Genomic DNA, 72089 nt, shown 5'->3' on the forward strand with positions numbered 1-72089 from the left:
AGTAGCCCCCGAACCAGGCTTCAATGACGACGAGTCCGGCGCGCAAGTTGTCTTCGGCATTGCAAGGCGGGTTCTCCTGCAAATTCTCTGTATCCATCGAATAGTGTACGGCTTCTAGTGTGTGTTGTCCTCCTCGGCTTCTGTGCCCCATAATGACCATCTTCCATGCGTCAGGAGAATGTGAAAAGCCAGGGGGTTTTCTTTTCACTTACCCCCCTGGTTGCGTTAATGAGCCGCCCATAAAAGAGACGGGGATTTAGATCCAATTCGCACCATCTTCCCTCCGCCAGTCTACATCGGAGCGCCTCTGACAAAGATCCATTCCATCATGGCCAGTCGGTGCCGCTCCTCCTCTCGCCCATCCAGCCCTCGGCCCGGAGATTGGGGGCGGTGTTCCGTCCCGCATAGCAAGTTAGGAGAGCTTCGGTCCAAGGGGCTTCTCCCCCCAGCATATATGGTCCCAGTTCGAGCCGGGATTGCTGCCTATAGCGGCGGAGAGCAGGCGGAGGGCGTTCCCAATCCCTCTCAAGGAGAGCGGGTATGCTTAGTCCCTTATTTGATGAGAGGACTAGGATTTCCAATTCATCCGTTTCTCCGAGGGTTGCTGGAGTTCTACGGCCTCCAGCTACATAACCTCATGCCCGCCTCCATTTTGCACATCGCGGGCTTCGTGGCCCTCTGCGAGCTGTTCTTGGGTGTTGAGGCCCATTTCGCGCTGTGGAAGAGGTTGTTTTGCCTTGTGCCTCGTTCTCAGGAGGGGTCAATTTATCAGGTGGGCGGAGCCGAACTATGGCGCATCGCCAGGACCGGATATCTATCCGGCACCCCAAAGAGGGTGTCCGAAGACTGGCCCTCGGAGTGGTTTTATATAGATGACGTCCCTCTGCCGGACCCTGTACGGATCGGCCTCCGCGAGTTCAATAATGCCCCGTTGAAGAAGCGCCTGAGTTGGCGCCCACGGAACCCTTAGAGGGAAGCTGACAGGGACGTCCTGTACCTGATGAGCCGGATAAGGTTGTTGGCTCATTCCGGACTGACCATGATTAAGGTCATGGCCATATGCATTATGCGAGGGGTGCAGCCGCTTTAATACAGAGGCCACCCCATGTGGGATTTCAATGGGGAGGATGATGCTACCCGGTGCGGTCGCAAGGGGCCAGATTCGGCCGCCACTTTAACGAGGATCTTATCCGCTTTGTACAAGGGGGAAGAGGAAGAATTCCTCCGTGTCAACCAGGAAGGCGGATTCTCTATGTACAATCCTCCTAGTTGGGTGAGCGGACACTTTCACTTGCCTATCCATTTTCGAAATTCCCGTAGTTGAGTACTTAGACTAGTAATGTCTAAAAGCAGGAGCTGCGCCAGGCTGTGAAGGAAATAAATAGCCCTGCTCCACAACCCAAGGATCCAGAACGGTCCCTTGATCCGGACTCCCAAGAAGATCCAGACTTATGCCTGGAGTTGATTGATTAAGTATTTCATCAATTGAGCAAGGATAACTCCCTAGTGGCCATCACGACCGACTATCCCGGACTACTTCCAGCCTCCAAGGTAACTAAGACCGAAGTCCCAGTATTCTCATGCTTTATCTTGCATGCCGTGCACTAACAATGTTTCGCAGGGTAAATCCTTGAGGCGGAAGGCCGAGCCCACAGTGGGCAGCCAACAAGGGCCGCTGAAGCCAGGCGGGCCAAAAAGAAGTGCGGACCAGATCAAGATTCCGGCGCACCGGTATGGTGTGCGGATTTAATGCTTAGGGTTTATGCCCTTGAGTCTTACTAATGCTCATGATTTTCTTAGAAAGAAAAGAGCCCGCCGAACAATGTCCACCGGCCAAGGTTCGAGGCCGGGTCCGGAAGAGGAGGCGAAGACGGGACGCGCCTCGGGCGCTCCTCCGACAGAGGGCACCGATGGGCTATCTGCCACCAATTCAGAGGTGGAGAGTGCCCTAAACCACAGGCGCCACCGGACTGTTCTTCATGACGCGTGTTTTTCCCCAGAGGCGTTGGACGCCTTTAATACAGGAGATGCGTATCTCCGTGCTGCTCAAAATGGTCTAGCCAGAGCCATGGAGCAGTATGTGAAAGACATACAGGTGAGTAGAATTGAAGGTTATATATGTCAGTAGCCCCCGAGACTTGAAACAGTGAAGATAACTGTTTGAAGGATCATGCGCTATGGAGTGTCTTACAAAGAAGAACACGCAATTGTCCCAGGAGCTCGAAGAGTGCAAGGCTCAGCTCGAGGCCGCATTGGCCACTTCAGAGAATGTCAAGGGGACTCCCGCGGGTAATATGTGCTTCGAAAGGTAGCTCCGTTTTGAAATGCGGCAGGCGTGCAACCCTGACTATAATAATGCAGATGAGGCCGGAGTAAATCCGGACCAGCAACAACTCCTACGCCAACTAAAGGCTGGCGAGAGCGTGCTGACGAGGGTGAGGCAAGAGAAGAACAAGCTTCAAGACGCCAATACCCAGCTAGGCGAGGAACTGAAAGATGTTCGTATTCAGCTGTCTTCTATCGTGAAGGAGAATCGGCGACTTCGACGCGACATTTTTAGTAAGTGCTTGAATGAATCTTCGAAAAAATAATTCGGCGAGTAAGTCGATTGATAGAGCTATGTCTGTAGGCCTGCTGACAGGTCGTCCGGTGGAGGAAATGCCCGGTTCATCGGGAGACCTTCTTCCCGAGCTGTTGCAACTACACGAGCGAGTTCGGCAGGCAATGCAAGGCGTCATCCAGGCTATGTGGCCATCCCTCTCCGTGCCCGAAGGCCTTGAGGAGCTTTCCAAGAAGCTGGAGGGAGTGCGGCAGCACTTCCGGTTATGGAAGATATCGGCTTGCCGTCAAGGTGCCAGGGAGGCCTGGGCCATGGTGAAGACTCAGTACACGAAGGCTGACCCAAACCACATGGCCGAGGCCGGCCCTATAGGTCCGGACGGAAAGGAGATCCCGGTCAGCTTGGTATATGGCCAGGTGGAGCTGGCTGCAAAGTATTCCCAATAGGACTGTAAATCAGACCGCCTGTTAGATGGCATTGAAGAAGAATATGCCGAGTCAGATTGACTATGTAAAAATGACATAAAAAATGTCCTCTAGCCGGATTGTAGATCGTTTGTCATTGCGGACCTTTTCGCTTCGACCTCTGGACCCTATAGTCTGGAGTGTGTCCGAATACCCTCTTGGTTATGTAAGAACCGGGGCATGCATGGAGACAAGGCGTAGGGGTCATAAGTGCTTTAGCAGACAAGTGCCCAACTAGTTATGTTATATTACATGGTTAGTAAGAAACATCTTCCAGAGAGAATAGTTCCATTAGGGGTTCCTTTCCCTGGGAGGCATGCCCTAAAGTGCATGTCCGAACTGTCGGAAAGAGCAGAAAAGCATCTGGGGGTAAATAAGTAAATACGAAAGATCATCTTTTAGCTCACCGACCGAATATTCCCTTAAGAACACTATCTTTCGGCTTCACCCAGTCTGAGGTACACATCCGGCTGACCCGGCAGTAACAATCGCAGAGGTGCTCCCTTTACCACCTAGCCGAACGAACGGGAACGTAGGGGTAAGCACAGGAGCCAGGCAACCCAGCTTGGCCTAAACTTAAGTCATATCGATGCATATAATGGTGTATAAAAGGTTCATGCGGAAGCATTACACATGTTTTGGGCATGAGGCCCGTTTTATATAAACTTCTTGGTAGAGAAGCCCCCAGGTATTGTGAGTGCAGGTAGCGCGTCGGGTGCGTGCGAATATTGCACATGCGAGCCCCTAAGGGCTTGTGAGAAAAAAGGGGGAGGGAGAAGGAACAAAATCCTGGACTGCCAAAAATAAAAACAAAAAAATGAAAGAAAGGGACGAGGGAAGGAGACGAACACGGAGTCCGGTGCTAGGCGTAGAACCTTCATAGGCGTGCTGCATTCCATGGGTTCGGCTCGAGTCGGTTGTCCGATGCGCCTCGCAGACGGTACGCTCCGCCGGTCAGTACTTGGTCGATGATGAAGGGGCCCTCCCATTTGGGCTTTAATTTATCCTTTTTCTTGTCCGGCAGGCGTAGAACTAGTTCGCCAACGTTATATGTTTTGGCCCGTACTTCTCTGCTTTGTTATCTACGAGCCTGCTGTTGATAGAATGCGGAACGAGCCTTTGCCACGTCGCGCTCCTCTTCCAATGCGTCCAAGCTGTCCTGCCGATCGAGCTCGGCTTCTCTTTCTTTGTACATGCGCACTCGAGGTGAGTCATGGATTATGTCGCATGGCAATACTGCCTCTGCGCCGTATACCATAAAAATGGTGTGAATCCGGTAGTGCGATTCGGCGTGGTCAGCATCCCCCAAAGTACGGAGTCAAGCTCCTCTACCCAGTGCGTGTCAGATTCCTTGAGGGATCGCACTAGTCTGGGTTTGATGCCGCTCATAATGAGACCATTGGCCCGTTCGACTTGACCGTTAGTTTGAGGGTGATAGACTAAAGCATAGTCGAGCTTGATGCCCATGTTTTTGCACCAAAGTTTGACTTCATCGGCCGTGAAGTTTGTGTCGTTGTCGGTTATGATGCTGTGGGGGACACCGTAACGGTGTACGACCCCGGATATGAAGTCTATCACTGGTCCGGATTCGGCCGTCTTTACAGGCTTGGCTTCTATCCATTTGGTGAATTTGTCCACCATGACCAGTAGGTATTTTGGCTTGTGGGTTCCTCCTTTAAGGGGTCCGACCATGTCAAGCCCCCAGACCGTGATAGGCCAGGTAATGGGTATAGTTTGTTGGGCGGTAGGCGGCATGTGGCTTTGGTTGGCGAATAACTGGCAACCAACACATCGTTGCACTAAGTCCTGAGCGTCTGCCCCGTCCGTTGGCCAATAAAATCCGGTACGGAAGGCCTTGCTTACAAGGGCCCGGGCTACGGCGTGGTGCCCGCCGAGTCCAGCATGGATTTCAGCCAAAAGGTCTCGTCCTTCTTCTTCGGAGATACACCTTTGAAGGACTCCGATTGTGCATTTCTTGTAAAGCTCTCCCTCGTGGACTTTGTAGGCTTTAGATCGCCGCACTATGCAGCGGGCCTTGTTTTGGTCCTCGGGAAGTTCCTGCCTAGTTAGGTAGGCTAGGAATGGCTTTGTCCAAGGGGCAATGATTGCTATTATTTCGTGGGCTGACGGCGTTGTTTCGTTGGTGTAGCCCCCAATTGTGTGAGGATGCTCGGTGAGGGGCAGTGTAGTTGTGTCCGGGCTATTGTTTCCGGATTGTCCGTCCCATGATACAGATGGCTTGAACAACCTTTCTAGGAAGATGTTGGGAGGGATGGCCTCGCGCTTGGCGCTGATGCGTGTCAGCACGTCTGCTGCTTGGTTATTTTCCCGGGCTATGTGATGAAATTCGATCCCCTCAAACCGAGCTAACATCTTTAAGATGGTGCTGCAGTAAGCTGCCATTTTTGGGTCCTTGGCGTCGAAGTCTCCATTTATTTGGGATATTGCGAGATTTGAATCCCCGCGGACCTCTAGGCGCTGAATGCCCATGGAGACTGCCATTCGGAGGCCATGTAAAAGGGCCTCGTATTCGGCTGCGTTGTTCGAATCTGTGTACATTATCTGAAGTACGTATTGGACTGTGTCCCCGGTTGGGGACGTCAGAACGACGCCAGCCCCCAGGCCAGCCAACATTTTGGAGCTGTCGAAGTGCATGATCCAGTTGGAGTAGGCGCCGTATTCTTTAGGGAGTTCGGCTTCAGTCCATTCGGCAATGAAGTCGGCCAAAACCTGCGACTTAATAGATCGCCTTGGCTTGTAGGTTATGTCGAACGGGAGGAGCTCGATGGCCCATTTGGCAATCTGGCCCGTTGCGTCGTGGTTGTTTATAATGTCATTAAGGGGTACTTCGGATGCCACTGTTATGGAGCACTCTTGAAAGTAGTGTCGCAGCTTCCGGGATGCCATGAACACCGTGTATGCTATCTTTTGATAATGCGGGTACCGTGACTTGCATGGAGTTAGCACAGTGGACACATAGTACACTGGTTTTTGGAGGGGGAACTTGTGTCCGTCCGCTTCTCGTTCGACGACGAGCACCGCGCTTACAACTTGATGGGTTGCCGCGATGTATAATAGCATTGGTTCACCCGTGTTGGGCGCGGCCAAGACCGAATTTGTTGCCAATATGGCTTTTATTTCTTCGAGTCCGGCCGTGGCGGCCTCCGTCCACTCGAAGTGGTCGGTGCGCTGTAGGAGGCGATAGAGGGGTAATGCCTTTTCTACTAAGCGAGAGATAAAGCGGCTTAGAGCCGCCACACATCCCATCAGTTTTTGTATTTGTTTGAGGTCCTTTGGGGTATCTAATTGTGATAGAGCTCGGATCTTGGTTGGGTTTGCTTTGATTTCTCTACCGAATACGATGAAGCCCAGGAGCTTTCCGGCTGGTACGCCGAAAACGCATTTTTCCAGGTTGAGCTTAATGTCATATGTTCGGAGATTGTCGAACGTGAGCCTCAAGTCGTCTACTAGAGTATCGACGTGTTTTGTTTTGACGACCACGTCATCTACGTATGCTTCGACTGTTTTGCCGATCTGGTTGGCCAGACATGTCTGAATCATGCGCTGATATGTTGCGCCGGCATTTTTGAGCCCGAAGGGCATCGTGTTGAAGCAGAATGGGCCGTATGGGGTGATGAAGTCCGTTGCGGCCTGGTCTGACTCTGCCATCTTGATTTGATGGTAGCCAGAGTATGCATCGAGGAAACACAATGAGTCTGCGGTGGCGTCGATGATTTGATCAATTCGGGGGAGTGGGAAAGGGTCCTTTGGACATGCCTTGTTTAGGTCTTTGAAATCGACACATAGGCGCCAAGATTTGTCCTTCTTTGGTACCATCACCAGGTTTGCTAGCCAGTCTGGATGTTTTATGTCTCTGATGAACCTGGCTTCCAGCTGTTTTGCTAGCTCCTCTCCCATGGCTTGTCTCTTAGGTTCGGAAAAGCGCCGTAGGGTCTGCTTGACGGGTTTAAACCCTTTTATGATGTTCAGGCTGTGCTCGGCCAGCCTGCGTGGGATTCCTGGCACATCCGAGGGGTGCCAGGCGAAAATGTCCCAATTTTCTCGCAGAAAGTCTCTAAGTGCGGCGTCTACATCGGGTTTTAATTGTGCCCCGATGGAGGCCGTTTTTGTTGGGTCCGTTGGATGGACTTGGAATTTGACTATTTCATCCCCTGGTTTAAAAGAGGTGGACTTGGATCTCTTGTCTAGTATCACGTCGTCCCTGTCCACCGTGGAGCGCAACGCCGTTAATTCCTCAGCCGCTAGGGCCTCAGATAATGCCTCCAGGGCCAGTGCGGCTGTCTTGTTTTCAGCGCGGAGCGCTATGTCCGGATCACTTGCGAGAGTGATGATTCCGTTGGGCCCGGGCATTTTGAGCTTCATGTACCCGTAATGGGGTATGGCTTGGAAAATTGTAAATGCTTCTCGCCCTAGCAGAGCGTGGTAGCCGCTGCTGAACGGGGCCACTTGAAATGTGACCTCCTCGGATCTGTAATTGTCCGGCGTGCCGAACACCACATCCAGTGTGATTTTTTCTGAACAGCATGCTTCCCGGCTTGGGATTATTCCCCTAAAAGTTGTGTTGCTTCGCTCAATGCGGCTCTAGTCAATTTCCATTTTTCGCAGGGTTTCCTCGTAGATGAGGTTGAGTCCGCTGCCGCCGTCCATGAGTACCTTTGTAAGTTGGAAGCCATCCGCTATTGGACTGAGGACCAATGCGGCTAGTGCTCGGGCTGTCTGGAATTTAGGTTCGTCACTGGTATTAAAGGTGATAGCCGTGTCACTCTATGGGTTTATTGTTGCTACTTGGTAGACTTCGGTGATGTTGCGGAGCGTTCGTTTCCTTGCATTGTTTGATGTGAACATCTCGAAGACTGTCGACACCGTACTGGGGAGGTATTCTTCGGGTGCTGGAGTTAAAAGCTCCTCGCCACTTCTGGCTACCTGCCGTAGTATCCAACATGCTCTGAGGCTGTGCGTTGGTGTGGCTTTCCCTGAATTATGAATTCTACAGGGTCCATTGAGCCATCCTTCCAATACGGTCCCGTACCCTATAGAGGGTTTTTGTTTTTTGATATTTGGCTCAGATGCCTGGAGATAATGCGCCCTTTTGTTTCGGACTCGTGTTATATTCGGGGCCGGATTGTCCCAGAATTTATCTTCGGTTTTCCGAACGCTTTCAATCGCACAGTACTTTTGTACTATGGATGTCAAGTCGGCGAATCGTGTAATTTTGCGGCGACTTATGGCGTTGAGGATTCCGATGTCCGTGCAGTTATTAAGGAAGAGCGAAATTGCTTCTTTCTCATAGCAGTCCTTTATCCTGTTCATAACCAGGAGGAATCTGGCCCAGTAGTGGTGTACTGTTTCTCCGGACTCTTGTCGTATTAGGGATAAATCCCGTATAGTTGGGTGGGCGGGTGGAAATAGATCCGGAACCCTGCCCGATGTAAGATTCAGGGGCCGAGCGGTTTCCGAATTCGGAAGCTTGCTTTCTCGGATATTATTCAATGAATCGGGCCTGCTGCCTGACTTTAGGTTCAGGGTTCAGGCGACATCCTCCCCTCCGCGGGTATCCGGCTTGGAGGGATCGAGAATCCGGACGCATCTGGTACTTAGGGCGGGCGAAGACTCACCACATTGTTTTTCCACCACTTCGACGTGGTGGGTAATCTGGGGAGATTTAATCTCTCTCTGATCAGGTTTAAGCCCAATCTGGTCGTAATCAGTAGCGACTCCCAGGGCCGCGATGCGATCCAAGAGTTTGTTCAGGGAGAAGAGCTCCATCGGATCCAACTGCTCGGCGAGCTCCGAGCTAATGCGAAGATTGCTTTCGATGTCCCGAGAGGTCATCGTTGGCGCGGCGGCCGGACTGGTGGTCATCAAAAACCTGCCTAGCCAAAGAGTTTGGCCGACAGCCAAAGCTCCTTTAGCAACGACGATGTCTTTAAAGACGGGAGCGACATCCTTCCTGATGGTGACGACACAACGGAACTCTCAATGAAAGCACCAATGTCGGTGTCAAAACCAGCGGATCTCGGGTAGGGGGTCCCGAACTGTGCGTCTAGGCGGATGGTAACAGGAGACAAGGGACACGATGTTTTTACCCAGGTTCGGGCCCTCTCGATGGAGGTAAAACCCTACTCCTGCTTGATTAATATTGATGATATGGGTAGTACAAGAGTAGATCTACCACGAGATCGGAGTGGCTAAACCCTAGAATCTAGCCTATGGTCTGATTGTTGTTCGTCCTACGGACTAAAACTCTCCGGTTTATATAGACACCGGAGAGGGCTAGGGTTACACAGAGTCGGTTACAATGGGAGGAGATCTTCATATCGTATCGCCAAGCTTGCCTTCCACGCCAAGGAAAGTCCCATCCGGACACGGGACGGAGTCTTCAATCTTGTATCCTCATAGTCCAGGAGTCCGGCCAAAGGTCTTAGTCCGGCCATCCGGACACCCCCTAATCCAGGACTCCCTCACTCCCCCTCTCTTCTGGAGATCTATTCGATGTAAACTCTTTTTGCGGTGTGTTTGTCGAGATACGATGAATTGTGGGTTTATGATCAAGTTTATCTATGAGAAATATTTGAATCTTCTCTGAATTCTTTTATGTATGATTGATTTATCTTTGCAAGTCTCTTCGAATTATCAATTTGGTTTGGCCTACTAGCTTGATCTTTCTTGCCATGGGAGAAGTGCTTAGCTTTGGGTTCAATATTGCGGTGTCCTTACATAGTGACAGAAAGGGTTGCAAGGCACGTATTGTATTGCTTCCATCGAGGATAAAAATATGGGGTTTATATCATATTGCTTGAGTTTATCCCTCTACGTCATGTCATCTTTCTTAATGCGTTACTCTGTTCTTATGAACTTAATACTCTAGATGCATGCTGGATAGCGGTCAATGTGTGGAGTAATAGTAGTAGATGCAGGTAGGAGTCGGTCTACTTGTCACGGACGTGATGCCTATATACATGATCATGCCTAGATAATCTCATAATTATTCGCTTTTCTATCAATTGCTCGATAGTAATTTGTTCACCCCCCGTAATACTTATGCTATCTTGAGAGAAGCCACTAGTGAAACCTATGGCCCCCGGGTCTATCTTTTATCATACAATCTTTCAATCTACTTTTATTTGCATCTTTACTTTTTGCATTTATATTATAAAATACCAAAACTATATTTATCTTATCATACTATCTCTATCAGATCTCACTTACGCAAGTGGCCATGAAGGGATTGACAACCCCTTTATTGCGTTGGTTGCAAGTTCTTTGTTTGTTTGTGTGGGCGCGTGGGACTTTTGAGGAGCCTCCTACTGGATTGATACCTTGGTTCTAAAAAACTGAGGGAAATACTTACGCTACTATTGCTGCATCACCCTTTCCTCTTCAAGGAAAACCAACACAAGCTCAAGACGTAGCACTCACAATCATAAAAGATGTCCAAGATAGTATATTTATATGTGAGAACCTCTCTTTCTTTATCACTTCCTATTAATTGCAACGATGACCAAACTATGTTTGCCAACTCCCAACAACTTTTATTCATCATACTCTTTATATGTGAAGTCATCACTCATAATAAGATCAATATGATTACTTTATTTCTTTTTACTATTTCTTTTTCTTGTAATTCCCTCAAGATCATAGCAAAGCAGCAAAGCCCTTGACTCAACACTAATCTTTATTATATATAGCTCACAGACTCGATTACATAGAGGGATCGTAAAGCAAAACTCAAAACTAAATCATACCAAAGCTTTATTCTACTAGATCAAGATATTTCTAAAAAGGATCAAACTAAGTAAAATGGTAAATATAGGAGTGTGATGGTGATACGATACCGGGGCACCTCCCCCAAGCTCTGCAGTTGCCAAGGGGAGTGCCCATACCCATGTGATTATGTCTCCTTTGCTGGTGAAGAGGGTGGTGACTGAGTTGTTGATGATGCGGGCCTCTTCTTTAATTTGCGTTTGAGGATAGAATTTTGCTCCCTTAGATCATCGATCTCCTGCAAGAGACGAAAAGGAATAAACTCGATCTTCGGTTTCTTTGCTCTATCAGGGAGGCTTGACTTTTTAAACTCCACATGCATGTCCCCAGGTTGAGGTAATGTGACTTCATCTTCATCCGAGCTCGTCTCCTCCTTTCCCTTAGGCTCGTAATCTTCTTCTTCCTCAGTGGTCCAACAATAATGGTCCACGTCCCCGTAGACCTTAGGGTCTGCAAGGTAATCAGCCACATAGCTTTCTCCCTCAGAATCCTGGGATGACATATTGTTCAACTCTGCAATGAAAATAGCTCATGGCAAAAATAGAGGATAATTGCGCGATATGATGGTCAAAACCTTCGGGAGATTATATAATGAATTTTTACCGACCAAAAGAAGTATCGAGTAAGAAAACGGAGTCCGGAGAGCACACGAGGTGCCCACGAGGCAGGAGGGCACGCCCTCCACCCTCGTGGACGCCTCGTGTCTTTCCCGGACTACCTCTTATTTTCCTATTTTCTCAAATATTCCAAAACAGAGAACAAATGCTGTTAGAACAGTTTTGGAGTCGGTTTACTTACCGTACCACGTACCTATTCCTTTTCGGGGTCTGGAACGTTCTGGAAAGTGCCCCTTATGTATTCCTCCGGGGTTACGGTTTCAATAACATTAGTTTCAATATTTATTGGATTACCTGAGATATAATGTTTGATTCTTTGACCATCCACCAACTTCGTATTCATGCCTTCGAAGTTGTTGTTTTTTATGGCACCGGAACGATAGACTTCCTCAATAACGTAAGGGCCTTCCCATTCAGAGAGAAGTTTTCCTGCAAAAAATCTTAACGAGAGTTGAAAAGCAACACATAATCACCTAAATTAAACTCATGCTTTTGTATCATTTTGTCATGCCATCTTTTAACTTTTTCCTTAAATAGTTTGGCATTCTCATAGGCTTGAGTTCTCCATTCATCAAGTGAGATAATGTCAAATATGCTCTTCTCACCGGCAAGTTTAAAATCATAATTTAGCTCTTTAATAGCCCAATATGCCTTATGTTCTAGTTCAAGAGGTAAGTGACATGCTTTTCCGTAAACCATTTTATATGGAGACATGCCCATAGGATTTTTGTATGCAGTTCTGTAAGCCCATAATGCATCATCATGTTTCTTGGACCAATTCTTTCTAGATCTATTAACAGTCTTTTGCAAAATTAATTTAAGCTCTCTGTTACTCAGCTCTACTTGGCCACTAGACTGTGGGTGATAAGGAGATGCAATTCTATGGTTAACATCATACTTAGCAAGCATTTTACGAAAAGCACCATGAATAAAATGTGAACCACCATTAGTCATTAGGTATCTAGGGACTCCAAACCTCGGAAAAATAACTTCTTTAAGCATCTTAATAGAGGTGTTATGATCAACACTACTAGTGGGAATAGCTTCTACCCACTTAGTAACGTAATCAACAATAACTAAAATGTGTGTATACCCATTAGAGGAAGGAAATGGTCCCATATAATCAAAGCCCCAAACATCAAATGGTTCAATAACAAGAGAATAATTCATAGGCATTTCTTGACGTCTACTAATGTTACCAATTCTTTGACATTCATCACAAGACAAGACAAACTTACAGGCATCCTTGAAGAGAGTAGGCCAATAAAAACCAGATTGCAATACCTTATGTGCAGTTCTATCTCCAGCGTGGTGTCCTCCATACGCCTTGGATTGACACTTGCGTAGGATCTGTTCCTGTTCATGCTCAGGTACACAACATCTAATAATACCATCTACTCATTCTTTATAAAGGTGTGGGTCATCCCAGAAGTAATGTCTTAAATCATAGAAAAACCTTTTCTTTTGTTGATATGTGAAACTAGGTGGTATGAATTTAGCAACAATGTAATTAGCATAATTAGCATACCATGGAGCAGTACGAGAAGCATTTATGAAAGCTAATTGTTCTTCAGGAAAGCTATCATCAATAGGTAGTGGGTGAGGGAGTCCTGGATTAGGGGTTATCCGGACAGCCGGACTATATACTTTGGCCGGACTGTTGGACCGTGAAGATACAAGACTCAAGACTTCGTCCCGTGTCCAGATGGGACTCTCCTTTGCGTGGAAGACAAGCTTGCGATTCAGATATTATATTTCCTTCCTTGTAACCGACTCCATGTAAACCCTAGCTCTCTCCGGTGTCTATATAAACCGGAGAGTTTAGTCCGTATGAGGACGATCACCACATTCATAATCATCATAGGCTAGCTTCTAGGGTTTAGCCTCTGTGATCTCGTGGTAGATTAACTCTTGTAACACTGATATCATCAATATCAATCAAGCAGGAAGTAGGGTTTTGACACCGACATTGGTGCTTTCATTGAGAGTTCCTCTGTGTTGTCGCTGCAAGGCTTGATGGCTCCTTCAATCGTCAACAACAACGTGGTCCAGGGTGAGACTTTCTCCCCCGGACAGATCTTCGTGTTCGGCGGCTTCGCACTGCGGGCCAATTCGCTTGGCCATCTGGAGAAGATCGACAACTCCGCCCCTGGCCATCAGGTCAGGTTTGGAAACCTAAACTACACGGCCGATGTGCGTGGAGACTTGATCTTCAACGGATTCGGCCTATGACAGGAGCGCCAGACAGTCACGATGGGCACGACTTAGACTTGCTGACGGACAACGCTCGGGATATCGCCCCTGCAGGAGCCCCGGACCTAAATCCAGGGCAGATTGCGTCGCCCAAGGACGGGTGGATGGACCCCGCCCCAGAGGCCGCACACCCATCAGCGATAGAGCCGAACACAGACTTCACCCCCAAGGAAGCCTGTGACACCGGATCCCCAGACTCATATCCGGCTGTAGGTCCCAGTCCGCACACCTCCGAGACCGCCGAACCTGGCTGGGCTTTGGTAATGGAGTTCACCGCTGCGGATATCTTCCAGCACTCACCCTTTGGCGACATGATAAACTCATTAAAGTCTCTCTCTTTGTCAGGAGACTCTTGGCCGAACTATGTCCGGCTCGAGTGGGAAGCTGGCGACGAGGGAATTCATTGCCCACCCACCGCCCACTTCATAGCCACGGTCAATGATTTGACCTACGTGCTTGACTTCGACTCCGAAGACGTCGACGGTTTGGACGACGATGTAGGAGAAGAACAGGAACCACCACCCACGGGGCGGTGGACAGCCACCTCTTCATATGACATATATATGGTGGACACTCCGAAAGAAACCAATGGCGATGTTGCAAAGGAGGATAACCCCTCAAAGAAGAAAGCAAAGCATGGGCGTCACCAGCGCCGCTCCAAGCCCCGCCACAGCAATACCGGTACTAGAGACGAAAACAATCCGGACGGTGCCGAAGATGAATACAACCCCGGCCAGCCTGCCTTCGAGCAGGCCGAGCAGGAAGACGGGCAGGTCAGCCCAAACGAACAGGCGACGGACGGGTATCTGGAGGAGGACAACTACATTCCCCCCTCCGAAGACGAGATTAGCCTCGGGGACGACGAGTTCGGCGTGCCTGAGGACCCCGTGGAGCAGGAGCGCTTCAAGCGCCGGCTTATGGCCACTGCGAGAAGCCTGAAAAAGAAGCAGCAGTAGCTCCAAGCTGATCAAGACCTGCTCATAGACAGATGGACAGAAGTCCTGGCAGCCGAGGAATATGGACTAGAGTGCTACACGGCTGACCGGCCACCTCGTGGTCGTGATAAAACGGCATATCGGCCCGAATACCAGCCCGCACCCCCACGATAGTTTACTACGGCCTGGGGCAATACGCAGGACCTGTGACACAGAATGGAAAACAACATAGGACAACCAAGATCGATCTACGGATCACGGGGGCGCGCCACAGCACATGACGATGACCGTCATACCAGATAAACAAACAATAAATCCGGCCGGGCCGAACACAACCGACCATACTTAGTCGGACTGCGTCGCGACATAGCCCGGCATAGAGGCACCGCACACCCCCTCCGCTTCACTGATGAAATAATGGATCATGAATTCCCAGAAGGGTTTAAACCCGTTAACATTGAATCATACAATGGCACAACAGACCCCGCAGTATGGATCGAAGATTTCCTTCTCCACATTCACATGGCCCGCGGAGACGGTCTACACGCCATCAAGTATCTTCCCCTTAAGCTCAAAGGACAAGCCAGGCACTGGCTAAATAGCTTGCCGGCAAATTCCATTGGCAGTTGGGAAAACCTAGAGGACGCTTTCCTCGACAACTTCCAGGGCACATACGTGCGACCACCGGATGCTGATGACTTGAGCCACATTACCCAACAGCCCAGAGAGTCAGCCAGAAAATTCCGGACTCGGTTCCTAACTAAAAAGAACCAAATTGTCGACCGTCCGAATGCCGAAGCCCTGGCAGCCTTTAAGAATAATATCCGCGACCAGTGGCTTGCCCGGCACCTCGGCTGGGAAAAACCAAAATCCATGGCGGCCCTCACGACACTCATGACACGCTTTTCCGCAGGCGAGGATAGCTGGTTGGCTCGTAGCAGCACCACGCCAATAAACTCAGGCACTTCAACGTCCGTGACAATAACGGCAAGCCATGGCGTAACAGACATAAGCGTCAGAACAATGGCGATAACACTGAAGACACGGCAGGCAATGCCGGATTCAGTGGCTCAAAATCCGGTCAATGGAAAAAGCCGTTCAAAAGAAACAATCAGGGACCATCCAGTCTGGACCGCATACTTGACCGCTCATGCCAAATTCACGACACCCCAAGCCAGCAAATCACACTAATAGAGACTGTTGGGTTTTCAAGCAGGCCAGCAAGATAAATGCCGAGGACAAGGACAAGGGGCTGCACAGCGATGATGACGATGAGCCCTAGCGTCCGAACACGGGGGGACAGAAGAAATCCCCCCTCCCCCAGGTGAAAACGGTCAACATGATCTACGCTACCCACATTCCCAAACGGGAACGAAAGCAAGCACTGAGGGACGTCTATGCGATGGAGCCAGTCGCCCCCAAATTCAACCCATGGTCAGCCTGTCCGATCACCTTTGATCGTAGGGATCACCCTACCATCATCCGTCACGGCAGTTTGGCCGCATTGGTTCTCGACCCAATAATTGATGGATTTCACCTCACACGAGTCCTTATGGACGGAGGTAGCAGCCTGAACCTGCTTTATCAGGACACAGTGCACAAAATGGGAATCAACCCTTCAAGGATCAAGCCCACCAAAACTACCTTTAAAGGTGTAATTCCAGGGGTAGAGGCCCGCTGCACGGGCTCCATAACACTGGAGGTGGTCTTCGGATCTCCAGATAACTTCTGAAGCGAAGAGTTAATCTTCAACATCGTCCCTTTCCGTAGCGGCTATCACGCACTACTTGGACGAACCGCATTTGCTCGATTCAATGCGGTACCACACTATGCATACCTTAAGCTCAAGATGCCCGAACCTAGCAGGGTCACAACAGTCAACGGAAACATGGACCGCTCTCTCCGTACCAAAGAGCATACTGCAGCCCTCGCGGCAGAAGTACAAAGCAGCTTCCCCCAGCAAACCACCAATCCGGCGACAACAACTCCGAACACCGTCAAGCGAGTGAGAAGTACCCGCAGCAGGATCGCCAGGCACACCAAGAGCGCGACTAGCAGTCCGGCCTCCGCTCCAGCCCTACTAAGGCAGCATTCTTGCCGCGTGCACACAATTACACACTCAAAATACCATGGGCATAGGCGGAGGCGCAATAGTGGCACAGTCAACAGTGCGGTTCAGCCGCAACATACTTTAATAACCCCCATTATCTTTTAGGAACCTGCTTTCAGGCAGCCTCTTCAGAAGAGCCGGATTGTTGGACATCCACATGAGAGAAATCCAAGGAAGCAAAAGGCGTCACACACAAAGGGAATACCCAGGTGGAATCTATTCACGATCGTTAATACCTGTTTTATATACCTATATGCGGCCTGCCCTTGGATAGGACATGTCAAATAGTCCTATTTACCTCTGCTTAATGCATTCATTATAAACATACGCTTAGACGTATTGTACATCAATGGAAGATTATATACAGCGTCAGCTTATTATTCCTATCTGCACATTTTTTCCATAAATGTTTATTTACTATTGCATCCGTACACTTTGGTACGTTTAGTTTGCCAGGGGCTTCTTACGTCGCCCCTTAATACGACAAGGTAAGTCCGAACACTTTTGGCAGTGCGGCACCCCGAACTTATAGCATTATATGCATCAGCTCTGAATCATGTCTTGGGTCAATAGTTGGGTTAGCCCGGCTCCCTGTTTTGGTACCTTACGTTCCGTTATATCGGCTAAGGTAGCGCAGGGAGAACTACTGCGATTGTGTCTCGGTTCTTCCGGACAAGCACCTCAGTAGAGAAAGCCGAAAACTGACCGGCATGATGTGGCGAGAGTTGGTCACTGTTCAAGAGGTCTTAAAACCCTTAAAGATTTTTTCGCTTTAGGCGAGGAATCGGCCTCGTCCGATTTAGGCATATATAGCGCCCCAATTCGGCCCTCCGAATTCTAGGGGCTTCGCTGAAATTTAAAATTATAGACTTCTATGGCTAAGCGAAAGTTATAAAGCCGCATAGTCCGATTTCCTTGTTCGCTGCGCCAAACACCTTCTTTAGGGGCCAAATATTTGGATAAAGAGTGTCTGGGTTTTCCAGGAACACCCCGATACTAGTTATATGGGGGCGGAAGCCGACGACTGGCCTACTTTCAGAATTTTATAAACAGCCGCAGAGAAGGTAAAATTTTAAATCAAAAAGCGCTACATAGCGCAAGTAACTTCGTCTTCATATTACAAAAATGACAGGAGTACATTCACTCAAGTATCGTGTCCTTGGTACATTCATCGGCCATGAGGCGAGCACCTTTCATAACGCCATCATAATATTTTTCGGGACAGTGATGTGCCTTGCCCTCCGGCGGTCCATCCTTCACTAGCTTCTCCGCATCCAGCTTGCCCCAATAAACCTTCGCACGAGCAAAGGCTCGGCGGGCACCCTCAATGCAAACAGATCGCTTGATCACTTCCAGGCGCGGACAGACATTCACCATCTGCTTTATCAGGCCGAAATAGCTGGCAGGCAAGGGCTCACCGGGCCACATCCGGACTATGAAATCCTTCATAGCCACTTCGGCCGCCCTGTGGAGTTCAACCAGTTGCTTCAACTGGTCACTCAGAGGCGTCGAGTGTTCGGCTCCCGCATACTGGGACCAGAACAGCTTTTCCGTTGAGCTCCCCTCATCGGCACGGTAGAACTCCGCGACATCCGATATGCTGCGTGGTAGATGTGCGAATGCCCCTGGGGAGCTCCGAATTCTGGTAAGTAAAAGAAACGCCTCCTCCACATGCTTGCTTTGCACAAAAAATGTCTTACCCGCCGCTATCTTCTTGGCCGCCTGGATTTCCTGTTGGGCCTTTTTGGCTTCGGCCTTGGCATCCTTCATGCTCAAAAGGTCTTTCGCAAGCTCATACTCCTTTGTCTTGAAGTCATGCTCCAAGGACTCGAACTTCTTGCCGAGCTCCTGGAGCTCTCGCTGTACCTCGCCCACCCTAGCATTTTGCTTTTCACACTTAATGCGCTCCGCGGCCGCCTTGTTTTCAGCCTCGGATAGCACTTTCTTCAGGGACGCCACTTCGGTCGTGGCCCCTATTGCAAAATCACGACGTTCTTTTTCTTCGCGTCACCAATTTTTATTCTTTATGATATATGAACGGGGTATCACTCACCTTTGTTCTCTTCCAGCTGCCTCTTCATGAGGCTGACCTCTCCCTGGGCCTGCTCCAGGTCCCGCTTGAGTCCGGAGACTTCCGCCGTGCGGGCGGCAGCGGCAAGCGGCACCGCATGTTTTATTCACATAAACAACTAATATTAGACTCCTGCAGATTAAAATTGACCCTCCGTTTAGCTTTTCTTTCCAAACACCAAACAGAGTGTCAGGGGATACTGTCTATCAGGTGATAATTTCGCACACTTTCGATTACTTACCTCAAAGCCTGTTAGAAGGCTGGTGCAGGCTTCGGTTAGCTCGCTTTGGGCAGACAGAACCTTCTGAATCACCACACTCATAAGAGTACGATGCTCTCCATCCATGGAAACGCCGCAAAGCGCTTCCAGCAGACTATCCGGCGCCTCTGGCGTAACGGAAGTCATCTTCACGGACGGCTCACCCTCCTTAGCGAGGGACTGCTTGCCCAAATCCGGAGCCTTTTGAGGTTCCGATACAGTTCGGCTGGGAGCCCGACTTGCTACAGCTCCCGTCGAGCCCGGCGTTTGGGATTTCGCCCTGGGCCTCTCCAGAGTCGCCTCCCCTTGCTTAGGGAGCCTTTGGGATAACACCTCGGTGTCATCCGCAGGCCGAGGGGAAGTGGCCGTTGGAAGCGGATTCATTGCCGCATCGCTCAAAGACCCATCTGAAGAGGATACCTCGGGATGGGCCCTGGCCGGATTGCATATGCATGTTCGGCGTTATAACATACTATGAAGCAAAGTCACACTAAAATACAATGGAAGTACGAATACTTATGATCTTACGAGGGGCTTCTCCCTGGGCAGCCACTCCTCCTCACTGTAGGCGGCCGTGGAGGAGTAATCCGGAAGGAACGCCTTTCCCTTCTTGGGTGTCCTAGCCTCCCCCTCCGGGGCGGCTTTCCTTTTCTTGTCCTCCCCAGTGCGGGGAGGTGGCATTTCTTCGTGATCCTCCCTGCCTCCGCGGGAGGAATCTACCTCGTCGTCCTCGGACGACGAGCCTATGACGGCCTTGCGTCGGGGACCTTTCCTGGTCCCCTGGGCCACCCTCTTCGATCCTTCGGCCTCCCCGGATGGGGCGGCCCTTTCCTTTTCCTTCTCCTCCTGCCCTTCGTGGGAGGAGTGTGCCTCGTCGCCTTCGGACGAGGCGTCCGGTGCAACCTTACGCCGGAGACCCTTCCTGGTCCCCGGGGCCTTCTTTTCAGCCTTCTTCTCCGGCGCCTTATAGGGTGCCGGGACTAGCATCTCTGTCAGGAGAACGGTCACCGGACCTTCTGGCAGCGGAGCCGGACAGTCGATCCGCTTCGCCGTCTCCACGTACTCCTGATCAAGTACACACAATAAAGTTAATATCCTCCCATGAGTATGCTGGGAAGACTACACATGGTGATGGTTAGAAAACTCACCGGACGGGGGGACCGCGCGGTGTGGAGTCCGCGGTCCTCGAACGTGGGAGGAGGTGTTTCGGAGCCCTTGAACAGGACCTTCCATGCGTCCTTGAGTGTCATGCCGTAGAGCTCTTGAAGTGTCTGGTGTTCGGCTGGGATGAACTCCCACAGATTAAAAGTCCGTCTTTGGCACGGAAGAACTCGGCGGACGAGTATGACCTGGACTATGTTGACGAGCTTGATGTTCTTGTCAATCATATTCTTGATAAAGTTCTGAAGTCCAGTCAGCTCCACAGGCTCGCCCTAGGACAGACCCTTCTTTACCCAGGAGGTGAGCCGCATGGGAATTCTGGATCGGAATTCGGGGGCCGCCGCCCAATTGGCATCGCGCGGCTCGGTGATGTAGAACCACCCCGATTGCCACCCTTTCACGGTCTCCGCGAAGGAGCCGTCAATCCAGGTGACGTTGGGCATCTTGCCCACCATGGCGCCTGTGCACTCCGCTTGCTGGCCGCTCACGATCTTCGGCTTTACGCAGAAGGTTCGTAGCCCGAAGCCAAAGTGAGGCTTGATGCGGAGAAAGGCCTCGCACACGATGATAAACGCCGAGATGTTGAGGATGAAATTTGGGGCTAGATCATGGAAATCTAGCCCATAGTAGAACATGAGCCCGCGGACGAAGGGATGAAGTGGAAATCCCAGTCCACGGACGAAGTGGACAAGAAACACGACCCTCTCGTGGGGTTCCGGACTTGGAATGATCTGCCCTGCGTCTGGTAGCCGATGCGCGATGTTTGCTGCCAAGTATCCGGTCGCCCGAAGCTTCGCAATATGCCCCTCCTTCACGGTGGAGGCCACCCACTTGCCTCCTGCTCCGGACATGTTTGGCTGTGCGGAGAAGGCGTGGACTAGGGCGCTGGAGCTCGGGGAGGCAAGAATGGATAAGCAAAGAAGGAAGAAGGCGTGGGTGAAAATGGGGTACTCTTATCCCTTTATAGAGGCGACGAAAGCGGTGCGCCTCCCCACTTGCCCGTTGAGAATCGCTTATTTCCCAAGCGCCACGATAGATGGCACGGTTAGGTTACCCATACCCGTATTGATGGGAATCCCGTGATAAGGGGACATGATCTCTGCTTTGACAAGACGTACCAAGGAAACTGCCTCGCAATATGCGCTGTGGCTGGTTGTGGGAAAACAGTTCGAATAATAACCCGACCGTAGTGTTGTTTCACGTTGTCTAAAGTTGACAGCAGATTACATTTGTGAAATATTATTCTCTCTGGGATGGTATGCGAAGATCATCTTGCAGCTCCGGACACGGTTTAAGTGTTCGATAATTACTTTGGAGTATTCGGAGATGGAACCCGCCTTGCAATGCCGAAGACAAACTGCGCACCGGACTCATCGTCATTGAAGCCTGGTTCAGGGGCTATTGAGAGAGTCCTGGATTAGGGGGTATCCGGACAGCCGGACTATATACTTTGGCCGGAATGTTGGACCGTGAAGATACAAGACTCAAGACTTCGTCCCGTGTCCGGATGGGACTCTCCTTTGCGTGGAAGACAAGCTTGGCGATTCGGATATTATATTTCCTTGCTTGTAACTGACTCCATGTAAACCCTAGCTCTATCCGGTGTCTATATAAACCGGAGAGTTTAGTGTATATGAGGACGATCACAACATTCATAATCATCATAGGCTAGCTTCTAGGGTTTAGCCTCTACGATCTCGTGGTTGATCAACTCTTGTAACACTCATATCATCAATATCAATCAAGCAGGAAGTAGGGTTTTACCTCCATTGAGAGGGCCCAAACCTGGGTAAACATTGTGTCCCTTGCCTCCTGTTACCATTAGCCTTAGACGCACAGATCGGGACCCCCTACCTGAGATCCGCCGGTTTTGACACCGACAGTGGGTCGTCAAGAACATTCTCTAACCTAGACAAGTTGTCTGCAATGGGATTCTCAGCTCCCTTTCTATCAATAATATGCAAATCAAATTCTTCTAGCAAGAGAACCCATCTAATAAGTCTAGGTTTAGCATCTTTCTTTTTCCATAAGATATTTAATAGCAGCATGATCAGTGTGAATAGTTACTTTAGAATCAACAATATAAGGTCTGAACTTATCACAAGCAAATACAACTGCTACAAATTTCTTTTCAGTAGTAGCATAATTTCTCTGGGCACTGTCTACAGTTTTACTAGCATATTAAATAACATTTAGTTTCTTACCAACTCTTTGTCCTAGAACAGCACCCACGGCATAATCACTAGCATCACACATAATTTCAAAGGGTAAATTCCAATCAGGGGGCTAAACAATAGGTGCAGAAATCAAAGCTTTCTTAAGTATTTCAAATGCTTCTACGCAATCATCATCAAAGACAAAAGGAATATCTTATTGTAATAGATTGGTCAGAGGCCTAGAAATTTTAGAAAAGTCCTTAATGAACCTCCTATAAAAACCAGCATGACCAAGGAAACTTCTTATACCTTTAATGTCCTTGGGATACGACATCTTTTCAATAGCATCAACTTTAGCTTTATCAACTTCAATACGTCTCTCAGAAATTTTGTGTCCCAAAAGAATGCCTTCATTCACCATAAAGTGGCACTTCTCCCAATTCAAGACAAGACTAGTGTCTTCGCATCTCTGCAAAACTCGATCAAGGTTGCTCAAGCAATCATCAAAAGAAGATCCATAAACGGAGAAATCATCCATGAAAACTTCACAAATCTTTTCACAGAAGTCAGATAATATAGCCATTATGCATCTTTGAAAGGTAGCAGGTGCATTACATAAACCAAAAGGTATACGTCTATAAGAAAAGGTACCGAAAGGACAAGTAAAATTGGTCTTTTCTTGATCCTCTGCCGACATAGGTATTTGAGAGAACCCAGAGTAACCGTCTAGAAAGCAAAAATGTGTATGTTTGGATAATCGTTCTAGCATTTGATCAATAAAAGGTAAAGGGTAATGATCCTTTTTAGTAGCTTTATTTAATTTTTGTAAATCAATTACCATCCTAAAACCTGTAACAATTCTTTGTGGAATCAATTCATCTTTATCATTAGGAATGACAGTAATACCTCCCTTCTTAGGGACACAATGGACAGGACTTACCCACTTACTATCAGCAACGAGATAAATTATACCTGCCTCTAGGAGCTTTAATAATTCCTTTCTTACCACTTCCTTCATCTTAGGATTTAATCATCGTTGGTGATCAATAACGGGCTTGACGTGTTCATCCAATTTTATTTTGTGTTGACATAGAGTGGGACTAATGCCCTTAAGATCATCAAGAGTATATCCAATAGCAGCACGGTGCTTCTTCAGAGTTTTCAATAATCTCTCCTCTTCCTACTCTGAAAGGTTAGCACTAATAATAACAAGATATATTTTCTTTTCATCAAGATAAGTGTATTTAAGAGTATCAAGTAATGGATTAAGCTCGAACACAGGATCACCCATAGGTGGTGGAGGGTCCCCTAGAATTTCAACTGGCAAGTTGTGTTTTAAAATTGGTCCCTGTTTAAAAAGTACTTCATATATTTCCCTTCTTTCATTCATGAACATATCATTTCCATGGTCTAGCAAATATTGTTCTAAAGGATCATTAGGAGGCACGACAATAGAAGCAAGAACAATAATTTCATCCTTACTAGGCAATTCTTTATCATGGGGTTGTCTACGGAATTTAGCAAAATTAAACTCATGAGTCATATCATCCAAACCAATCGTAACAATATCCTTTTCGCAATCTATCTTAGCATTAACAATATTCAAGAAGGGTCTACCAAATATAATAGGACAAAAGCTATCTTGTGGGGAACCAAGAACAAGAAAATTAGCAGGATATGTAACTTACCCACACAAGACTTCAACATATCTAACAATCCCAACTGGTGAAATAGTATCTCTATTGGCAAGCTTAATTGTGACATCTAGCTATTTCTTCTATCTCAACATGTGCAATATCATGCATAATTTCGGTATACAAGGAATAAGGTATTGCACTAGCACTAGCACCCATATCACATAAGCCGTGATAACAATGATCTCCTATTTTAACAGAAATAACAGGCATACCTACTATAGGTCTATGTTTATTCATAGAATCTGGTCTAGCAATTCTAGCAGCTTCATCACAGAAGTAAATAACATGCCCATCAATATTATCAGCCAAGAGATCTTTAACCATAGAAATACTAGGTTCGACTTTAATTTGCTTAGGTGGTGTAGGTGTTTTAGTATTACTCTTACGAACCACAGTTGAAGCTTTAGCATGATCTTTTATCCTAACAGGGAAGGGTGGTTTCTCAATATAAGTAGTAGGGACAATAGGGTCATTATAAGTGATAGACTTTTATTCATCTTTAATAGGTGCAACTACTTTTACTTTAGTGGGAGGATTATATTTAAACCACTTCTCCTTAGGGAGGTCAACATGAGTAGCAAATGATTCACAGAAAGAGGCTACTATCTCAGAGTCAAGTCCATATTTAGTGCTAAATTCATGGAAGACATTGGTATCCGTAAAAGATTTTACACAATCAAACTTAGGTGTGATACCTGACTCCTTACCTTCGTCGAGATCCCAATCTTAAGAGTTGCGTTTAATTCTTTCCCATAAATCCCATTTGAATTCAGTAGTCTTCATCATAAAAGACCCAAGACAATAAGTATCGAGCATGTAGCGATTGTTGAGAGAAAGCCAAGCATAAAAGTTTTGAATAATCATTTCTCTTGAGAGCTCATGATTGGGGAATGAATATAACATTGACTTAAGCCTCCCCGAAGCTTGAGTTATGCTTTCTCCTTCGTGAGGCCAAAAATTATATATGTAATTACGATCACAATGAACAAGATGCATAGGATAAAACTTCTGATGAAATTCCAATTTCAATCGGTTGTAGTTCCATGATCCCATATCATCACATAGCCTAAACCATGTCGATGCCTCTCCCTTCAAAGATAAAGGGAAGACCTTCTTCTTGATAACATCCTCGGGCATACCTGCAAGCTTAAATAATCCACAAACTTCATCCACATAGATTAGGTGCAAGTCGGGATGCAATGTTCCATCTCCTATAAAAGGATTAGCTAGAAGTTTCTCTACCATACCCAAAGGAATTTCAAAGTAAAAAATTTCAGTAGGTTCAATAGGTTGAGGATCAACTCTTTTATCTACTGGTTGGGGTGAAGATACCCCGAACAAGCCCCTCAAAGGATTATTTTCCATAGTAACAAGTGACAGTAAATTTCAGCACACTATATAAATTTTTCCTTACCAAGTTCCACTTACCAAAAGCGTTACGCTCCCCGGCAACGGTGCCATAAAGAGTCTTGATGACCCACAAGTGTAGGGGATCTATATAGTCCTTTCGATAAGTAAGAGTGTCGAACCCAACGATGAGCAGAAGGAAATGACTAGCGGTTTTCAGTAAGGTATTCTCTGCAAGCAATGAAATTATCAGTAACAGATAGTTTTGTGATAGGGTAATTTGTAAACGGTAATAAGCAATGAAAGTAAATAAGGTGCAACAAGATGGCCCAATCCTTTTTGTATCAAAGGACAAGCCTGGACTAGTTTTTATATGAGAAAAGCGCTCCCGAGGATACATGGTAATTATTGTCAAGCTAGTTTTCATCACGTTCATATGATTCGCGTTCGTTACTTTGATAATTTGGTATGTGGGTGGACCGGTGCTTGGGTACTGTCCTTTCTTGGACAAGCATCCCACTTATGGTTAACCCCTATTGCAAGCATCCACAACTACAAAAGAAGTATTAAGGTAAACCTAACCATAGCATGAAACATATGGATCCAAATCAGCCCCTTACGAAGCAACACATAAACTAGGGTTTAAGCTTCTGTCACTCTAGCAACCCATCATCTACTTATTACTTCCCAATGCCTTCCTCTAGGCCCAAACAATGGTGAAGTGTCATGTAGTCGACGTTCACATAACACTACTAGAGGAGATACAACATACATCTCATCAAAATATCGAACGAATACCAAATTCACATCACTACTTATAGCAAGACTTCTCCCATGTCCTCAGGAACAAACATAACTACTCACAAATCATATTCATGTTCATAATCAGAGGGGTATTGATATGCATTAAGGATCTGAACATACGATCTTCCACCAAATAAACCAACTAGCATGAACTACAAGGAGTAATCAACACTACTAGCAACCCTCAGGTACCAATCTAAGGTTTTGGTACAAAGATTGGATACAAGAGATGAACTAGGGTTTGAGAGGAGATGGTGCTGGTGAAGATGTTGATGGAGATTGACCCCCTCTTGATGAGAGGGTCGATTGTGATGACGATGGTGATGATTTCCCTCTCCCAGAGGGATGTTTCCCCCGCAGAACAGCTCCGCCGGAGCCCTAGATTGGTTCCGCCAAGGTTCCGCCTCGTGGCGATGGAGTTTCGTCCCGTAAGCTTGCTTATGATTTTTTCCAGGCTAAAAGACTTCATATAGCAGAAGATGGCCACCGGAGGGCTGTCAGGGGGCCCAAGAGGCAGGGGCGCGCCCTAGGGGGGGCTCCACCCTCGTGGACAGGTTGTGGGCCCCCCTGATGTTGATTCTTTCGCTAGTATTTTTTACTAATTCCAAAAATGACTTTCGTGGAGTTTCAGGACTTTTGGAGTTGTGTAGAATAGGTCTCCAATATTTGCTCCTTTTCCAACCCAGAATCCCAGTTTCCGGCATTCTCCCTCTCATGTAAACCTTGTAAAATAAAAGAGAATATGCATAAGTATTGTGATATAAAGTGTAATAATAGCCCATAATGCAATAAATATCGATATAAAAGCATGATGCAAAATGGACGTATCAGGATCGCAGCTAAGCCCCCGAGTGAGAGGATCACTCTTCACTCGGATTATTTTTTGAACTTTGGCGAATCGGGTTCGCGGATAAGCCCCTGAGTGAGAGGATCGCTCTTCACTCGGAGTGTTTTTGGAACTTAGGCAAATCGGGTTCGCGGCTAAGCCCCCGAGTGAGAGGATTGCTCTTCATTTGGAAAGTTTTTTAACTTAGGCGAGTACATGATCGCAGCTAAGCCCCCAAATGAGAGGATCGCTCTTCACTCGGAGTATTTTTTCAACTTAGGCGAATCGGGTTCGCGGCTGAGCCCCGAGTGAGAGGATCGCTATTCACTCGGAGTGTTTTTGAACTTAGGCGAATCGGGTTCACGGCTAAGCCACCCACTGGGGGAGTTGAACACAAGCATATGCGAAAAACAATAAATTTGCAATTGTGGAAGTCATGTCTTTGACAAACAATCTGAAAAGGAATTCTTATTATATCTTGTCGATCCGAGTGTTTTCAGGTATAAAAGCGGCGGAGCAGATCTGCATTCCACGCGCGCGGCTTTTCCTTCCTCTTGGTCATGTTGTAAAGGTGATACGCATCATTGTGAAGTACGTTGGACGATGAAGGGGCCTTCCCAGGGAGGGGCTATCTTGTGAGGTCGTTGATGATCCACTCGAAGCACAAGGTCTCCTTCCTAGAACTCACGACCCTTGACATTTCGCGCATGGAATCGACGAAGATCTTACTTGTAAATGGTCGACTAGATCAAAGCCATCTCTCTTTCCTCTTCCAGAAGGTCAACAGTGTCTTGACGTGCTTGTCCGTCTTCGGCTTCTGAGAAGAGTTCCACTCGGGACGCATTATGGAGCAAGTCACTCGGAAGCACTGCTTCAGCTCCATACACCATCAAGAAAGGAGTCCGACCGGTTGACCTGTTGGGGGCCGCCCTTAATCCCCATAGAACGGAGGGCAGCTCTGTCACCCAGACGCCTGCTGCATGCTTGAGGTCGTGCATCAATCTGGTTTTCAACCCTTGTAAGGTCAAACCATTGGATCTTTCTGCTTTCCCATTCGACTGCGGATGTGCTTCGGATGCATGATCGACCCGAGTGCCTTGGGAAGCGCAGAAAGCTCTGAGTTCATGGGAATCAAAGTTCGACCCATTATCTGTGATGATGTTGTGTGGAACACCATATCTGGATATGAGCTCTCTGATGAAGGTGATGGTTGTGCTTGAGTCGAGGTTCTTGATGGGTTTAGCTTTGATCCACTTAGTGAATTTGTCGAATGCCACGAGCAGATGGGTGAAGCCGCTTCTGCCGGTCCTCAAGGGTCCAACCATGTTGAGTCCCCAAATGGCGAACGACCAGATGAGTGGAATAATATTCAAGGCCGACGCAGGTTTGTGAGACATGTTTGAGTAAAACTAGCAACCTTCACACTTCTTGACTATCTCCTTAGCCATTTTGTTTGCTCACGGCTAGTAAAATCTCGCTCGGCATGCTTTGGCCATGATGGTCCGAGATGATGCGTGGTGACCACAGGTCCCTGAGTGAATTTCATTTACGATCAGTCGACCCTCCTCTGGAGTGATGCACCGTTGAGCTACGCTAGTCACACTTTCTGTATAAAGCTGATCACCTATCACTGTGAAGGCTTTGGATCTGGGAACAATCTACCGAGCTTCATGCTCATCCTCTAGGAGCTCTTGCCTAAGCAGGTATGCAATGTACGACATTGTCCAATCAGGGATGATCACCAAAACCTCCATGATTAGGTCGACAAGTGCTGGGACTTCAACTTCAGTCGAATTAGTTGAACTTATCGGTTGTGGGGGCTCCTCTATTAAGGTTTTTCTTGAACTGACGGGGTGTGGAGATGCTCCAAGAACACATTACTGGGAATAGGCTTCCAAGTGGAGCCTATTTTAGCTAGATCATCAGCAGTCTGATTCTTGAGTCGGGGTATGTGGTGGAGCTCCAACTGAGGGAGTCCTGGATTAGGGGGTCCTCGGACAGCCGGACGATATGCTTATGCCAGACTGTTGGACTATGAAGATACAAGATTGAAGACTTCGTCCTGTGTCCGTGTGGGACTCTCCTTTGCGTGGAAGGCAAGCTTGGCGATTCGGATATGTAGATTTCCTTCTCTGTAACCGACTCTGTGTAACCCTAGCCCTCTCCGGTGTCTATATAAACCAGAGGGTTTAGTCCGTAGGACAACAACAATCATAATCATAGGCTAGCTTCTAGGGTTAGCCTCTATGATCTAGTGGTAGATCAACTCTTGTAATACTCATATCATCAAGATCAATCAAGCAGGAAGTAGGGTATTACCTCCAACGAGAGGGCCCGAACCTAGGTAAACATTGTGTCCCCCGCCTCCTGTTACCATTAGCCTTAGACGCACAGTTCGGGATCCCTACCCGAGATCTGCCGGTTTTGACACCGACATTGGTGCTTTCATTGAGAGTTCCACTGTGACGTCGAAAAAAGGTTTGATGGCTCGACTTGTTATGAAGGATAACGTCACCTCCAGGGGAGCCCTAGCCTTAGGCCAAACCCTCCGACTAGGCGGCTTCGTTATGACCGCTCGTTCGACTACTGTGCCGATGATGACTTCTCGGGTCATCGAAAATAGCCTCCACGTCATCTCGGAATACGCCAAGCAGATGGATCTGATGGAGCTATCGTACTTGAACGAGCTCCTAGATCGCATCGCCGCTTTGGGAGTCGCTACGGACTATGATCGGATTGGGCTTAAACCCGACCAAAGAGAGATTAACTCTCCGCCGATCACCCATCAAATAGCGGTGGTGGAGGGGCAATGCAGCAACTCTTCCTCTCTATTGAGGATGAACTATGTTCAGATTCCCGAGCTTACTGAGCCGGATACCCGCTCACGGCAGGACGTGCCCCATATTCCGAATCTAGAATCAGACAGCGGGCCAGAAAAATTGGGTAGCATCCCGGAACCCGAACTGCTAAGTTCGGAGGCTCCTCATCCTCTAAGTCCCGGTCGGGTCAAGGTTCGGATTTAAATCCGCCCACCCACCCAGATACAAGCGATCTTTCCCATGCCAGACAACAATCCCAAGAGATAGTACACCACTTTTGGGCCAGGTTCCTCCTTGTAATGAGCAAGGTTAAGGACTATCGCGAGGAAGAAACAATTTCATTCTTTTGCAAAAATTGCACGGACAAGGGAATCCTCAACGCCATAAGTCGCTGTGACATATCACACTTCGCGGACTTGGCGGCCATATATAGTACAGAAGTACTGTGTGATGGAAAGCGCTTTGAAAACCCAAGCAACATTCTGGGATCCTCCGGTTCTCACTAAACCCCTCGTCCGAACCAAAAGGGTGTACTCTCGAAAGTCACCCGATCCAATCATAAAGAAACCAAAGCCCACTATAGGGCATGGAACCGTATTGGAGGGATGGCTCAATAGGCCATGCAAAATTCATACCATGGCGGATAACATACCAACACATAGCCTTAGAGCATGTTGGATACTTCGGCAGGTGGCTAAGAGCAGCAAGCATATCCTCATTAACAATACCACAGAGCATCATGCCGCAGAAAACAACAATGCAGTGTTAACAGTCTTTGAGACTTTCGCCTCGAACAACAGGCGCAAGAGAGCACTCCACGGCCTCGCCAAAGTCTGCCACATCGCAGCAAATCCCTGGAACGACACGGCTATAACCTTCAATGCCAGTGACAAACCTCAATTCCGAAAATTCTGAGCACCAGCTGCTCTGGTCCTTAGTCCAATTGTGGACGGCTTCCAGCTTACTAAAGTGCTCATGGACGGCAGCAGCGGATTAAACCTCATCTATGAGGAAACTCTCAACAAAATGGAAATAGACAAGAGCCTCATTGAGCAAAGCAGCACGACCTTCCGAGGTATTATCCCTAGTCAGGAGGCACAATGTGCGGGAAAAATCACCCTCGATGTGGTATTCGGCACGCCGGAAAATTACAGGTCGGAAGAGATAACATTCCAAGTGGCCCCGTTCGAAAGTGGATACCACGCCCTTTTAGGGCGGGACGCATTTGCGAGCTTCCAGGCTATACCCCATTACGAGTACATGAAGCTCAAGATGCCCGGACGCAATGGAATCATCACTCTAGCCAGTGATCCGGACATAGCACTCTGCACCGAAAATAAACGCCGCCCTAGCCCTTGAGGCATTATCCGAGGCCCTCGCGGCCGAAGAATTAACTACGCTGTGCTCCAAAGTGGACAGGGATGACGTGATACTCGACAAATGATCCAAGTCCACCTCCTTCAAACCAGCGGACGAGATAGTCAAATTCCAAGTCCACCCAACATACTCTACAAAAACAGCATCCATCGGAGCACAGCTGAACCCCACAATCAACGCCGCACTGCGGGCATTCTTATGTGAGAATTGGGACATCTTCGCCTGGCACCCTTCAAATATGCCAGGGATCCCACGCAGGCTAGCCGAGCACAATCTCAACATATTGAAGGGATACAAGCTAGTCAAGCAGACGCTACGGCGCTTTTCAGAACCTAAACGACAAGCTATGGGAGAGGAGCTAGCCAAGTTACTCGAAGCCGGATTCATCAGAGAAATAGAACATCTGGATTGGCTAGCAAACCTGGTGATGGTACCAAAGAAGGACAAATCCTGGTACCTATGCGTCGATTTCAAGGACCTCAATAGGGCTTGCCCCAAGGATCCCTTCCCCCTCCCCCGCATTGATCAAATCATCGATGCTACCATAGGAAACGACTCATTGTGCTTCCTCGATGCATACTCCGGATACCATCAAATCAAGATGGTAGAATCTGGTCAAGCCACAACGGCATTCATAACCCCATACGTCCCTTTCTGCTTGAACACCATGCCTTTTGGGCTCAAAAACACCGGTGCAACCTATCAACGCATGATTCATACATGCCTGGAAAAACAAATCGGTAAAACAGTTGAAGCATACGTGGACGACGTGGTCATCAAGACCAGACACATTGAATCCTTAATAGACGATTTGAGGCTCACGTTCGACAACCTCCGAATATATGACATCAAGCTCAATCCGGAAAAATCTGTTTTCGGCGTTCCCGCCGTAAAGCTCCTGGGCTTCATCATTTCCAATAGAGGAATTGAAGCGAACCCGTCTAAAATCCGAGCTTTGTCACAGTTGGCTACCCCAACAGACCTCAAGCAAATCCAGAAATTAACTGGATGCTTGGCTGCCTTAAGCCGCTTTATCTCCCGATTGGGAGAAAAGGCACAACCTCTCTACCGCCTTCTTCGACGCACTGAACACTTCGAGTGGACAGATGCGGCCACGGCCGGACTAGAAGAAATAAAGGCCCTTTTGGCCAGCAACCCAATCATGGCCGCGCCAAACATTGGCGAATCCATGCTGTTATATATAGTTGCAACACACCAAGTTGTAAGTGCAGTGCTCGTTGTCGAATGAGAGGAGGATGGACATAAATTCCCTCTTCAAAAGCTGGTATACTACGTATCCACTGTCCTCACACCATGCAAATCAAGGTACCCACATTATCAAAAGATAGCATACATGGTCTTCGTGGCATCCCGGAAACTACGACACTACTTTCAAGAGTGTTCAATCAGGGTGGCCTCCGAAGTACCCCTCAATGACATAATTAATAATCGCGATGCAACGGGACGGATTGCTAAGTGGGCCATCGAGCTCCTCCCATTCGATATTACATATAAACCACGGCGGGCCATTAAATCAGAAGTACTGGCTGACTTCGTCGCCGAATGGACAGAAGCCGAACTCCCTAAAAAGTATGGCACATACTCCAACTGGATCATGCACTTTGACGGCTCTAAAATGCTGGCTGGTCCGGGAGCGGGTGTTGTCTTGACATCCCCCACTGGAGATACAGTCCAATACGTACTCCAGTTACTATACACAGACTCCAACAACGCAGCCGAATATGAGACTCTGTTGCATGGTCTTCGGATGGCGGTCTCCATGGGTATCTAGCGCCTAGAAGTGTGTGGGATTCAAACCTTGCAATATCTCAAATAAATGGAGACTTCGACGCCAAGTGAGGGAGTTCCGGACTAGGGGGTGTCCGGATAGCCGAACTACCATCATCGGCCGGACTCCAAGACTATGAAGATACAAGATTGAAGACTTCGTCCCGTGTCTGGATGGGACTTTCCTTGGCGTGGAAGGCAAGCTTGGCAATACGGATATGTAGATCTCCTACCATTGTAACCGACTCTGTGTAACCCTAGCCCTCTCCGGTGTCTATATAAACTGGATGGCTTTAGTCCATAGGACGAACAACAATCATACCATAGGCTAGCTTCTAGGGTTTAGCCTCCTTGATCTCGTGGTAGATCTACTCTTGTAACCCACATCATCAATATTAATCAAGCAGGACATAGGGTTTTACCTCCATCAAGAGGGCCCGAACCTGGGTAAAAACATCGTGTCCCTCGTCTCCTGTTACCATCCGCCTAGACGCACAGTTCGGGACCCCCTACCCGAGATCCGCCGGTTTTGACACCGACATTGGTGCTTTCATTGAGAGTTCCTCTGTGTCGTCACCGATAGGCTCGATGGCTTCTTCGATCATCAACGACGATGCAATCCAGGGTGAGACCTTCCTCCCCGGATAGATCTTCGTATTCGGCGGCTTCGCACTGCGGGCCAATTCGCTTGGCCAGCTGGAGCAGATCGAAGGCTACGCCCCTGGCCGTCAGGTCAGATTTGGAAGTTTGAACTTCACGGCTGACATCCGCGGGGACTTGATCCTCGACGGATTCGAGCCACTGCCGAGCGTGTCGTACTGTCACGATGGGCATGATTCAGCTCTGCAGCCGGATAGTACCCTGGAGGCCGCACTCGAACCCGCTCCGATCTTCGACTCGGAGCCGGCTGCGCACACCAAGGATGGATGGCTAGACACCGCCTCGGGGGCTGCAACCTCTACGGCGATAGAGCCGAACACCTATCTTGTCCCCCATGAAGCTCGTGACTCCGAGGTGCCGGACTCCTTGCCGGACTCCGGACCTCCCGCGCCCCCTCCAGTCGAATCCGATTGGGCGCCGATCATGGAGTTCACCGCGGCGGACATCTTCCAACGCTCACCTTTTGGCGACATCTTGAGTTCGCTAAAGTACCTCTCGTTATCAGCAGAGGCCTGGCCGGACTGCAGCCAGGACGGTTGGGATGCGGACGACGAAGAAATTCAGAGCCCACCCACCACCTACTTGGTAGCCACTGTCGACGATCTAACCGACACGCTAGATTACGACTCTGAGGACATCGACGGTATGGACGACGATGCCAGAGACGACCAAGAACCAGCGCCCATCGGGCACTGGAAAGCCACCTCTTCATACGACATATACATGGTGGATATCCCAAAGGATGGGAACGGCAAAGGAATAGCGGAGGCTGACCCCTCCAAGAAACAGCCCAAGCGCCGACGTCAGTGGCGCCGCTCTAAATCCCGCCATGGCAAGAATGATGATTCCGGCACCGGAGACAATAATACACCGGATAGCACCGAAGACAACCCACTCCAGCAAGGTCCAGCACAGGAGGAGGGGGACGCCAGCCCTCATGAGAGAGCGGCCGAAGAAGAGGTAGAGGACTATATGCCTCCCTCCGGAGACGAGGCAAGCCTCGACGACGAAGAATTCGTCGTGCCTGAGGATCCCGTCGAACAGGAGCATTTCAAACGCAGGCTTATGGCCACGGCAAACAACCTCAAGAAAAAGCAGTAGCAGCTTAGAGCTGATCAAGATCTGCTAGCCGACAGATGGACCGAAGTCCTCGCGGCCGAAGAGCATGAACTCGAACGCCCTCCAAAAGCTACCCCAAACGTAAGCTGCTCCCCCGATTAGAGGTGGAGGCATATGATCCCGCTTCACCAGGAGACAATACGGCTGATAGACCACCCCGTGGTCGCGACAGAGAGGCCTCAAGGCCCTTCACTAGACCCGTACCCCGGCATCGCTCGAAAAGCACAAGGCCATAGGGGAACACTCCGGACCTGCGAGACATATTGGAGGATAAGGCAAGACAATCAAGATCGATCTATGGATCACGTGGGCGCCCCACGATACGTGACGATCACCGTCACCCCGGACACAGTAAGTCCGGCCGGGCCGAACACAACAGACAAAGCTCTTTTGAGCTCCGTCGCGATATCGCCCAGTACAGAGGCGCCGCACACCCACTGTGCTTCACAGATGAGGTAATGGATCATCAAATCCCAGAAGGGTTTAAAACCCATCAATATTGAATCTTATGATAGCACAACAGACCCCGCGGTCTGGATCGAGGACTATCTCCTCCACATCCACATGGCCCGCGGAGACGATCTCCACGCCATCAAATATCTCCCACTCAAACTTAAAGGACCAGCCCGGCACTGGCTTAACAGCTTGCCAGCAGAGTCAATCGGGAGTTGGGAGGACCTGGAAGCCGCATTCCTCGATAACTTCCAAGGCACATACGTGCAACCACCAGATGCAGATGACCTAAGCCACATAATTCAGCAGCCAGACGAATCGGCCAGACAATTCTGGACACGGTTCTTAACCAAGAAAAACCAAATCGTCGACTGTCTGAATGCCGGGGCCCTTGCAGCCTTCAAGCATAACATCCGCGACGAGTGGCTTGCCCGGCACCTGGGACTGGAAAAGCCAAAATCCATGGCAGCCCTTACATCACTCATGACCCGCTTCTGTGCGGGTGAGGACAGCTGGCTAGCACGCAGCAACAACCTCAACAAAAATTCTGGCAGTCCGGATATCAAGGACCGTATTGGCAGGTCGCGTCGCAACAAAAACAAACGCCACATTAACGGCGATAACAGTGAGGATACGGCAGTCAATGCCGGATTCAGAGCCTCTAAACCCGGTCAACGGAAAAAGGCATTCAAAAGAACAACTCAGGGTCCGTCCAATTTGGACCGAATTCTCGACCGCTTGTGCCAGATACATGGCACCCCTGAAAAGCCAGCTAACCACACCAATAGGGACTGTTGGGTGTTCAAGCAGGCAGGCAAGTTAATTGCCGAAAACAGCGACAAGGGGCTACATAGCGACGACGAGGAAGAGACCCGACCGCCGAACAATAGAGGACAGAAGGGTTTCCCCCCACAGGTGCGGACGGTGAACATGATATATGCCACGCACATACCCAAAAGGGAGCGGAAGCGTGCACTCAGGGATGTATACGCGATGGAGCCAGTTGCCCCGAAGTTCAATCCATGGTCCTCTTGCCCGATCACCTTTGACCGAAGGGACCACCCCACCAGCATTCGCCATGGTGGGTTCGCCGCATTGGTTCTAGACCCAATCGTCGATGGATTTCATCTCACCAGAGTCCTGATGGACGGCGGCAGCAGCCTAAACCTGCTTTATCAGGACACGGTGCGCAAAATGGGCATAGACCCCTCAAGGATTAAACCTACCAAGACGACCTTTAAAGGCGTCATACCAGGTGTAGAATCCAATTGTACAGGCTCAGTTACACTGGAAGTGGTCTTCGGATCCCTGGATAACTTCCGAAGCAAGGAGTTAATCTTCGACATAGTCCCGTTCCGCAGCGGCTATCATGCCTTGCTCAGACGTACCGCGTTCGCAAAGTTCAACGCGGTGCCGCACTACGCATACCTCAAGCTCAATATGCCAGGCCCTAGAGGAGTCATCACGGTCAACGGAAACACCTGAACGCTCCCTCCGAACGGAGGAACATACAGCGGCTCTCGCGGCAGAAGTACAAAGCAGCCTTTTAAGGCAATTCTCGAGTCCGGCTGCCAAGCGGCCGGACACAGCTAAGCGTGCCCGGAGTAACCTACAACACGACCACCTGGCACGTTCCGAGCACGCTTAGCAGTGCGGCCCCAACCCCAGCCCTTGTAAAACATTAAGACAGACCCTTCACGTACTCCATTACGCTCTGAAGATACCATGGGCATGGGGCAAGGGGCTCGACCACGATAAGCCCAAACTGCGGCTCAACCGCGCCAGGGGCTCTTAAGTGTGTCGTTTCTTTTTCTTTTCCTTTTATTTTTTACCTACAGGACTCCGTTCGTCAGAGGCCCTGTACGGCAGTAGACATGCCGAACCCACGATACAACAGCCAGGGAAGGAGAAAGGCTACAATGAAAATCCAGGTGGTCTCCATTATGAGCATTAAATCTGTTTTATGCATTATTCCGTAGCCTACCCCTGGAGGGGGACATGTTAAATAGTCCCATCCCTTGCTTACCGCACCACTTGTATCGTCCTGCACTTACAGCAGTTTTTATTTGAATAAAGCAATGCAGCACATTTTTGCTTCCAATTGCATTTCTTTCTTACACATATGTTCATCTATGACATGTTGCATCCGTACGTTTTGGTACGGCTAAATACACCAGGGGCTTATGTTTCCCGCGTTATGGTGTGATAAGTCCAAACACTTTCACAAGTGCGGCACCCCGAACTTATAGCATTATATGCATCGGCTCCGAATCATGTTCTTGGGTCAATAGTTGGGTTTGCCCGACTCCCATGTTTTGGTACCTTACGTTCCGTTTTATCGGCTAAGGTAGCACTGTGAGAACCACTGCGATTGTGCCCCAGTTGAGCTGGGTTAACGCCTCAGTGGAGAAAGCTAAAACTGACCGTCATGATGAGGCGAGAGCTGGTCGCTGTTCGAGAGGTTCTTTGCGAGTCCCTAAAGACTTATGCCGCTTCGAGCGAGGAGCCGGATTCTGTCCGGCCAAGGCATGGATAGCGCCCCAAATTCGGCCTTCCGAAAACTAGGGGCTTCGCCGAAATTTAAAATTATAGAATTCTATGGCTAAGTGAGAGTGTTCAAGCATTATAAGTCCGGTTGCCTTGTTCGTTGTGTTGAGCGCCTCCCTCGATGGACCCAAATATGGGAACAAGAGTGCCCAAATTTATCCCGAACACCCCAGCACTCGTGGCATGGGGGCTGAAGCCGACGACTTGCCATCTCTCAGATTTGATAAACAGCCGCATAGAAGGTAATATTTTAAATTAACAAGAGTTGCTTCGCGCATATGAACTTAGTTTTCAGCGCACAGGATAACAAAACGCGAGTCTACTCAAAAACGTCTTCTTTGGAGCACTCACCCGCAATAATGCGGGCGCCCTTCAGCACACTCCTATAATACATCTCGGGCGTGCGATGCTCCTTGTCCTCTGGTGAGGGGTCCGTCACAAGCTTCTAGGCATCCATCTTGCCCCAGTGCACCTTTGTGTGGGCAAGGGCCCGACGCGCACCCTCGATACAGGCGGAGTGCTTGATAACTTCAACCCACGGGCACGCGTCCACCAGCCGCCGCACCAGGCCGAAGTAGCTCCCAGGCATAGCCTCCTTAGGCCACAGCCGAACTATGAGGCCCTTCATGGCCTGTTCGGCCGCCTTGTGGAGCTCGACCAGCTGCTTCAGCTGGTCGCTAAGGCGCACCGGATGTCTGGCCTCAACATACTGAGACCAGAAGACCTTCTCCGTTGAGCTCCCCTCCTCGGCCCAGTAGAATGCGGCAGCATCGGACACGCTGCGGGGAAGATCTGCGAACGCTCCGGGAGAGCTTCGAATTCGGGTAAGCAACAGGTAATTAACACTCACATGCTTACGTTGCATGAAAAATGCCTTACCCGCTGCTATTTTCTTCACCGCCTCTATCTCCTGGAGGGCCTTGTAGGCTTCGGCCTTAGCGGCTTTGGCACTCTCAAGAGCCGTTGCAAGCTCAGACTCTCGAGTCTTCGAGTCACGCTCCAGGCTCTCATGTTTCCTCACGAGATCCTGGAGCTCTTGCTGTACCTCCGCCACCCGCGCCTCCTATTTCTCTCGCTCGGTGCGCTCCGCAGCCGCATTGCGTTCGGCCGCGGCCACCGCCTCCTTCAGGGTCGCCACCTTGTTAGTGGCCCCTGCAATACCCCAGTTATCCTTGTCATTTTTCTTGCAACCAAATCCTTTTCTGTAAGGTACAATTTTCATAAGGTATTACTCACCTTCTTTTTCCTCAAGCTGCATCTTGGCATGGCCGAGCTCGTTCTCGGACCGCTCGAGGTTTTCCTTCAAAGTATTGACCTCCGCAGTCAGTGCGGCAGAGGTCAGCAGCATAGCCTGCAATCCCATATTGATATATTTTCATGACTCCTGCATCTATCTTTCTAAAGATCCTCAGTCTGGCTTTTCTTTCCGAACACCGAACCGAGCATCAGGGGCTACTGTCTATGCGGTACCATTTTACATATATTGAAATTCTTACCTCAAAGCCTGTTAGAAGGCTGCTGCAGGCTTCGGTCAGCCCGCTCTTGGCGAGCTGAACCCTCTGAATCACCGCACTCATAACAGTGCGGTGTTCCTCTTCGATGGATGCTCCGTTGAGCGCCTCCAGCAAATTATCCGGCACCTCTGGTTGGACGGAGGCAGCCGGCGTCGCGGTCTTGCCCTTCTTACGAAGGGGTCGCCCGCCGGACTCCAGAGCCACTATGGGTTCCGGGGCTGAGTCCGGTGCAAAGTCCGGGAGGTTGTCCTGCGACACCTCCGGGGCCCTCTCCTCCTGGTGGGTCCCTTCATGGGATCCCACCTCGGCATTGTCCGCATCACGGGGGGTGGAGGCAGTCGGAAGAGAATCCATATCCGACGCCCCTAAGGACCCGCTCGACAAAGTGGGGAGATCATCCTTAGGCGGACTGCAGGGTTGTATGCGGCATTAGAAAGACATAATGTGGCGGAAAACGAAAACCTTGAAGTTATTCGGGAGTCCGGATACTTACGATCTCGCCAGAGGCTTGGCCCTTGGAGGCCAGTCCTCGTCGTCATCACTAGCGTTGGCGGAACAGTCCGGGGGAAGAGTTTTTCCCCTCTTGGACCCTTCGGCCTCCCTTGTTTGGGAGGCCTTCCTTTTCTTCCCTCCCCCCGCTGGGGGAGAGGCTTTCTTCTTCTCCTCCTCGCCTGTGTGGGAGGAGTCAGCCTCGGATTCATCGTGCGATAGCACCTGAAAACGGGAACTCTTCCGAGTCCCTGTGGCCTTCTTCTCCGGCACCACGTGGGGTGCCGGAGCCAGCAGCCCCGTTAGGCGGGCGTCAGCTGGGTCCTCTAGCAATGGGGCCGGACAGATAGCCTGTGCGGCCTTCTTCAGCCAGTCCTGTCAAAGGAAAGGGAGTTTAGATCCCGCATAGAGTCAAACTATGAATAACAAGCATCCCGTAAAGGACAATATCACTTACTTCGTCAGCTGGACGCTGTGAGCTGAATCCGCGATCTTCGGTAGCGGATGCGGGAGCCTCGGCGCCCTTGAATAGCACCTTCCAGACCTCTTCGTACGTAGTGTCGAAGAGCCCATTCAAAGTCTGGTGCTGCGCCGGATCGAACTCCCACATATTGAAGCCCCGTCGTTGGCACGGGAGAATTTGGCGGATGAGCATGACCTGGACTACGTTGACAAGCTTGAGCTTCTTGTCCACCAGCTTTTGGACGCAGGCTTAGAGTCCGGTCAGCTCCTCCGAATCGCCCCAAATCCGGCCGCTCTCTTTCCAAGAGGTGAGCCGTGTGGGGATGCCGGATCTGAATTCGGGGGCCGCTGCCCATTAGGGATCACGCGGCTCGATGATGTAGAACCACCCCGATTGCCACCCCTTGATGGTTTCCACAAAGGTGCCCTCCATCCACATAACGTGGGACATCCTGCCCACCATGGCGCCTCCGCACTCCGCTTGGCTGCCCTTCACAACCTTCGGCTTGACACTGAAGGTCTTGAGCCACAAGCCGAAGTGGGGCTGGATGCAGAGGAAGGCCTCGCACATGACGATAAACACCGAGATGTTGAGAATAAAATTTGGGGCCAGATCATGGAAATCTAGGCCGTAGGAGAACATGAGCCCCCGGACAAAGGGATGAAGTGGGAAGCCCAGTCCGCGGAGGAAATGGGGAAGGAATACTACCCTCTCATGGGGCCTGGGGGTGGGGATGAGCTCTCCCTCGTCGGGGAGCCGATGCGCGATGTCGCTGGACAAGTATCCGGCGCTGCGCAGCTTCTGGATATGCCCCTCCGTGACGGAAGAGGCCATCCACTTGCCTCCTGCTCCGGACATATTTGGAGAAGGTTGAGGTGAGATTTGCGGGCTTGGGCGCTAGAGCTCGAGTTCGCAGAGATGGATAAGCCAAGGAGGAAGAAGGCGCAGGTAAAAAGGTTGGATCTTTATCCCCTTATATGGGCGGACAAAAACACGCGTCCCCACTGGCCTGGTAAAACTCGCTTATCTCCCAAGCGTCACAATCAATGGCGCGGTTGGGTTACCCACGTCCATATTGATGGGAATCCCAGAATAAGGGGAACACGATCTCTTCTTCGACAAGCGTGGCAAGGAAACCGCCTCGCTAAATGCGTTGAGGTGGAACAATAGAAACAATTCGAGTAAAGGCTTGGAAGTGGTGTGATGTTACGCCACAGAATACGTCAGCAGATTGATCTTGTGTAATATTATTCTCTCTACGGTGGTATGTGGAATTTATTTTTGCAGAGCCGGACACTATCCTGGTGTTCACAATCTTCTATAAATTATTCGGAGGATGAACCCGTCTTGCAATGCCGAAGACAATATGCGCGCCGGACTCGTCGTCATTGAAGCCTGGTTCAGGGGCTACTGAGGGAGTTCCGGACTAGGGGGTGTCCGGATAGCCAAACTACCATCATCGTCCGGACTCCAAGACTATGAAGATACAAGATTGAAGACTTCGTCCCGTGTCCGGATGGGGCTTTCCTTGGCGTGGAAGGCAAGCTTGGCGATACGGATATGTAGATCTCCTACCATTGTAACCGACTCTGTGTAACCCTAGCCCTCTCCGATGTCTATATAAACCGGATGGCTTTAGTCCATAGGACGAACAACAATCATACCATAGGCTAGCCTCTGGGGTTTAGCCTCCTTGATCTCGTGGTAGATCTACTCTTGTAACCCACATCATCAATATTAATCAAGCAGGACGTAGGGTTTTACCTCCATCAAGAGGGCCCGAACCTGGGTAAAAACATCGTGTCCCTCGTCTCTTGTTACCATCCGCCTAGACGCACAGTTCGGGACCCCCTACCCGAGATCCGCCGGTTTAGACACCGACACCAAGGATCCGAAAATGGCTTCTTATTGTAATGTCGTCCTCCAAATGTCAGCTCGATTCGAGGGGCTTGAATTTCATCATGTGGTTCGAGAAAACAATCAAGAGGCGGATATCCTTGCCCGTATCGGTGCTAAGTGCGACCTTGTCCCACCTAACATCTTCCTAGAAAGGTTGTTCAAGCCATCCGTGGTGTGGCAAGGGGAGACCGGCAATACCAGTCCGGATCCAACCACAACCCGAGATACCAAACACACTGACATAATCGGAGGCCCTGCCACCGAAGTAACACCTGCGGCCCATCTCATCATGGCAGTCATCACCCCATGGACCGAACCCTTCTTAGCCTACCTAAATAGGCAAGAACTCCCCGAGGATCAAAACGAGGCACGCTGCATTGTGCGGCACTCTAAAGCCTAAAAGGTCCACGAGGGAGAGCTTTATAAGAAAAGCGCTACCGGAGTACTTCAAAGATGTATTTCCAAAGAGGAAGGGCGACAACTATTGGCTGAAATTCATGTTGGACTCGGCGGCCACCACGCCGCAACTCGAGCCCTTGTAATCAAGGCCTTCCGTACAGGTTTCTACTGGCCAACAGCCTGAGCTGATGCACAGGACCTCGTCCAACATTGCATCGGTTGCGAGCTCTTTGCCAACCAAAGCCACATGCCACCCACTGCTCTCCAAACAATCCCCATAACTTGGCCTTTTGCGGTCTGGGGGCTCGATATGGTCGGACCACTTAAAGGAGGAGGCCATAAGAAAAAATACATGTTGGTCATAGTAGATAAATTAACCAAATGGATAGAGGCCAAACCAGTTAAAACGGCCGAATCCAGACCAGTGATAGATTTCATATCAGGGGTTGTGCCCCGTTATGGTGTCCCCCACAGCATCATCACCGATAATGGCTCCAATTTCACAGCCGATGAGGTGAAAACTTGGTGCGGCAACATGGGCATTAAGCTCGATTACGCCTCCGTCTATCACCCTCAAACAAACGCGCAAGTCGAACGAGCAAACGGTCTTATTATGAGCGGCATTACAGCTAGGCTAGTGTGGTCTCTGAAGGAATCAGACACACACTGGGTACAGGAGCTCGACTCTGTACTATGGGGGCTGCAGACAATGCCAAATCGTACTACCAGATACACACCCTTCTTCATGGTGTACGGTGCAGTGGTGGTATTGCCCTGTGATATTATTCATGACTCACCTTGAGTGCGCATGTATGAAGAAAGAGAGGCCGAGCTTGATCGGCAGGACAGTTTCAATACCCTGGAGGAGGAGCGCGAAGTCGCAAAAGCTCGTTCCACATTTTATCAGCAACAGGCTCGCAGGTATCAAAGCAGAGAAGTACGGGCCAAAACTTATAACATTGGCGAACTCGTTCTATGCCTACCAGAGAAGAAAAAGGACAAGCTCAAGCCCAAGTGGGAGGGTCCCTTCATCATTGATAAAGTTCACACTGGAGGAGCGTACCGCGTGCATGATGCATCAGATAATCGACTCGAGCCGAACCCATGGAATGCAGCCAGACTCCAAAGATTCTACGCCGAGCGCCTATCTCTTTGTTTGTCTCCTTCCCTCCATATTTTTGTTTCACTTTTTAGTTACATACTCTTTCTTTCTTTTTATGGCTCTAAAGCTTTATTGTAACTCGACTACACACTCGCGACACGCTAATCTTGTGCGTTTGTTATACCTGGGGGCTTCTTATACAGAAGCTTAATATAATTATCTTCCGGGCATCACGCCCACTGCATATGTGTCCCTTTTCCATATGTACCCTTTCTTCACCATTATATGCATCGATATGACTTAAGTTTTGGCCAAGCTGGGTTGCCTGGCTCCTGTGTTTATGCCCTACGTTCCCGTTAGTTTGGCTAGGGCATAAGGGGAGCACCTCTGCGATTGTTACTGCCGGGTAAGCCAGATGTGTACCTCAGACTGGGTGAAGCCGAAAACTAGCGTTCTTAAGAGAATATTTTGTCGGTGAACTAAAGATGTTCTTTTTTTACCTATTACATTATAAACCCCCAGATGTTTTATATACTGTGCTTTTGCTCGCAGTTCGGACATGCACATTAATGCAAGCGTACCCAGGGAAAGGAACCCTTAATGGAACTATTCTCTCTGGAAGATGTTTCTTACTATCCATGTAATATAACATAGCTAGTTGGGTACTTGTCTGTTCAAGCAATTATGATCCCTACGCCTGGTTCCCACACGTACCCCGGTTTACATAACTGAGCGGGTATTCGGAAACACTACGGACTGTCGGGTTCGGAGGTTGAAACGAAAAGGTCCGCCATGACAAATGATTTACAATCCGGCTAGGGACAAATATTTCAATTGAAGTACATAGTCACTTAGACTCACCTACTTCTTCTTCTATGCCATCCAATAGGCTGTCTAGCCTACAATCCTGTTGGAAATACTTTGCGGCTAATTCTACCTGGTCATATACAAGACTAACATGAATCTCTTTCCCATCTGACCCTACAGGTCGAACCAGGGCCATGTGATTTGGGTCGACCTTGGTGTACCGTGTTTTTACCATGGCCCAAGCTTCCCTCGCACCTTGTCGGCAGGCCGATATATTCCACAATTGGAAGTGCCACCGCGCTCCTTTGAGCAGCTGTACAAGCTCCCCCATGCTTCCTGGCAGTGAGGCGGTTGGCCACAAGGCCGTGGTAATACCTTGCATTACTTGCCGAACTTGTTCGTGCAGTTGCGAAAGCTCTTGCAGAAGATCGCCTGAAGATCCGGGCATCTCCTATTCGGGAAGAACGGTCAATATACCTGCAGACATAACTATGTTTGCCCGTTTCTTCGCCGAACTATATAATGGTTCGTTTAAGCACATACTGAAAATGCCGCATTGAAGCCTTTTATTCTCCTTCACAGAGTCAGCCAGCTGAGCCCGAACATCTTGTAATTCTACGCCCAGCCGGATATTGGCATCTTGGAGATTGTTTTTCTCCTGCCTGACCCGTGTAAGCACACGCTCACTAGCTTCATGTTGTCGTTGCGTTCTTTGTTCATCCTCTTGCAGGATATCCGGATTCACTTCGGACTTATCTGTGGAATCTATTGTTAGATCTGCAACGCGCCGAATACCACCTAGTACACGTACTTACGTTTTTTCTTGATAAGAATATTAGATGGTGAGGCCTTCTTGGACCCCCCCCCCTCTATTTCGGCAGCGGCAGCCCTTAGCTGGGCTTGACACTTCTCCAACTCTTGAGACAAAAGGGTATTCTTCTCTGTAAGAACATGTTCATTCAATGATCCTTAAATCAGTTGTGCCAACTTTTTCAAGTCTCAGGGGCTACTGATATACATAATTATCAGATTTTGCTTACCCGTACATCTTTCAAATACTGGTATGTGGCTCTAGCAAGCCCATCTTGAGTAGCTTGAATGTATGCGTCTCCCGAATTAAAGGCATTGAACGCCTCTTCGAAGAAATTAGGGTCGTGGAGTGCAGCCCGCCGACGTTGATGATTCATAGCGCTCTCCACTTCGGAATTTGTAGCGGATATTCTATCTGCATCCTCTTTAGGAGGACCATCCGGTGTTGTCCTCATGTTAGCCTCCGCCCTTGAGGCCGATTCTGGATCCGGTTGGTTGAAGCATGGTGAGAAGCATCTCCGGATATAGTCCGGCGAATACTCTTTCTATCAGGACAGTAGACATTGTTATATTTTAAAAAGATGACAATAACGGAGCATGTTTTAAAACATACCTCTTTGATGGCGGCTCGGTCCTGGTCGCTTTCCTTTTAAGCCTACCTGGCTTGGGCGCCCCTTGTTGGTGAGTCACCGCGGGTTCGGCATGACGCACCGATGGCCTTCCCTTTATAGCATAATATATGTGCGGTGGGTAAGGCGGAAGGAGTAAAATCCTTTTTGAAAGATAGGTCTCCTATTTACTTACATGTGATGCTGGGAGGAGGCCGGGATAATCGGCAATAATGGCCACCAAAGCGTCGTTGCAGCTCACCTGGTAAAACACCCTGCCATCAAACTCCACGAATATGTCTGGATCCTCTTCGAGTCCGGGGTCGAGGGCCCGGTTGGGGTCCTCTGGCTGTGGAGGCGGGCTATGGACCTCCCTCATAGCTTTTCGTGTTTCCTGACATGGACCGCCAAGGTAAATATTTGTGATAAAAACCACGGGAATAGATAGTGTTGAGTAAAGGATGGCCACTCACCCAGCTAGGGGGGTTGTACATGGAAAATCCATCCCGTGGCTTAATGCGGAGGAACTCCTCTTCTTCCCCTTTATATAGATCAGACAATATTTTTGCCAGAGCAGTGGAGGAGTCCGGGCATTTCCGGCCACAGCAGGTGGCATCATCTTCTCCATTGAAGTGCCACATGGGACTCCCCCGATACTGGAGTGGCTGCACCCCCCGCATTATGCATATAGACATAACCTCAATTATTGTTAATCCGGATCGGGCAAGCGTTTCTATCCTGCCCATCAACTGGGGGCTCCGAGGACGCCGGCTATGGCATTTCTTCAATGGGGCATTTGTAAACTCTGGAAGACCCATTCGGATAGGGTCAGGAAGGGAGACATCCTCTATATAAAACCACTTGCAAGGCTAGTCTTCGGATGTCTTCTTTGGGGTGTCGGATAGGTATCCAGTCCTGGCGATGCGCCATATTTAGGCTCCACCCACTTGGAATATTGATCCCTCCTAACTACGGGGGACAAGGCAGAACAACCTCTTCCATAGCTCGAAATGAGCTTCACAACCCAAAAATAACTCACAAAGGGCGACATAGCTTGCGATGTGCAGGATGGAGGCACGGGTAAAATGGTGCAGTTGGAGGCCGTAGTACTCCAGGAGCCCGCGGAGGAATGGATGGATCGGAAATCCGATGCCCCTCAGCAAGTAAGGGACAAGGCACACTCGCTCCCCCTGGATGGGTTGGGATAATTCTCCACTTGCTCCCCGCCATCATAGGTGGCTAATCCGGCTCGAACGGGGACAAGGTATGTAGGTGGGAGAAACCCCTGGGTCTGCAACTCCACTAAACGACTGTTGGGTATAGTACACTTCTCCCAATCACCTGGCTTGGCGCTATGAGGGCGAGAGGAGGAGCTGCGGTGGCCGTCCATGATGGCATGGTTTTTTCGAGCACGCTCTGATCGATCCTCACTTGGGGAAGATGGTGTGATTTGGATCTAAGGATCTTCGTCTCTTTAATAGATAATTTATTTACATGGTCAGGGTGGAAAGTGTAAAAATGCCCCAGCTTCTCGCATTCGCTCGACACGTGGATACTGACATTATTAAGGTACAAGAGCCGATGGGTGCAACATTAAATGGGAAGCCGGACACTGCTCGTCACAACAAGTACTCTGGAGAATTTGGAGAAGGAACCCGCCTTGCAATGCCAAAGACATTTTACGCGCCGAAGTCATTGTCATTGAAGCCTGGTTCAGGGGCTACTGAGGGAGTCCTCGATTAGGGGGTCCTCGGACAGCCAGACTATATGCTTATGTAGGACTGTTGGACTATGAAGATACAAGATTGAAGACTTCATCCCGTGTCCGGGTGGGACTCTCCTTTGCATGGAAGGCAAGCTTGGTGATTCGGATATGTAGATTTCCTTCTCTGTAACTGACTCTGTGTAACCCTAGCCCCCTCCGGTGTCTATATAAACCGGAGGGTTTAGTCCATAGGACAACAACAATCATAATCATAGGCTAGCTTCTAGGGTTAGCCTCTACGATCTCATGGTAGATCAACTCTTGTAATACTCATATCATCAAGATCAATCAAGCAGGAAGTAGGGTATTACCTCCATCGAGAGGGCCCGAACCTAGGTAAACATCGTGTCCCCCGCCTCCTATTACCATTAGCCTTAGATGCACAGTTCGGGACCCCCTGCCTGAGATCCGTTGGTTTTGACACCGACACCAACCCTTCAAACTTCTTTTCTAACTTCCTCACTGCATTGCAGTATCCTGTCATGGACGGGCTCCTGATATCCCATTATTTCATCACTTGATTCACTACCAGATCTGACTCGCCATAGACCATAAGGCAGCGGACGCCGAGTGAAATGGCTAAACGCAACCCATACAAAACTGCCTCATACTCAGCTTCATTGTTGGAAGAATCAAAGTGAATCTGCAACACATAACTGAGCTTGTCGCCTCTCTGGGATACCAAAACCACTTTAGCACCAGAACCATTCAACATCTTGGATCTATCAAAGAACATGTTCCAGTGTTCCGAGTGGACTTGAGTCGGTTGTTGTTGGTCAATCCACTCGGCCAAGAATCTGCAATTTCTTGAGACTTAATAGCCTTCTTTGCTTCGAACTTGATATCAAGAGGAAGGAGTTCAATAGCCCACTTAGCTACTCGACCAGTTGCGTCTCGATTGTTCAAAATTTCTGACAATGGAGCATCACTAACAACTGAAACCGAGTGATCTGCGAAGTAGTGTGCCACTTTCTTCATTGTCATATAGATTCCATAGACAAGCTTCTGGTAATGCGGATACCTTTGCTTGGACGGAGTCAAAACTTCAGAAATGTAATACACTGGGCGTTGAACCTTATAGGCTTTGCCTTCTTCCTCCCGCTCGACTGTGAGCACTATACTAACAACCTGTCTAGTGGCTGCAATATACAACAACAGAGGCTCTTTGCTGACTGGAGAAGCAAGCACCGGCTGGGTGGAAAGCAAGGCTTTGAGCTCTACATATGTTGTTCAGCTTCAGGAGTCCACTCGAATGTATCAGACTTTTTCATTGGTCAGTAAAGAGGCAATGCCTTTTCACCGAGGCAAGAAATGAACCGACTGAGAGTAGACAAACAACCCATAAGCTTCTGAACATCATGCACACGCATAGGGCGTTTCATTCGGATGATTGCTCCAATCTTTTCTAGATTCGCGTTGATTCCTCGTTTGGAAACAAGAAAACGGAGCAACTTCCCACCTGGAACTCTGAATGTGCACTTGGATGGATTCAACTTGATGTCATATCTTCTCAGGTTGCCAAAGGTTACAGCAAGGTCAGTCTGCAGGTCGGAACTCCTGCCTGACTTGACCATGATATCATCCATGTATGCTTCCATGTTCCGACTGATTTGAGTAAGCAGGCACTTCTGTATCATGCGCATGGACGTGGGTCCAGCATTCTTCAAACCAAAAGGCATGGCAACATAGCAAAAACACCCGAATGGGGTGATGAAGGCTGTTTTTATTTTGTCAGGCCCATATAGACGGATCTGATTGTACCCGCAATACACATTCAAAATGGATAAACACTCACACCCTGTTGTCGAGTCAACTATCTGATCGATGTGTGGGAGAGGAAAATGATCTTTCGTGGAGGCCCGATTGATATGTTTGAAGTCAGTACACATACAAAGTGAATCATCTTTCTTAGGGACCATGACGATGTTGGTGAGCCACTCGGAGTGGTAAATCTCACGGATGAACTCAACGGCCAAGAGCCGAGCCACCTCCTCGCCAATCGCCTTTCTCTTCTCAAAGGTGGACCGTCGAAGATGCTCTTTGACTGGTTTTGCTTTTGGGTTGACATGCAAACGGTGCTCAGCCAGCCACCTGGGTACACCTGGCATGTCAGAAGGTTTCCATGCGAAGATGTCACAGTTCTCACGAAGGAACTGGATGAGCATGGCTTCCTATTTACTGTCGAGTGTCATTGATATGTGAGTCGGAGCTGCATTAGGGTCTTTCGAGTGGATATGAACATGTTTGGTCTCTCCTACCGACTGAAATACAGATTATGAAGCCGGCTTCTTGGACCGCATCAAATAACTTGGATCTACAGTTTTCTAATACTCCTGCATCTCTACAACTGCCATATGTTCATCTGCTATCTTGCAACCCTTCTGATTGCACTATTCTGCTCTCTGTCTATTTCCTGTGACCGCAGTCACACCTCTGGGACCGGGCATATTCAACTTGAGATATACGCAACACGGTCAAGCCATGAAACAAGCATACGCAGGCCTGCCCAGAATGGCATGATAAGCACTGTGGAAATCCACCACCTCAAATGTCAATATTTCTTTGAGGTAATTCTTGGAATCACCGAAAACCACATCAAGAGTAATCTGCCCGAGTGACTTTTCCTTTTTCCCAGGAATGATGCCGTCGAACTGCATGTTGCTCTCACTGAGTTTGGACATCGGAATGCCCATCCCTTCTAGAGTCTCAGCGTATAGAATGTTCAACCCACTTCCACCATCCATAAGGACCTTGGTCAGTCGGGTTCCCCCACGACTGGGCCGACCACCAGCGCTTGCTGCCCAGGGGTAGCAACGCGCGCCGGGTGATCTGACTGGTTGAATGTACTGGGAGTCTTTGACCATTTCAAATATGTCGGAGTTGCCGGAGCAACCATGTCCACTTCTCTGTTAATGACTTTTAGTCAACTTTTGCTTTCCACGTCAGCAAAAATCATCAAGGTAGCATTGACCTGAGGGTAAACTTCCTCTTCGTCTTGGGTTTGAGCTTCCTTAGCACTGGGCTTCAACATCTTCTGCAGCTTCAGGCACTGGGGCCTTGTTCTTCTCTAAGGCAGGTATGTTCCTGGTGCTTCTCTTTGGAGCTTGTGCTGGTGCTTTGGGGGCTGTCTTGGGCTTAGATGGAGCCGCCCCAGACTTGATGGCATCCCCCATCAGCTTCTGTGACTTAGCAGGAGGTGCTTGAGCAGCAACCTCTTCTTCCTCTTCCTCCATCATAGATGGATGTCCAATTACCCTTGCAACTGTTTTCTTCACTCTCTCTTTCCTCGTCTTGCCTTCTTCAGCAGCTTCACTTGGCTTAACAGGTATTTGTGTTGAAGCTCTGGCTTTTAGCATTGGAGTTCTCTTGGCAGGGACCTTTACATTCTTTCCTGGCTTTGTGGAAGCAGCGGTTCCATATTCTTTCTTCAACACTTTCTTCTTGGAGCTGACTTCCTCAAGCTCAAAATGTTCATCTTCAGAGTCTGAAGTTTTCTTCTTTCTCTGCCTGGTCTGAGCCTTTGGCAGATTGCTTGGCATGCTCCTGCTTCCTTCATCAAAGCTGCTAGAGGGACTAGTGCCCTCACTCATGTTCACTTGCTCTTCTGATCTATTCTGGCTATCACTCTGGTTAGACATACTGGCAAAGCAAACTGACAGGAGACCCTGTGAATAGATATAGATGAGGTAGAGTAGATGAGCATCACAAAGTGCAGAGTTTTTGCAAAAAGAATGAGTCAAAAACTTAGTTTTAGTTTTCTACAGGAAGCATTTTGGAGCTATCAATTTGAAAAACTCGGTGACACCAAAGTAACTTTGGAGTCTAATCATGTGGATTCGGTCAGACCGAGACACAGTTTGGTGACTCTGAGTTTGCTAGGGTTTCATAAAGTCCTGGTATCGGTCATACCGATTTGCAACTTTCGGTCAGACCGAAAATCACTTGTGCATTGGCCTAAGACAAATCGGTGGAACCTATTCCTACAATTCGGTCGGTCCGAGATGAGTCCGGCAGAAACCTAAGCCTAAATTTTCAATTCAAATCTAGTCTAAAGAAGATTCTCTATGGATGGATTGATCTCATATGTGGTAAAGAACATGGCATTGACCTTGCGCTCTGAATCGGAGGTAAAAAGAATACACAAGGGGTCGAACTCATACCCTAGTTCGGCAGTCAGTTTGCTACGGCAGCAACGGCGGTGTTGAAATCCGTTGATAGCGGCGGAGACCAGCGGCGGGAGGTCGCTGGTGATGAGGTGACAATCTGGATACCAGATAGGCAGAGCAGGATACGCGTGGACGAAGAGGTTTTGAAGTGATTTACAAAATCTGGCCCATCAGTATATATATCCTAACCCTGTCGGTGTGACCGACTTGAACAACTCGGTGCCACCGAGATGCAAAACTACAAGTAGTTACTGCAACTCGGTGAGACCGAAAAGTTCATATCGGTTGCACCGATATTGAAAACCTAGATCAACTCTGTGAACTCGGTTTGACCGAAATGGATGAATCAGTCAGACCGAAGTGCATAGAGAGGTTTTGGAAGTTTAAGTCTATGACAAAACCGAACTCCGAGTGCTCCTCACATAGAGGGTTTGAATTTGATGGATCAAACTTTGTGATGTAGCATGAATAGAGTTTGAGAAGAGAAATGCATGGATAGCTAAAGGAAGTTCTTAGGCATTCTTGTCCATCCATTTGACAAAAGAAAAGCCAAACAAACATAACAACATATGAATGTCCTCGAATGAATAAAATTATGCAATCAGCATGCTCACACAATAAAATGTCAAATGAAATATGTGGAAAGCATGCACAATCACTCTAGCATCTATCAAGCAATTGGCGATGACTAGGACATCTATATATGAGTATATTGACTTATGAGTCAAATGAGAACATTTGATCATAGCTCATACTCATTGTTTAAGCACAAGTGGGGTTACCACTTTTACAATAAGCATTATTGTGTTCACACCATTAGAGTTGCTTTAGCTCAATTCTTTAGAGTAAAGCTCCCCCTAGATGTGATACCCCCTAAGAGGGATGAACTAACCTTGGGTTTTGTCGATGATGAATTCATGTAGGTGTTGAAGATGTGGATGCTCATTGTTGATGTAGATCATTTGAAGCAATCCATTGGAGTGAGTTGCACTTTCAATGCCTACACGGGTTAGTCCCACAAGGAACAAACAAGGATATCCATAGACATAGAGTGAAGCACACACATGATGATGGCCATGATATAATTAGGTTACCTTGTCCCTTGTCTTACCAACAAGAGGGTTTGTGACTCCTTGAACTAGTGCAAGATGTGGAAGTTGTTTGCACTAGCCCTTGCCAAAATAAATATGAGTGAAGTATGTTGGCGGAGTCACCCTCAAGAACTATCTAGTTCTTCTTCTTTCGGACCCACATCATCTTGATGGGAATCCTTTGGGTTGTAGATGTACTTGATGAAGTAGAACTTGATGTATTCTTGGGAACCCACTTGACCATGGCCTTCTGAGCATCTTCAAATGCATCAATCTCCTCTTGAAGCTTGTCCTTGCCTTTTAGCTTGTGGTCTTGTGGTGGAAGATCATCTTGAGCTTGTGTCCCCTTGAAAGAAGTAGGGTCATACTTCTCTTGTTGAGGCACAAACTTTGTCTTGGGGTATTGATCTTCTTCCCACTAAACTCCATTTGCATTGAACTTTCGTTCAAAACCAACACCTTGATTCTTCCGGTGCCTTCCTTGCTTGCGTATAATTTCCTCAAATTGCTTACTTCCGACAAGGCTCTTGTAAACACCTTTCTCTATAATTCCCTTCAATAAGCTATTTTCTTTCCCAAGTGTAACTTCGCTAAGAGATCATTAGTGGAATCAAGAGAACTACTAGAAACAACAATATTAGATTTAGCATGATTATTGTTACTACTAGAAGAAGAATCTTTCTTGTTCTTGTCGCTAGATTTAACTTGTGGCATGTAAGTAGATAAGAGTAAACGCTTGGCAATGTAAGAAGAACTTTTCTTTCGAAGATCATCATTGATGGCCTTTAAGAACTCATGTTCTTGCTCAAGATTGAGCTTCTCGAAGCGTAGCTTCTCATGAGTTGTTAAAAGTTCTTGATGATCTTCTAAAGTAGTTTCATGAGCTAACTTAAGAGTGTTTAGTTCTTTAGTTAGATGCTCAATCTCCTTCTTATCATTGTCATTTGTTTTATCTTGATTAGTATGATTAATTGATGTACCATCATAGTATTCATCACTAGAGTTGTCAACAAGTAAATCATAATCACCTAGCAAATCAGCTTCATCACTATTGAAATCAACATACTCGGGGTGTGATACCTTGGGGCCTTTAGCCATGAAGCAACATCCAATTCCTTCATTTGGTGAGTTTAATATGTCGTAGGAGTTGGTTGACACAAGTGGTAGACCGGCAACACCTTCATCTTGAGTATATTCAGAGTCGGAGTGATAACTTCTCTCGGAGTGGTGGTCGGAGTCGGAGCCGGATACCCATCCACCAATATTCGAGAGGTTCTTCGTTCACAACGATTTATCTCTACTCCTTCTCTCTCTTGGTGGCGATTCTTCCCTTTTGCTTCTTCTTTTAGGTGAGTCTTCTCTTCTTTTGTAGGGAGCCGTACACTCATTGGAGTAGTGTCTGGGTCTTCCACAATTATAGCAATTTCGCTCATGGCTAGAAGATCTTTTGTCATTGTAGGACCTTGACTTGGAACTTCTTTCCTTGTTTCTACTCTTGTAGAATTTGTTGAAGTTCTTCACCATTAAGCTCAATTCCTCGTTGAAGGTTTGTTTCTCACTTGATGGTGTAGGAGAGTCATAAGAGGCTTTGTAAGCACCACTAGACTTGTTGTGAAGCTCTTCTTTATCCTTGAGTGACATCTCATGAGCAACAATTCTTCCAATGACTTCTGTTGGCTTGAGATCTTTGTAGTTTGGCATCATTTGGATCAATGTGCACACGGTATCATATTTTCCATCCAAGGATCTCAATATCTTCTTGATGATAAATTTGTCAGTCATCTCTTCACTTCCTAAGCCGGCAATCTCATTTGTGATGAGAGCAAGCCTAGAGTACATTTCAGCGGCACCTTCACCATCCTTCATTTTGAACTTATCAAGTTGACTTTGAAGCACATCCAACTTGGATTCCCTGACGGAGTCGGTACCTTCGTGCATATCAATCAAAGTATCCCAAATTTCCTTTGCATTCTCAAGACGGCTAATTTTTTTGAATTCTTCGGGGCACAATCCGTTCAAGAGGATATCGCAAGCTTGAGCATTGTATTGCAACATCTTCAATTCTTCAGCGGTAGCATCATGGTTTGGTTCTCTCCCATCAAAGAATTCACCTTGCAAACCAATACACACAATGGCCCAAACGGCAGGTTATGTCCAAGAATATGCAATTTCATCTTATGCTTCCAACTAGCAAAATTAGTACCATCAAAGTAAGGACCTCTACGGTGGTAATTTCCCTCGCTAGACGCCATACTCTCCTAGGTTGTGAAACCAAGGCTATGATCACCAAAGCTATGGAAATCAAAGCAAATGGAGACCAAAGCTCTGATACCACTTGTAGGATCGAAAGTATGTCTAGAGGGGGGTGATTAGACTACTTGACCAAATAAAAGCTTAACCTTTTCCCAATTTTAGTTCTTGGCAGATTTTAGCAACTTTAGCACTAGGCAAGCAATCAACCTAACATATGCAATTCAAAGAGTATAGCAGCGGAATTTAAATCATTGCATATGAAGGTAAAGGGAGGAGTTTGGAGGGAGCAAACACAATTGTAGACATGGAGATTTTTGTCGTGGTTCTAATAGGTGGTGCTATTGTACATCCATGTTGATGGAGACTTCAACCCACGGAGGGTAACGGCTGCGTGAGTCCATGGAGGGATCCACCCACGAAGGGTCCACAAAGAAGCAACCTTGTCTATTCCATCATGGCCATCACCCACGAAGGACTTGCCTCACTAGGGTAGATCTTCACGACGTAGGCGATCTCCTTGCACGTACAAACTTCTTGGTTCAACTCCACAATCTTGACGGAGGCTCCCAAGCGACACCTAACCAATCTAGGAGACACCACTCTCCAAAAGATAATAGATGGTGTGTTGATGATGAACTCCTTTCTCTTGTGCTTCAAATGATAGTCTCCCCAACACTCAACTCTCTCTCACAGACTTGGCTATGGTGGAAAGATGATTTGAGTGGAAAGCAACTTGGGGAAGGCTAGAGATCAAGATTCATATGGTAGGATTGGAATATCTTGGTCTCAACACATGAGTAGGTGGTTATCTCTCGGAAAATGAGTAGTGGAAGTCTAGGTTTGTTCTGATGGCTCTCTCCACGAATCAAGAGTGGGTGGAGGGGTATATGTAGCCTCCACACAAAATGTAACCGTTACACACAAATTCCCAAACTCGGTGGGACCGAATCAGCAAACTCAATCAAACCGATTTAGTTATAAATGTGAACATTAGGATTTTTGGTGGGACCAAAAATATCAACTCGGTGGGACCGATCGCTAGGGTTAGGGCATAACTTGATCTCAGTGAGACAAACAGGGGTGGGACCGATTCGCTCACTTCGGTGGGACCGAAGTGTTACGAAAAGGAAACATAGAGTTTGCACTACGAACTCGATGGGACCGATCGCTCATTTTGGTGAGACTGAAATGTTACAAAGGGAAACAGAGAGTTTCCAATCCCATCTCGGTGAGACCGATATCCCTATTTGTGAGACCAAAATGATTAGGGTTTGTGGCTATGGCTATATCAAATGAAACTCGATGGCGCCGGATAGATCAAATCGGTAGGGCCGAATTTGACTTTTAGGTTTAGGACATATGTGGATGTGAGAAAGTGGTTGAGGGTTTTGGAGCATATCACTAACGATTTTGAGCAAGTAATCCATTAAACAACACCTCATTCCCTTTTAATAGTATTGGCTTTTCTATAGACTCAATGTGATCTTGGATCACCTAAATAAAAATGTAGAGTCTTGAGCTTGTTGCCAACATGTATCCTTTGCATTTTGAGGGGTCCACATGCTTAGTCCATGCCATGCCAATCATTGAAATTTTTGAAATGATTATCTTGAAAGAGCATTAGTTCAATGAGCTATATGTTGTTAAGAATTACCAAAACCACCCAGGGATTTGTTGCACTTTCAAAACCGCCTGGTGATCTAACACATTTTCCACCGTATGATGAAGGGTGGTCCATCTCTGGATGAAATCTCTCAAAGTCTCATTCGGTTTCTGGACACAATGCTGCAGTTCTGTCAACCTAGCAGGTCGCTTGCAAGTGCATTCGAATGTTTTGATGAACACTCGGGCCAAGTCATCCCAACAGAAAATGCTCCCATGGGCTAAATGAGTCAACCATGCTCTGGCTGAACCCTCAAGCATCAGGGGGAGGTGCTTCATTGCTACATCATCAATGCCACCAGCGATTTGTACAACCACTCGGTAGTCTTCCAGCCAGGTATCTGGTTTTGATTCTCAAGTGAACTTACTTACGCCTGCTGCCAACCTGTAGTTGGGAGGAATCTCAGCTGATCGGATGTACAAACTGAAACATTTGGGCCCAGAAATAAAATCTTTGTTTCCAGTTAGACGATCTCTTCCTTGCCCTTCTCTGTTTGCTTGGCCTCTGTCGACCAAACCTTGCACAAGGAGTGATCTTGCATCGAATACCGTCTCTCTTGGGTCGACTGGGGCTCTCCGCTTGTCACCATACGGGTGTCTATCATCATAACGCCAGGGCGCGTATGATTCGCCCCTCAGAGGGGGCGTAAACACTCGATGGTGGTCATCCCGGGAACCCTGATGATCAAACTGTCTATGGCCCCGCTCCAGGTACTGGTCCTTGCAAGGACCATGATTTTGCTGAGGCCTGGGAGACCTTGGACTATGTGCCGATTGAACTATGTCTGCAACCATTTGTCCGCTATGAATTCTGTTGCGCGACTGGGAAACGGCGGAATTTTGTTCCCCAGTGGCTTTAAGCAATGCACGGATCTGCTCTAAACCTCTACCAGCTTCTGAAGTGACGGCCGAATTAACTTTGCTATGTGTGCTACTGCTGCAACATTTTGAATCAGAGTTCGGTATACCTGAGTTTCAGTCGGAAACAACCGTCTAGCCCGTCGACTAGATTCGGGAACCCGTGACGAGCACGCTTGTCGAGTTCCTTCTACAGATTGTCTAGGCGCGTATGCTCAGCCAAGGTGGCCAAGTGTGCAACCTCTAAGGCCCGAGCCTCGGGGGTATCCTCAACAATGGGGGTTTGGAGCGCCTAAACGTTGCATTGATGCAACTCTTCCCTCTGCTCCGTGGTGAGGGCCTCAGGGACGTACTCCTCATGCCCTTGTGATGGGCCAGCACCGCCACCGTTGCGGCGAAATCCAGGCAGGCTGCGCTAGGAAGTGACCACAAGAACTTTTGCTGCTGGGTCATTACTCTCGCACTCGGAGAGGGAATCTGAGTGACCAGTCAGCGGATTGAACAGACCATAAAGAGATTCATAGGGCTTGATCGCCGTGACTTGGAGGTTGGTCGACTGGCAAGCCACCGCATGCTTCACCCACCGCTGGAGCCGCGAACGGCCGGACCGCTTGCGACAGCGAACAGTGGGGAGCGATGATGTCACCAGGGCCAACCAATATTGGGTCGGCGGCTACCGAAGAAGAACACCGCAAGCACTCGCATGGAAGTGCATCGCCCCATGGACGGGAAGGGCCTCAACGTCAAGGGGAGCTTCTTGAAGCCAGGCGGAGTCATTGGCGATGAAAACAAGCGCACCGAGACGGATCTCGTGGCCCAACGCCAAACCACCGCCGAAAACCATGTTGTCGGAGAACGAAATCTACAACCTCACCGGAAGTCACTTAGACGCCTGCCCCAAGGTGGGCACCAACTGTCGTGGGAGTAAGTCTGATAGTTAGAATAGGAGGTACGTATGAGGAGGCAAGGTCCTAGCTGCGATGAGGTTGTACACACAAGTTTACAAGTTTAGGCCCCTCGCGGAGGAGGTAAAAGCCCTACGTCTCGGTGCCCTGAGGCTGTGTGCGTGAATGTTACAAGGGATGCAAACCCATGTGCTAGAGGAGGGGGTGGCTTATATAGAGTGCACCAGGACCCTCTCCGACCTCCGTTACACAGGGTTCAATGTGAGTTAAGATGGGGCATTATTGGTAACGTCAGCCATAAATGATCATTAAGACTACAGGGTGAACGCCTGGCCGTTGCCATCCTGGGATAACTTTAGGTCTTCCATACACCGAGTGGTTCTTCATATGGTCGAGTGGAATTGGGGTATCCGAGTGGGATCTTCTTACGAGTATATTGCACTTCGGGGTGATTCCAGCCGGTATTCTCTGTTGGTCCTTGAATGCCTTTGACTGTAGGCCAGTGTCCTTGGGTGCGGTGTCTAGGTCAGGCCTAAGACCCTACCCTAGGTACATGTCCTCGTCACGTGGCACATGGGATTACCAAATTTAGTTAATTTTCCGTCCTGCATGGCATATGCTGTAAGGAATTATTTTTATAACCTTTTTAAATTAAATAATATTGTGGAAGCTTTTTTCAAGTATGCTACTCCCATATCAATGGATCATTGAAAGTATGTAAGATGATGGCGGAGTCCAATGAAAGGTTAAACTTGGGACTATCATCCCAAAGAAAAACTTCAAACCAACAACTTCGACAAGGACACAACCGACACAAGCCATGATGGCTTATCTATTCATAGATGTGTGTTCATGAGTATTATGTTATTAAATCAGTTATTGTTGTCGGTGTTCTGGGAACGGGGGTACCCAGACTTGCCTGCCTGCGGTCCGCGGCATGGCTCCATCAATGGCCTGGTATGGCCCAGCTTCGACATCGACAACTCAAGACCCTCGCGAGGGGCCAAGCCTCGCGAGGCGGACGACACCAAGACCTCCAAGAGGAGCAGCCTCCTTAGGCTGGCTCCCGAGGAACGGAGATTTTCATGCAAGGCTCACCTCGCGAGGCTCGGGTGATTTGATCCATGACGACCAAGGCCAGGCGAGCGCCAGTAGGTGCAGTGTACCAGCTTCCTCTTTGGTTCTAAGGAGGCAAGCGCAGACGTGGAGTCCCAAGGAATCAGCCAAAGGTCTCCATTCCCGTGCAACAAGACCAAGACCGCCAGGACGGCAGGATGGAGGTCATCACCGAGCACACCATAGCGTCACGACCAGAAGCTTTTGCACGCGAAGACTAGTTTCGTCAGGATAAGATGTACTAGTTGTCTCCCTTCAAATCTTTCCGTTGTGGGATCCCTTCCCGCCTTCATTTGGGAAGAGGACCAAGGCCACTATTAATAGGGCCTAGCCACAACCATAGGAGGGGATCGAGTCAATCGGATCCATTCCACCCTCACCAGCTCACTTGAGATCAAGAACACACCTCCTGAGGTAGTTCGCCACTGTACTAGTTCATCCCCAGCCCCTCGAGGCCAATCCACCACAAAGCAGGAGTAGGGTTTTACACCGCAAGGTGGCCCGAACCTGGGTAAACTGTCGTGTCCCCTTTCCTTTGAGTTCGACGAGCTAGGCTGTGAGATTTGCGAGTAGGCAGACTGGGGAGATTGAGATCTCCGCACTTGCCCTTTGCTTCACCTCGAAGCCAAGTCCGGGCGCGCCTTGGGCCCGGGGGCTACTATCGGCGTTCTGCAAACGGGGATACCCAGACTTTCCTACCTGCGGCCCGCGGCGTGGCTCCATCAACGGCCTGGTATGGCCTAGCTTCGGCATCGACAACTCAAGTCCCTCGTGAGGGGCATAGCCTCGCGAGGCGGATGACACCAAGACCTCCAAGAGGAGCAGCCTCCTCAGGCTGGCTCCCAAGGAGCAGAGATTTCCATGCAAGCCTCACCTCGAGAGGCTCGAGTGACGTGAGCCATGACGACCAAGGCTAGGCGGGCGCCAGCGGACGCAGTGTACCAGTTTACTCTTTGGTGCTAAGGAGGCAAGCGCAGGTGTGGAGCCCGAGGAATCAGCCAAAGGTTTCCATTCCCGTGCGACAAGACCAAGACCGCTAGGATTGGAGGACGGAGGTCATCACTGAGCCTACCACAGCGTCACGACTAGAAACTTTTGCAGGCGAAGACTACTTTTGTCAGGATAAGATGTACTAGTTGTCTCCCTTCAAAATTGGTTGTTGTGGGATCCCTTCCCGCCTTCATTTGGGAAGAGGACCAAGGACACTATAAATAAAGCCTAGCCACCACCATAGGAGGGGATCTGAGTAATTTGGATCCATTCCACCCTCACGAGCTCACTTGACCTCAAGAACACACCTCTTGAGGTAGTTTGCCACTGTACTAGTTCATTCCCAGCCCCTCGAGGCCAATCCACCAGAAAGCAGGAGTAGGGTTTTACATCGCAAGGTGGCCCGAATCTGGGTAAACAGTTGTGTCCCCATTCCTTTGAGTTCGACGAGCTAGGCTGTGAGATTTGCGAGTAGGCAGACTGGGGAGGTTGAGATCTCCTCGTGGACCCCAGAGTTCGAACCTCTCAAGGGTTTGCGGAACCTGAAATCCGACATTTGGCGCACCGGGTGGGGGTGTATCGGAGCCTCTCTTCCGTCGGTCGATCCGCCAATGCCCCGCAGTCCCATGACCGACGCTCCGAGGTCTCACGTTGAGCACTGGGCTGTTCAGCCCGCCCAAGCAGCATCGACCGACCAGGAGGATCTCCACTCCACGCTACTCGCGACTCGTGTGCCGCCCGGTATCGTTGGTCACGGGCGGCGCGGGCCGCCGCCACCCTCCACGTGACACGCCACAACCGCGCTGCCGCGCAATCTTTGAGCCATGTCGCGGCAACGGCACCACATACTCGCCGGGAGTAAGTGAAGATGCGACGCACTCATTGTGGTATAGGAGTTGTTGCGGTGCAGGTTGGCCAAAGGCGGTCGTGACGCCCTGCTGGAACGGGTCGTCGAGCTGCTAGATGCCGCATGCAGGGGCATGACACCCATCTGCGCCCTGCATACGTCACAAGTTGTGGTGGGGGCGCATGCCCGCCCCCGCTACGCCCGCGTGCCCCCCTGGGGCACCTGGTGGACCCCTCAGCGCCAACTCGGCTCGTAACACCGCCCGTCCTACCCCGACTGTGCCGCCTCAGGGCGGGACAGACCTGGTTGGTCTCTCCTGGGGCCGTGCTGCGGCGCCAACCCATGGCCATCAGGACTTGGCGCCAAGCCTAGAGGCCAGCAACGTGGGAAACCAAGGAGACGACTCTAGCACGGCGAGTCTAGAGGCCTACGTACCGCCCACGATGGACCTGCAGTAGGAGTCAAGAGAAGGCCCCAGTTGGTTCCCTTTACCAAGCTGGGTATTGGGGGCACACAAAGCCAAGGCTCTCCGCGAGCCGCCTAGAGCTTCACCGACATCTTCAACGACAACAGTCACTGGGTACAGCCGAAGTCTCAGGAGCACGATTACGCTAACCATGGACCGCCGGTGAACCAAGACACAGTGGCCGCCTGGGACCCTAGGGCGATGCCCCCGCTGCAGGCGGGCGGAGAGTACTGGGGACTGCACGGGGGGAGCCCGGAGCCACGGCCTCCCCCGCGCCGCGTGGAGCAAGGTGTAGCACGGAGGTAGGTCCTCCGTCGGGGAAGGCACTGGCGAGCCCTTCCCCCCGGCGGAGGGCCTGCAGTCACCGAGGGCACCACTAGCTTCCCCCTTGCCCCTTGGTCTCGTCCTGGTTTCCGGATGCCCCAACGGTGGTCGGGGGAGCCGCAGGGCGGGGTCCTCATCAGGTGACATGAAGCAAGGCCCCGTGCCTATGAAGGTCACCACTCGTGACACTCTCACGTAATAATGAGTGGGGCTGTACACGCCCCGGAGTCTCCTGAGTGCCGCCCTTGGGCCGCACGGGGGCTCCCACCCACGTCCAAGTGGAGGCACCATGCTCTGCACTGGCCGTTGACACTGTCCCCCAATGACTATGCCTATGCCCAGTGGAAGCACTTAGCTCCGCGCTGGTGAGAAGACTAGAAGACTAGCTAGGTGCCGGACGCAGCTGTTTGATTTTGCCTCTTTCTATAACCCAGTTTGCCATTTTCTTGGAATGAATTTGGAGTTTCGTGCACTTATCAAAAGAAAAATGGGGGAATTTTTTCTTGACTCGTCGCGGATTCTTGCTTTCTGGCTTCGTGTTTAAGAGTGAAGCTCGCGCCTGCTGCCCCCTGCGAGCGCCCCGCGAGCGGGGGCTGGGTGTGGTACGCGCGCGTCAAGCACGTTTTGGGCCATCCCCGAAAACATCAAGGCCCCTCCCGGGGGGTCAGAAACACAACCACCAACGCATACCTTGCCGTAGTCCGGCAATCGGTTCCTCGCTAGGCTCTCTGGTGCAGGTCAGTAGGCTCCTTGGGAAGTTTGGAACCTCGCGAGCCCCAGGAGGGCTCATCTCAGGAGAAGAGTGCTACTGCGATGTTAGGACCCGCTCAAGACCTACAGAACCAAAGATAAGTCGCAACAACTACCCCGCTCGGTAGCCCGCAAGCCCGCTGCGGCACGCTAAAAATCCTACTTTGGAGGAATATCATCATTTCATACATTATAAGCCCCCCCTCAAAAAATGCTTTCACGCCCCACAAGGCCATGTCTGGAGGTTTTTTGCATACAGGTCAAGGCAAAGAGAAATGCAGGCCTAACTGGATGTGCCGCCGTAGGTGCAGTCTTTGTCGTCTCCATCCGCACCGCCCGCATTGTCATGTCTACCCTCCTCGTCATCGCCATCCGCACCGTCCTCTTCAGCCGCGATCACGAGCGCGTCATCCTCGGGAGCGAACTCTGCGACCAGGGCATCCATGTGGTCGTCCACCCAGCCCGCCAGGTTGTCCTGGATAACCTCAGGCATTGGGGCTATTGCAGCGTCAAAGTCAAAGTGAGGATCAAGGTTGAGGTGGTAGCTGAAGAAGCGTGAGAACGCGCGCCCAAGAAGACCTCGGCTTCTTTCTTCAACAAGGTCGCAAGCTCTCGCGGCCCGCTCTCCAGGCGAGTTATGACTTCGGTGAAGAAGCAAAGGTGGATGGCGTAGTCATCCTCATGTGGGCGAGGGGTGCTCTCCTCGCAAATGGCGCCCAAGGCTCGGTTGGCCCTGATCCTCAGGGCTTGGAGCATCAAGGCATGCTCGCGCTGCATCATCCGGCGGCAGTTCGCGTCACCCGCGGTCCTCTCTGTGAGGGACATGACGTCCTCGATTTGCTGCTGAAGAGAAGACAGGTCAGCGTGAGCAGAGGCCAAGGCAACCTCGGAGGAGACCTGAGCTTCCTTGGACGCCCTCTCGTGCTACTCCGCAGCATCCAGCTTCATCCTAAGGGCGGTGGTCCTGCCCTTAAGCTCGGCCTCCAGGAGCTCCGAATTCAGGCGGTACTCGTCGACAAGAGCCCCATGAACCTTTGCCACCTTCTGATCAACCTCCTACTGGACCCGGGCCTCCCCGGCGGCAATGGCGTCCTCAGCGGTGGCTGCCTGGCGCTCCCTAACTTCTAGCCGTTCAAGCTCCACGCTGCGCTCCAGGGCCTCCAGCGCCAGTCCCTCCTCATGTTTCTAGGTCTCTGCCTCATCGGAAGGTGCTCCACCTAGTAATGCAGCCAAGGCGGCCCGACGCGCTTTGATCTGCTGCTCAAGGGCAGCGTTCGAAGCCTGGAGTTCCCGCTCTCACTCCTCAACCACCTCATGACGGTGGTCGGCGGCCCTGGCCTCCTCCATGGCGCGGGCGCAAGCTGCACGAGAAGCCGTGAGGGATACCATGACACTTGCGTTGGCGCGCTCGCGTTGGAGATGCCTGAGGTTGATGGCGACCTTCACCTAGTGCCACTCGCGCGCCAAGCGGAGATCCTCCGTCTCGAGGCGGGCATCGACATCAGCAAGCTCTCCTCCAAGTCGAATCAGCGCGCACATCATCTCATCGAAGAGCTCATGGCGGACGGCGCTGCGCCCGCACGCGAACTCCAGCTCACGGCCAAGCCCACCCTTCGCGCCGGGGCCTGTCGGAGGGACGCGAGGCGGCTCGCCTGCCTCCGACGGGGGGCTGGGCGACGCGGTCTTGCTACTTGAAGATGAAGCCGACGCAAGGGACGCCGAACCGTCAGTGATGACCAATGGAGGAGCCCTCGGCACGCCTCCTGCGCCCAGGCCAGGCCATGAAGGAAGGATGCCAGAAGCTCAAGGTCGCGGCCCCCTAGCAGCGCATTAGCCGCTCAGATGGTCCCCGTGCCTCGCGCGGGAGTCAGGTGCAGGGGGCTCGGAATAAGGTGCGGGTCAAGGATTTCCGAAGGACGCATCTCCTGAGGTTTCACCGCAGCGGCCGAAGGGATCCTGAGGAGCCTTGGTCAGGAAAAGACGCAACACGCGGGAAGTCACTAAGATAAGATACTTACTCGTCTGCGACTATGTACTTCCTCTGCTTCAGCGGCCGGTAGGCATCACCATTGCAGCTCGGAGGCCCTTTTCTCTTGCAGAGTGCTTCAAGATTTAGGCGAAGTTGGTCGGACTTCGAGGAATGATCCTCGGTAGCTCGACCACACGCCGCGATTTCTGGGGCAACAGCCTCGGGAGCGCCAGGCGGCACCTACCCACCAGCCACCGCCTCAAGACCGCTCGCCCGGGCTTCGGTGGCGGCCACCTCAGGGCCATCGGGCCGCGCTAGCCCCCCAGCAGCCCCTTCACGAGCCCAAGCCAAGACCTCAGGAGCGTCTGCCTTGGGAGCACCCGGCGACGCCCGCTCCCCAGCAGCTGTCCCGGTGGTGCCCAATGGTGCTCGCCCCCCAGCACCCACATTCGGGGCGCACGCCACGGGGACAACGAGCAAGGGAGCCACGAGGACGGGATTCTTGCGAGGCCCTTCAAGGCCTACCAGGCGTAGCCCCCACTCATCAAAGAGGGGCATCTGCCTCATGAAGTCCTTCTTGTTCAAGCACAGATATAGGAGGCAGCCCTCCTCTGGAAGTGCGGCTGGCGCTGGGTCGCCCGTCAAAAGCTCGAGCACCGTGCACAGTGTCTTGGAAGGAAGCGGAGGCATTTGGATCCTCATGGGATCCCTGCTGCCGGTGAAGGCCCACATTGGGCGAGGATGGTGCTGGAGCAGAGCAATGCGCCATCGGATGAATTCCTTCACCACCATCGGTGTCGTCACTCCGAGCTTCTTCAACCTAGTCAGCCGAGATTAGACATGGGCAAGCCGATGGTCGACAAGCTTCACGTGCCCCCAACCGGAGCTAGGCACCGCTGGTACCCATGGGAGTGGGAGCAAGGGGCTGAGCGCGCCAGCGTCCATGTACACCCACTGTTTTCAGAACCCCCTTACATCTGACGAGAGCTCGAAGTCGATCCCCGAGCCAGCGTCGCCGCTACGGCCTGGAAGTTTGCGCACCATGAGCGCTGGTAGGCATCGACTAGATGAAGAGAGAAGAAATGGCGAAACATGGCTACGGAAGGAGTGATGCCCACCATAGCTTCACAAAGGAAGGCGAAGACGGCGAGGAGGATGATGGATTGAGGGTCCAGATGCAGCGCATGGATTTGGTAATGCGAGAGTATAGCATTGAAGAAATCAGAGAAAGGGGGAATCAGGCCCGCGAAGAGGGCGCGAAGATGGATAGGGATCTCGGTGGCTGCCATGTCAATCGTGGCCCGGGAAGCAGGCCAAGCCGTTGTCGCCTTCCACTCATTGGAATCGGCGGCAAGGGCTGGACGGACCTTGGCCAATCCCTCTCAATTGATCACCATCGACCGCTCAAGAGCAGGTTCGAAGACCGACGGGGACTTGGCCGGAGCGCAGGTCTTCCCCTTCTTCTTCGATCGTGGTGCCATGGCAAATGGAAAGGGGGGAACTGGCGCCGAATCTAGAAGAGGAACTGCAAGCTCGAGGGAAAAGAAGGAGCCAAGGCCGAGCACGACAAGCGATGGAGGTAGGAATGCGCTGGCAATGAGCAACTGCCAAGCCTGGCAGACATCAAGGCAGCGTGGGGAATCGGAGACGCCCATGTCCCATCAATCGCCACACATCGACCAAGGCCGCGGGCGATTGGGGCCCGCGGCGCTCCGCACTTGCCCTTTGCTTTGCCTCAAAGCCAAGTCCGAGCGCGCCTTGGGCCCGGGGGCTACTGTCGGCGTTCTGCGATCGGGGTACCCAGACTTGCCTACCTGCGGCCCACGGTGTGGCTCCATCAACGGTCTGGTACGGCCCAGCTTCGACATCGACAACTCAAGACCCTCGCGAGGGGCCAAGCCTCGCGAGGCGGATGACACCAAGACCTCCAAGAGGAGCAGCCTCCTCAGGCTGGCTCCCGAGGAGCAGAGATTTTCATGCAAGCCTCACCTCGCGAGGCTCGGGTGACGTGAGCCATGATGACCAAGGCCAGGCGGGTGCCAACAGGCGCAGTGTACCAGTTTCCTCTTTGGTGTTAAGGAGGCAAGCGCAGGCGCGGAGTCCCGAGGAATCAGCCAAAGGTTTCCATTCCCGTGCAACAAGACCAAGACCACCAGGACGGCAGGACGGAGGTCATCACCGAGCCCACCACAGTGTCACAACCAGAAGCTTTTGCAGGCGAAGACTACTTTCATCAGGATAAGATGTACTAGTTGTCTCCCTTCAAATTTTTCGTTGTGGGATCCCTTCCCGTCTTCATTTGGGAAGAGGATCAATGCCACTATAAATAGGGTCTAGCCACCACCATAGGAGGGGATCGAGTCAATCGGATCCATTCCACCCTTACCAGCTCACTTGAGCTCAAGAACACACCTTCTGAGGTAGTTCGCCACTGTACTAGTTCATCCCCAGCCCCTCGAGGCCAATCCGCCACAAAGCAAGAGTAGGGTTTTACACCGCAAGGTGGCCCGAACCTGGGTAAACTGTTGTGTCCCCTTTCCTTTGAGTTCTACGAGTTAGGCTGTGAGATTTGCGAGTAGGCAGACTGGGGAGGTTGAGATCTCCGCACGCACCCCAGAGTTTGAACCTCTCAAGGGTTTGCGGAACCCGAAATCCGACAATTGCCAACAACCTCTATACTTGTTGATCCCTTCACACCAGTCAGATCCCGACCCAAGGCCAACTTGGGCGACCAACGAGACAAGTTCAAACACTTAGGTCATAAGACGCAGATGGCATCTCTTGTATCATAGAAGATCTCTCCTAATATTCTTTATCTAATTTTTACCATTTTTTAAATATTGTTTGTGGGGTAAATAATAAAAGGCATATCATTCTAAATATCAACAAAAAAAACTAAATCCAGCTAGTATTTATCGGGTCCTACCATATTTTACATCATGTTTTCTATGAGAAAATTAAGCCACTTTATTATTCAGTAACAGATGATCATTATAAAGCAATTGAAAATGTTACACTATTTGAGAAGCCTTGGACTTAGGTTGACTATATTATATAAAATTATATGTTGGAAGTTCATAATGCTTCCATACTGAAACACATTTACATTCACCAAAGTAAAAAACATGTGTCTTCAACAAATAGGGCCATGAGTAAACCTAGGGCACACATTCTCTTATATGATGTGTTGAATCCATTGCAAAGAAAAGAAGTCTACTTGGAAGTGACGAACAAGGATTAGACTAGGCGATAAGAATGTGCGGCTTTATAATTTTAATGGATGTTTTAATATTTTGACCTAAGAAATTAATTTGTGGCATACAAAGAATAAAAATGTGTGTGCATGTTTTCCAGTCTTTTAATACCATGAAATATTTAACATTGAGCATTGAGCCATCTCATGAAATATATATCTTGATAGAGGGTTGTAGAGAATAATAAATATATGAGTTATAGGTATATAGGAAATCCTGGAGTATATCATTGTCTATATTTGGTGTGAGTACATAGAAAGCTCTGGAGTGTATGATGATCAAATATCTCTTCTATATTCATGTTGATTTGACAATCAAATAAAAATGTTGAAATAAATTCACTCGTTCCAGACACAAATGAAAACCTCTGTAGTATTGTGCATCTGGTTTTTTTAAACTTGGTTTGATACGTACGTTGCATAAAACTGTGGCACTCAAGGTAGAGAATAACAAGGATTTGTGTACTAAATGACTCAAAACTGATACACATATCAAGATTTGTTTATTAACGTGTTGTTTTCGTAATTCATCTACCAAACACAATTCATGGATGTGAATTCTATTATATCGCTTTGGTCATTCAAATTGTCTTTCCTATGTATATAGATGGTTGCTTTTGTACCACTCTTAGAGGAAAGTTTACAACGTTCATTGCAAAAAAAGATAGAGATTGATTTTTTCAAAACGGAGGCAAAAGATTTGCCTCATTCGTTAATTAAGAAGAAGGTTAGAGTTGCTTTTACATCAGAAAAGCTAAGATAAGATACATAGATTCTACTCTCGCAGCATGATGTTTCTCAAGTGCCGGCCGCGTTTCAAAGCCTAGCCTCATTCTTAATGTTACCAAAGATGGATGGAGGGTAGAGATTATAATGTACACTTTCATTAAAAACGGCAGCTTTGTCTCTTTTACAAGGTGGAAGCCCTGGAAATCAGCCTTGTGATGATCACAGGGCCACGTAAAGCTTAATAGGGGCAGCAGCTCTACTACTCAAGGAGGGATGCAACGACATGGTCACATGGAGATTCTGATTGAACGGTGAAACGACGTGCCATGGAGCGAGCGCCAACCACGACGGTTCCCTTGAGCGCGCGGCACTCCTCCGTGCGGCGTGTTAACTCCGGCCGGTAGAGGGCTGGCTCTCCGTCCCTTTGCCTCTACGTCTCATCATTTCGGTGGATATATCTGCTATAGCCCAGGTCAAACGGTACTCTACTCTACACTGTCACTCACGCGCGTCCTCTGATAATCTAGAAGATGGACTTATTACCTGTACGGACACGGTTCGTTTTACTGGCATCAATCAATCATTGGCGTCGCTGGTCAGCTCTCCATGGCTCTAACAGACACCTCATCAAATAAACTAGTGCTAGACCATATCTTCCAAGCCTCTAGTTCTTTCCCGTAGAGTCTGATCGCGGCCAGGCCAGCCGAACTAGCTAGCCTAGCTAGCCATGTGATGGATTGCACCAGTAACCATGCATGTCGCCGAGCAGCGAACGGGGTCTCCAGGTCGTCGCCCGCACACCCACGCGCCGCATATCCTTCTCATCACACCCATGCCATGCACCACGTACGTCCGCAGATCACACTTGAACCGGGAGGGACCATGTGTGATGTGTGGCATGTAGAACCTGCCCTCCCCTTCTTCTGGAGCTGTTCGAACTGACCACCAAGATGTCCGTAGTATACTAGACTTTGCCGTGGCAGCACGATACGGTGGAGTGGACTCTCGAGTAGAAGACGGTGAATGCAAATTGTCCATGCCCAGTGTAGTTTTTCTGTTGTCTTTTCGGCTGTTTTTTGGGACAGATCGAGACGGGGCTAGCTAGCCCTAGCTAGCCTCTCGGAACCCGACCCGAGCAAGCATATGGACATCTGCGTGAGAACTCCAGCTACAAACAAACGAACAATTGCGGCCCGGCCCGGGCAATTATTCATCGTCGTCTCGTCACAGCACCACACGAGATGATATATATGCGGTGCGTACAGTGCTCCGTTGAAAGTTGGTAAAGGCTATAGCATAGCAGATTCACAAAGAGACAAGCAGAAACGAAACCAAATATCTAGCTACAGCCTCTTTCGCCTTTCTCTTGTTGGCCCTGTCCCCTGCGCGTACAATATATGCATTTGCGACCCACGATGAAAGCGAGATATCCCCGGTTGATCGATCGGGCGCGGCAAGTATGAAACCTAAGCTCGACCCGACCTTTGTGCGCATGTGATGTGATGCATCCCGGAAATGAAAGCCGCTGCCGTCCACGTTACCATGGACGTTCGTTTCAAACTTCTTTCGATCTCTTTGCATGCAGCTGGCGAGCGTATGCATGTGCATGTGAAGCCGACGCGTCAGTCCATCGCTGTGCCGCGTGCATCGGGCAGCTTTCGCATAAGCGTTTCACACACAGTCCCTCCCTCCTACATCCAAACGCCACTGCCATCTTGAGAAGCGTACAGCGAGGTGTGAACCAGGAGGAAGGTTTTGTCGACCGGGACGGAAGTCATGCATGGTCGACGACGCATCAGCAAGTTGACTGAGATGTCAATGGCATTGCTGCATCGTTCCTACACGTATGCTCATGACATAGCACAGTTATGGCACTCCAACCCAGGTGGCCGGCCATGTGCTGGGATCGATCGAGCAGAGTTGGCTCTCTTTTTCCCATGTCCTTTTTTGTGTGCTGTGTGCATTACCACGGCGTTAGGTGAAGGTCGCGACGTACGGTTGCTACTACTACTGTTGACACCGCCTGGACAGGTTGATACTAATTGAAAGGTTTGACCTCTCGCCACCTGGCTTTTAGTGCGCTTCAATAGTTAGGACTGTGCTTGCTGTTTTGTCCTCTGGCCGATCGTCATCAGCCGCGGAGCACATGGCGTCGGCCTCGGTTAGGGTGAGTACGTCTCAGGCGCGTCTGAAAATTCTTACACGAGTTGACCTGGGGGTAGAATTTTATCTGGGCTCTTGTCCGCGTGGTTGGTCACGTAGTAGTACGATCGACTGAGCACTGAGCACTTACCTAATCCACCTACTCGGCAGCAGAAGGAACAAACACAGCGGCAGATTGAGCGAGCATTTGGCGCCACCTCCTTGTTTGTGCTTGTGCTCGTGTCAGGCTTTCGGCCGCGGACGGGGCCCGGGGAGTAGGAATTGACCGGCGAGAGTGAGCAATCATGTTCATTCGATCGGATCAGATCACGCTCGCCGTGACCTCAACGGGGATACCGCCGCTGATCTGCATTGACCCGGGCGACGATCGAGCAGGCGGTGCAGCCCGCGCCCACCACCGGTGACGACGCGGCGACTACTGCTTGGTTCGCCCCGCAATCGATCGATCGATGCGCAGTCGCAGGCGGATCCAAAAGGAAAGGAAGGCGGCGGGGGCTAGTCGGGTGGAGGCAAGCGCCAAGGTCGTCGTCTCGGGACGTGGGGTGGCAGGCAGGGCAGTGCGGTGGTAGTACGAGGCGATTGCCAGTGCGGCGCGCGTCTGCCTGTGCGGTGCGGTGCGGTGCTAGTACGGCTGGTGACGCCGGTCAGTTGGTGGGGCGCGGGCATGGGCCATGTGTCGTGCCGTTGCGCATGGCTTGCGGCCGGTGGGTTTCGGTTCGTGTGTTCCCGTCCATCTGCGAGGGCCTATGGACAAAGATGACAACAGTTTGCTTGGCATTCGAGGTTCATTTGTTTCAGTGAAAAAACGATAGGCTTCTGAAAAATTTAATTAATTCATCCTTTTACGGTTTCGCCAGGTGAATGTCCGTGCATTGCTACGGAA

The sequence above is a fragment of the Triticum dicoccoides genome, chromosome 5B (assembly GCF_002162155.2).
Source record: "Triticum dicoccoides isolate Atlit2015 ecotype Zavitan chromosome 5B, WEW_v2.0, whole genome shotgun sequence".
Classification (NCBI taxonomy): Eukaryota; Viridiplantae; Streptophyta; class Magnoliopsida; order Poales; family Poaceae; genus Triticum; species Triticum dicoccoides.